This window comes from Amborella trichopoda, chromosome 1, assembly GCF_054954075.1.
Source record: "Amborella trichopoda isolate Santa Cruz 75 chromosome 1, AtrichopodaSantaCruz75HAP2 v2.0, whole genome shotgun sequence".
Classification (NCBI taxonomy): Eukaryota; Viridiplantae; Streptophyta; class Magnoliopsida; order Amborellales; family Amborellaceae; genus Amborella; species Amborella trichopoda.
Window position 1 is genome coordinate 376631 of NC_142336.1, and position 72089 is coordinate 448719.

Sequence of the window (72089 nt, forward strand, 5' to 3'; positions counted from 1 at the left end):
ATATATTGTATAGGATTTATATATTAATTATTATAATTATTTCAGCTCTAGGGTTGGAGGTCCTGTTTTTGGGCAAACCTAAACCCACTATAAAACATAACTTGCCACAAGTTTTTTGGGCAATCTTTGGAAATGTTAATTCCGCATATTTCAGTGGAATTGACATTTATATAAAGAAAAGAGGCTTAAAATGGGGAAGTCTGTCTTCATGTAGAAATGGCACACGACCTGGGAGGGCATTCAATCAACATTTGCGGGCCGTTTCTATGAAAATAGGTATTTGGAGATCCATTTCCAGGGAACTTAATGGGCCTTAGTTGAAATTTACTTTCCATCCTCGCTTTATGTTGTTAGCTGTGTTAAAAAGGAGGACTCTCCCTTCAATTGGGTACATAAGTGAAAAAAAGAAAAAAATAAAAAAAATAAAATTAGAAGAATTGGGGAAATTACTAGGTTTCGACAATAGGAATTCTTGGATCTCAGGCTATCTTGAGCGATTTTGAGCATAGTTATCAAAACTCGACAAAACTAATAGTCTGATCGGTCGAAGCATTGATTAATGCTCTGGCTGGTCTAGTCCGAAGTAAAAAAAATTGAGTTTAAACGAAAATGGAAAATTTTTTCATTAGATTTTTATATTGTTAAACTATTATATCTAATTTTGTTTTTCCTTTTCACAAAAATATGGTGCAATCATGTCGACCAGTAGCTAGATCAATTTTGACTAGATCAAAGCCCTCATCAGTTGTGTAGCCGGTCAAATCCTAATAACACTGATTCTGAGTCTGTTTTAGTTTTTGTTTTAAATACTTTCTTTTTTTTTTCTTTTTTGAAAAATAGTGATTCGTTTGGCTTCAATCGAACGTGCCAATGACTTTTTGCCTTTGGGTATAAACCAAACCAAAGCAAATTCTAGTCATATTCCAAAATGCGGGTAATATCTGGGAAATATTAGGAAAATGAGAATACCAGGAAAGCAACAATGATATTTTGAGAAAGCCGGCGATGTTTTAGGAAAAAAATGTATAAAAGCACTAACTTGTATATTTTCTTTGGGATTGTATACAATGAGACTATTTTGGATTGTATACAATGAGATTATCTATCTTTGTTACAAGGAGGTCATAGTTACTTCTAGTCATTAGATGTCAAATATGATAGCTTGGGATGTGTCACGAAATTCAATAAATTTTTTTGAACTTTGAGAAGTCAATGACACACTTTCAACCACCCGATTTGAAATCGGAGGACGAATAATGATTTTGACCTCTTTGTACTAAAAATAAGTAGTCTCCATCTATACTTTTCCTATTTATTTATTTTAAGATGTGGTTTGTATAAAGTGGCAATCGTCTTTGTAGAAGTAAAGTTGTCATGTTCTACATTATTTATTTTAATTAGATAATGTTTATTTGACATATTTTTTAAAATAATATAAAAAATTAATACATACATCTTTGAGATATTGTTAAATCTACCACCATCTAAATTAAATAGATGGCGTCGAATGGTACTACCTTACTTTTAGAGAATCTAACAAAAGTATTCTTGCTATGCCCTAAATTACTTTACTCAAGCAACTCAAGTCATCTCTACCCAATAGTGAAATTTTAATGTACTCAATCAGGCTTAATTTACTGGATTTATAGGGCTTTTAAGGTTATTTTTTCCTGGAACCTGCACAAGAGAGAGATGCATTGGAACTTAAAGAGAGAGAGGAAGATAATATCAACGTTTGAAAAAAAATAGATTGGTGATCCGAATCCCAAAAATGGATCAGATTGGCGGATTATGGATTCCAGATCGGAGAATCAGCCGGGTCAGTATTAATTTTTTTAAAAAAAATACTAAAATTTCTAAAAAATCTATATTTTTTTTTGTATTTTTTTTTAAAAATAGTGGTATTGTATTATAGTTTTTTAATTATTTTATAGAAAATATATAAGTACTGAGAACGTGTCTTATATCTAAGTGTTATTTAACATTATATTTATTTTATAATCAAAATTAAATTTAAAATGTAACTCATTGCAATAGAATGATTCTCTTTAAATCAATTTTATAATGAAAAAAAGAAGAAGTGCACAATAGTTTTGGACCAATTGATTTGATCGAGAGAAAACAAGGATATGATCCTCACAAATAAATAAATCTAATGTGTAATAATTAATATGGATAAAAATATAAAATTTATAAGCATAAATTTACAATCATGTTTTAATAAAATTAAAAAATAAATAAATGAATTCATACTTACAATGTGAAATAATGGATAAAACAACTTGAGTATATTTTGAAGTGGTACGAGCTAGTGTTATTTCTTTTAAAATAAATCCAACAAGCTAGTACTATTTTTTTTTTCAAATATTCAATAAAGTAGTATTAATATTATTTTTTATTTTTTTAATATCTTATGAGCTAATATATATATATATATATATATAAATCCGAAAGAGCTAATAACCAAATATTAATCATTCACTACCAGTGTTTAAAAAAACGCCGAGTCGAACCGGACTCGCCCGGTTCGACTCGGGAATCGCCATGGACGGTTCAAATCAATGAAAAAAGCGGGAATTGTCCGGTTCTAGAGAGAACCGGACGATTCTGCACAGTGACTCGCCGATTCACTGTACGGATTCGGCGAGTCTGTACAGTGAATCTGCGAGTCCCGTACGGAAGAACAATTTTTTTTTTTATTATTTTTATTTTTATTTTTATTTTTTTATTTTTTTTTATTTTTTGTAATCCATGATAGATTTTTTTGTAATACTTGATCAATTGTTTTGTAATCCATGATCGAATTGTTTTTTTTTTTTTTTTTTGTAATCCATGATCGAATTTTTTGTTTTTTATTTTTTTTTGTAACCCATGATAGAATTTTTTGTAATCCATGATCGAATTTTTTGTAATCCATGATCGAAATGTTTGTTTTTTTTTCTTGTAATCCATGATCGAATTTTTTGTTTTTTTTGTAACCCATGATAGAATTTTTTGTAATCCATGATCGAATGTTTCGTAATCCATGATCGAAATGTTTGTTTTTTTTTTGTAATCCATGATCGAAATGTTTGTTTTTTTTTTGTAATCCATGATCGAATTTTTTGTTTTTTGTTTTTTTTGTAACCCATGATAGAGTTTTTTGTAATCCATGATTGAATTTTTGTAATCCATGATTGAATTGTTTTTTTCTTTTTTTGTAATCCACGATGGAATTTTTTCTTTTTTTTATGTTTTTTTTTTTTTTTTGTAATCCATGATCGAATTTTATGTAATCCATGATCGAAGTTTTTGTAATCCATGATTGAATTTTTTGAAAATTTGTGATTTTTTTTTTTTAATCAATGATCGAATTTTTTTTTGTAATCCATGATAGAATTTTTTGAAAATTTGTGAATTTTTTTTTTAAATCCATGATTGATTTTTTTGAAAATTTGTTATTTTTTTTTTAATCCATATTATTCAAAGAGAAAATGAGAGAGATGATGATTCTGAGGCCACCTTATCCCAGCCATATTATTTACATATCGAGTTCCAACAGCAACAGTGTAGGGATGAGCACGACAGTGCAGGTGCGCATGAAGGATGGACAAGCTTCGGGGATTTTGGATTGGGAACACAACAAAACATTAACACTCAAGGATTTGTGAATAGTCAGGCGCCTGCTACTATCGATGATTCGTTTTTAAATCGAATCAATGAATTGTTAAACGAATTCAATCAATGGCACCAGCGTGACCAAGAAGAACAATAACGTCATCTATCATTTTATTTTTAGATCATATGTTACTAATTTTATGCTTTATTGTAGTCCATGTATGTTGATATATTCATTCCATGATAATTCTATGTTTATCCTTTTGTGTGATGTAAATTAAATGCTGAATGACGGTTCATGCAGGGAAAGAACATATCAATTTTCTCATATTCATTCAAAAACATGAAAATTCTTAATGGAGTATCCTCATTTCTTATTGAATTCTTAAAAAACAATATATATAGTGAATTTTAATAATTTTTTCGGATTTTTTTTAAGCTTTATTCTGACCGATTCACCCGATTCCTGATCCGAATCGTCGATTCGCCGATCATAATCGATTTTTTAGGTACCCGATCCGGATCACCGATCCATTTTTTAAACCATTGTTCACTATCATACAAGAGACAAAGAAGAATTGTCCCACATTAGAAAAAGGTCGGAGGGATCCGATGGGAAAGGGCGCATAAAGGGCCTTAACGGTTGCAATTGGTTGAAACGCGCGTTGGGAAAGGGCAGCCATATTTGAATATTAGCAAGTCAACCGCCATGTGTTTTCTTTGTCAAGTTCACCGATGGACATAGCTAGGTGGGCCATCACTACATGTGCATAGCATATTGGTGGCCATGAGCCATCACTATGCTTTTTAATTGAAAAAAAAGTTATTGAAAATATGAGAACCGGTAATAGAATCGATATGTAAGGGTGGCAATTGACTCGGGAGACATGTGACCTGGGACCCATTAGGTATACTTGACACGGGTTTGGGTATATATCCAATACTTGAACTAGGCAGGTCGGGCCTAGGTTCAAAACTTGGACTCGAATACTATTTGAGTTAGGGTCAGGATTGACTCGACCCGTATCCATAAACTTGTTGGAGATAAAATACTCGAAGCTTTATTCGTTTGGGCGTTTTAAGGAATCTGATACAATAAGAACTTGTAGTCATTTTTAGCTATGAAACAACATATCGAATGACTTAAAATCTAATAGCGGGTGATTGTGACATTGTAGTCAATAATATGGGTTCTAATATCGGGTGATTGTGACATTGTTGTCAATAATATGGATATATGATGATAAAAAAAAACAAAAAAGAAAAGAAAAAGAATCTCATAGTGAGGGTCACAGTAGACCCAACCAGGACGTGATAGACCTGGGACCTGACGGGTATCGATATGGGTCCAACTTTTGGACTTGATGGTCGGATCTAAGTTCAAAACCTAAACCCAATTACTATTCAGATCTAGGTTCGGGTCCAGCTGGACTTGACCCGTTGCCACCCCTATCGGTGTGGACCACTCTAAATTAGCTGATTTTGAAAGACTGCATTGGATCTCGATATATTACAAAATTCAGAATGAACAACGAAAAATCTAATTCAAATTGAACAATTCGAATCTATATCACAAATTTCTCGAATCCTCAAATAATGTGCAAAAAGATGAGTACATCCCACATGAGTGGGCCCTCTAGAAGCCACTACATAATGGGGAAGACCAGGGACGACCAAAGGATGACCGGAATAACATAACAGACTGACGGGACGTGTGATAGAGAGGCCCCACAACTTTCCTGCTACAAAAGCTTTAAACCCAATCGCCTATCTCATATTTCACTCATTTCTCAAAAGAATCCTTCTCCTCCATCCCTGTATCTATTTTTGTTGGGCCAAAATCTGGCCGCAATCAAAACCTTGCAAGAAAATGAAGGGGGTGGTGATGGGTCTGCGTCCGGCTTCAGCCAGACCCGATTCGAAATTGACCTGAAAATCAATTTTTACATTTAAAAAAAAAGAAAAAAAAGAAAAAATCGTAACTCAAAAAACACTTGAACCCGGATCGGAATCGGGTAACACCTGGACCGGAATCGGGTTCGGGTATTGGCTATTGAACTATGACCCGACCCGTCAGGTCCAAGTCCAACCCCTGGACCCGAGGTCGGGTCTTGGGTTCATGGCTCCCGTTTTCTTGACCTATCATATCCCACCCAATCATTACCTCCATAACCTCGTTTCCAACTCACTAGTTGCAACTGCTTTCATGGATAACCCACTCATCAATTATTGACGATGATCACTCCATATAATTGATGCAAATTTTACTGTGTTTTTGGGCCATTCTCACAGAGAAGGGGTTACTTCAAGTGCTCTTCGCTCAAGCCCTGTTTGCCTGGCCCTATTTCTCCACACGGTAATAAAACTGCCCTACAGTAGTAAGTCGGCCACCCGCTACTATTCATGGGCACAACTCGAGGAACAAGGCCCATGGCAAGATTCTGGTGTTAGAGGTAGTGTTTGCAATATCGGTCGGTTCAACTAGGAACCAGTCGGTGACCGGTTTTGGTGTTCTCATGGAGTATTTTTAAAAAAAACTTAAAAAATTTATATAAAATCTCAAATAATAAGGGATTTGTTTGTAATGAGTTTTTAAATATTTTTTTGTGTTATTTTGGAAAAGATTGGAAAATGTTTTGATCATGAATACTTATTTTATACATTTTTTTCAATTTTTAAAAATTTCAAAAATACATTTAGACACAAATGGTGTTTTTAAAATCTATTTTTTCACTATCAAATCCATTTGAATGTGTTTTGTTTAATTATTACTTTAAATATAAATTTTATTTTTTTTAACATTTTTTTGATCAACCAGAGCTAGGCATCCAAAAGGCCCGAAACCGGCTGATTGGTGATGGGGGTATTAATGGGATGTGCCCTTTTCTTTCAAGTACATCAGGCCTCAAGTACATCACGCGCCCTCTCTCTATAGTGGATGATGTTATGGATGATGTCTTCCAAGATTTTCATTCTTTGAAATTGAGTAGTCCATGAGATTCCATTTCATATCAATGAATGTGTGTGGGAAATTATGACACCACACCCAAACCCAACCCTACCCTAAACCCTTAAAAACAAAGGGTCCAATTAGGGTTTTCGAGAGTCTAAGGTGAGGTGGTCCCTCACTTTTCCGACTTTGTATACAAAATTTATCCTTAGTAGGCTAGAAAGAGCCAAAGGTTACTTTTAGCTTACTTTTTTGTGTACCACAAAATTAGTCTCTTTGAATAAGCTTGAACTCTAAAAGCTTCGATTCCTTAATCATCCATGTTCTCCTCATATGGGGAGAGCAAATAGACATTGCACCCACCTACTCTCAACTTGCCCTTCCCTAGCCATACCCAAGGCTAAGTTTGGACCATAGTTAGCAGGTCGAGGAATAATAATATATCGGTAAATCATAATATTATTAATAAATCGTTTTTGCTCCAAAAAGTCAGAGGCAAATATTCGGGTCAAAAGTATATATCTCAAAAAGTAGTTGAGTTAGAGAATCGTGAATATTATAAATTTGGATAAAAAAAACCGAGTGAAAGAATTGGATATGTAAAGCTAACACAATGTAAGATTATGAGGTTTTTTTTTTAATAAGTCAGTAGGGATGATGATCCCCCCATATAAGATTATGAGTTGCAGGTATTATATGGATGCATTAAAACCATTGAACTATAAATTTTATGTCCTTGCCTAGTATCATTAATGTCATACTTCACAAATTTTTGTCCAAACATTCTGCAAATACAATAACAATGTTTACTCTGTTGTCACGACACAAAACATATGATCGAATTATTAGGAGCATACAAAACAACAACAACAATATTAAACACAAGAGCTACATTAACAAAAAAAACAAACGCAGAAGGTAAGGGATTATCATTGGAAGAGAAAAAAAAAAAATGACCTTTAGTTGAGGATTGCAATTAACTAAACTATATAAACCCAAAAATGTAAAATAGTGGTCCATCCAAATTGTTATGCTGTATACAGTACTGAAACAAAAAAAACAAATTAGAAAGATGAAATTAATAAAATTTATGTATCTAGAAAGAAAGCAACAAAATTCTTAAGAAAATCCATAGAGAAAAATTAGCATATGCTCAAAACACAAGACCCCTTTTCATTCTTTTCTTGAAGGTGGGTGTTATTAGTTAACAATAGGTAGGTAGGATCACATGAGAGAGATATGTGCTATTGACCACCCATCTCTCCCCCTCCACCATCCCTAACAGATAGAAAATGAAACCAAAAAGAAAAAAAAATATAGAATGCAACAAGAATGTTCAAGTTATGCTCGTCCATTTTTCTTTCAAGCAGGGGAACTTCTCACTTCTTTATGGCAACCACAACAATGACACCATAGAAACAAGTCTTGTGAAGCATCCCAATGTCCTCTGATACTCTCTTCTCAAACCTATTGAAAAACTCCTCTGAGAGAGCTGGCCCAATGTGGGCCTCAATAATAGGCTTGAGAGTGGCCCTCACTAAGTTTGCCTTAGCCTTGCCATATGAAACTGGGCTCCTAATCCACTGCTCTTGTTTTTCCCTTGAATGCTCAATGATCCTCTCATACTCTGCCCTCTTCACCTCAAAGCCTCCGCACTCATCGAAAGCCCTCCTCACCTCTTCGATGCTCCTCATATACGCCGGAATATTGAATGTATCTCTCATCTCTTCGTCGATCAATCCCTACACCAGGATCATATCAGACTTGTAGTTTCTCCAAAACAAACACGGATCCATCTCCTTCATCTGATAGAATGAAGTGAGTGATCCCCATGGCATGAATCCCTTGTAAATTTATGTGAAATGAAGAAAACACAGTATGTTTCAAGATGAAAAAAACAGAGAGATGGAGACAATCAAGAAACTTCTAATAACGGTGCTGCCGTTATTTAAAAGTTCATAGTCTTCTTGAAAACCTGATATGTACTTACCAAACAGTGGAAAATCAGACTTAATCTTGAGAATATTTTAAGTGTGCTAAGAAAAACTGAATGGTCCAGGATCAAACATATCAAAACAGCACAGGGCAAGTCCAAGGTTTGTATATTAAAAAAGGGTGAGGTTGGTATAAGGTGTCAACCTTGTACTATTGAAGTAAGGTGCACCTCAAGACTATGTTGAAAATGCAGTTCTGGTGCTGCAAAGCCTGTGATGATACGAAAATCTATTATTGCCACCAATTATAAAATGTAAAGTTTCAGAAATGGTGATGATTAAGAAAATCTATAAACACTTGAAAATCTCGAAAATTGATGGTCAAGATAACATGTTAGAAGATGAACTATTTTTAGGACTAGAAATCCCCTTTTTTCATATCTATGTTTTTCGAGGCCGAGATGATCGATTTGAGGATTTTCCTGTGTAAAAACAACCTTTTCTACTGGGTGTTTTAGGTGCGCTTTACTCGTACAGTATGAGACTAACACCTTAGATGAACTTTTTTCACTAAATAAATCAAGTGACAAGATCATATTCATTCTAAATGGTAAGTTGGGGTGGGGGGTAAGTTCCATGCATATGTGAAAGATGTGAAAAGGCAACTCATTGGGCTTAGCCAACAAAAAAAAAAAAGGAAAAAAATAAAAGATAAAAAATAAAAAAAAGAAAAGGTATAAAACCTAAAGCTCATAAACAATTCCATCAACATGGGAAAGATGTCTAAAAGGCAAGTAATGGGCTTACTCAGCTTTCAAAAAACACTGAACTTTTACACTAAAAGCCGGGTGCAACAATAAATTCATGAACTGCCAAAAGCCAACCAAACCAGTACTGGCATGCAATCTCATGAGAGAGAGAGAAATGTCATGTATGAGAGACAGAGACAGAGACAGAGAGAGCAATCTCATATAAGAGAGAGATAGAGAGGATTGCGATGATGATGAAAGACAAGGTAAGGTGGCCTTGAGGACAGAGAGGAGTTGAGTAGATGACAACGATAAAGGCAGTAAATGTATACTAATAATAGACTCACCTCATTTAACAGATCACGCCATGCCTCATCCATTGACGAGGTGAAAGGGTGCTTGGCCCTTGACTCAGGGTCTCCCAGCTGATTCTCAGCGCCTTGTGACCCATCTCTACCTGCCATCAGAAGAAAGAGCAGACCGCCCTCCACCATCTCCTCCCTTCTGCACCTCAAGAACGCCAACAGGTCCTCCTCCGACTGCCGAGCATATGCTGCCACCACATCCGCCTCCGCCCCATCGATCCACGCCCTTCCTTTGTTCCATGCCCCCGAACTCTTCTGCAATACTCGCTTCGGTATCTGTCGAAAAACCACCATGAATATTGTATCATGTGAGGGCTAGCTCCTCATGACTATGGCAAATTTTCATACAGATCAATACAACAGCGTGGCAGAGGCGAAATCAGTTTACAGAGAGTGAGAGAGAGAGAGAGAGAGAGAATGAAGGGGAGATGAGTTTACAGGGCGAATGAGACGAGTTAAAGGGAAAGTAATTGTTACTTGAGAGAGCCAGTGCAAGGCGCTCAAGCTGACCGCGACATGGATGCTCCTCTTGGGGAAGAGGCGGCCGTAAAATGACCCCGCAACCCCTGCTGCGTAATACCTCCGTCCATCTTCATCAGCATCAGCATCCTCAGAGTCCGAAAGGGAAAGGGGAGGCAGCAAGCGAAAGAGGGAGTTGAAGTCATTGGAGGGGAGGTCGGCAAAGAAGGCCTCAAACTCCATTCCAGAACAAAATCGACGCCTCTGTTGGAGGGTACGGACAATGAGGTCGACGGTGGCAAGGGTGTTGAGGCCAGTGGCGCAACCCAGGTCTGCTATTCTCACTACTGCAGTGTCCGAGCTCTCTATGCTCATGTCCCCGGTTTTGATGGCAGTCATGGCGTTGAGTAGGGCATCGACGAGAAGGGGCTCGGCCAACGCAATGGCGGAGGCCGGGGCTTCGCTGTTCTTGGCATAGCTGCCATCGTCGTCTCCACCCTGCATGCATAGCACGCTGTGGAGATCACTCCCACCCCTCTTTCTATTCTTTCTTTGCTTCTCCATGCACCCCACAGGCACCATCATCAACCTTTGCGACTCCATCACTCTCTCTTTCCTCTCCTCTCTACACTGTCTACTTGTGCTTGTGCTACTACAGCCGTGCAGTGGCCTTCAATTAAAGAAGCGAGAGTAGTGGGACGGTGGCCCCACTCTATATACACACACACACACACAGGTTAAGATTTCAGACCGTAATTTCTTGTACCAAGTTAAAATATTGAAAGAAAAGTGAAATCCACGCGTCTAAATGTCACCCCCACCTTTAATTTGTAACCCCAATTAATTTTACATATTACATATGGTTTGAGGTGAGTTACAAAATTCAAAAAAATTTATTTGAATTTTTGAATTTAGTGGATGATTATGACATCTTTGTATCAAAATTCTATATATATATATATATATATATATATATATATATATATATATATATATATATATATATATATATATATATATATATATTAGATGGATCTAAGCTTACACTAACCCCAACCCTAATAGGTTCAAGCAAGATTTAGAGGGGCTCCACCAGTCAAGTGGGCATGGACTGCACCTGCTAGATCCACTTGGCAGTCAAGTGGACATGGACTGCACCTGCCAGATCCACTTGGCAGTTCAGACATCAATGGATTTCTATAATTAGGTACTTGGAGACTAGAATGTTTTTAAAGAAAGGTATTGATGCAAAGAGAAAACAACAAAAATAAAAATAAAATAAAAAAATTAAGAGAATATACCCTATCGTAAAGTCTACAAAGGAATTCATCTAAAAAAATATTACTCAATTCACATTCTCTTATCAGTCTCTAAACTTTATGAGAGGGACTTCTTCCATTTAAATGGATTTTTTTTAAAAATAAACAAATAAAGAAAATCCACAATAAATAATTCTTTCTCTCTTCTAGGTACTTTCTCCTATTTTATCTCTCGTATCTATTTTCTCTTTCACTTTTTCTGTCTCTCAAATACTCTCCAGATCTCAATAGTTATCATGTTGATTTTCTCCATATCTAAATCTCTTAGCTGTCACATATTTAAATAACCTTTAAATCTCTCACTAAATTTAACTAAATATTTTATGCCACTTTAATACAAGATAAGCTAAAAAAACTAACTCACACTGCATTTTTTAAAAACTCATGCTACCCATTCCTAAAAAGATAAATTAAAAAAATAATAAAATTATTAAATTTTTCCTAAATTTTATTTGCATCAAGTGTCGTTTGCATGAGGTTGCAACCGTAAACTACCAAGGTAAGACACATCTCCAAGCTTTGTTATAAGATGCAATTTTGGTGTTGAAGTTTTTTAGGATGATTGGAAAATCTATTTTCATTACTAATTATAAAATTTTAAACTAGAAAAATGGTTCAAATCAAACAGATCTATAAATGCATGAAAATCTTGAAAATGAATTGTCCAGATAATGTATTGCAAGATGTGCAAAATTTAAGAATTAAAAATATTTTTTTCTCTATATCCGTACATCTCAATATCAAGATGATCAATTCGATGATTTTCCAACATCATAACAACAATTTTCAATGTATTTTTGAGGTGCACCTTAATTCCACAATTTAAAGTATCAACTTTATATGAACTTCTTGCTTGTATATTCACTTTTTACTATACTAGTAAGAAATCTAGTCAAATAGCGTATAGATGGCTAGGGATAAGTCCATGTCCGGGAGATGCTTAAGCAATTTTATATGGGATTGTCAAAATGGGTGGTTGTAAGAGTGTCATTGAATGGATACAAAGTTCCAAAAAAAAAAAAAAATCTTAGATTTCATGACTCACCCCAAGCCATCCAATTTGACATCTAATATATAGGAATTGTTGTGATCTCCTTGTAATAAAAATTAATGGTCTGTTTATAGATAATCCCATTTTATACAGACTCCAAAAATGCACATAAGAGTGTGCACACATAAATTCAAATTTGATAAGAAAAAAGAATTATGTTACCTTTCAAAAAAAAAAAAATTGAGATATTATGTAAACGATATTCATGACAAACATACTCTTGCCGTCTCCTTCAATCCCAAATAATGTTCTTCCTTCTCACCAACTGTAAATTTTTAAGATAGGACGTAAGGTATTTGTACATAGCCCCGCAAGCCTACGTGTAATGAAAATGCTTTTTTTTTTTCCTCAACCCATGATCCTCTTAATCTTGAGGAATAAGGGAATATGAACCGATAAACATGTTTTTTTGTAAAACAGTGATTTATTACTGAATAAAACAATAGGGGTTATAGTAATTTTTATGTTTATTGCTACTTAATATTGGTACGAGGATATGGCTCATAATAGAGCAGACTAACAAACTAAAATTCGTATAGTTAATTTTAATTAGTTGAAAAAATATTTTGATGACGATAATTACTACTTAATATGACAAACGGGGAATATACTAATTTCTATGCTTACTAACTAGTAATTAATGAACGGATTGTTATAATTTCTTTGAAAACATAAATGATAAAGACTAAATAATGGAGACAAAATTGTATAAAATGATTATGAGCAAATAATTCCTCAATGAGCAAGGTTTACATATGTAATAAGAATTGCATTATATAAAACCTTTTTTTTTTTTTTTACAAGGTCACATCATTTTTAGGCATTAAATGTGAAATTGAACATTTAAAGGGTGTGTCCCAAGGTAACCCTCAATCCTTGCTTGTTAATTTCAGGAAAAGTTGTGAAGTTCTTATATAAAAGATAAATATTTTTCTCTAAAGAAAAGATCATGTCAGCCAATGGGTTGATGAAATAGTATAAGCCCAATAACCTAAACGGAATTTGGGCCGATCGAACGATCACGATTGCATTTCATATTTGAATTTGAAATATTTTTAATAAAAAACCAAGTTACATGATATTTAAGACAACCACTCATCTCATCAAGAGGCATGTAATAAAAATATTAAAATAAATAAATGAACTTAAATACCCTAAATATTACATACGTATTTTGGTTATTAAATTTTTATGAATTATTTTTTGATATTTTTATTAAATTCACTTATCTTTCATGAATAAATACTTCAAATTTCAAATAATTTTAATCTATAAAAAATAATTAAAATTTAAATATAAAATACAATCATAACCATTAAATCGATTCAAATTCAATCTGTGCCAAAGTCGTCACCGATCAAAGTGACCTCAATAAATTGCCCTTTCTCTATTATTATAGTATAGGATTAGTTATAGATGGGGTTTGACCTTAAAAGGCTGATTACGTAGGCAGAAAGTGCAGGGATATTAATTGTAGGTTGTTTGCCACTCATGTTTTCAGGTTAAGAAAACCTACAAATACAAGTAGTTATTATTTTGACGACCGTCATCACTAAATAAATAAACAATGAATGGCTCATGAAGTCAACCTACGCGGCCCTCTCTCTACTTCCCTCCTCTCAATCCGCTCCAAACCTATGCCTCAAATACACATGTAAATATGGGCTAACATGAGTTTTTCTCTCTCTTAATTTTTTTTTTTTTAAAGGTTGGGTTAGAAAATAAAAAAATAGAAAAAATACAATGAAATCATTTACCTTTTATATAAGGTGGTCACAATTAATCTTAGCATTTAGATGTGAAATTGAATGGCTAAGTTGGTCACAATTAATCTTAGCATTTAGATGTGAAATTGGATGGCTACATTTATCCAATTAACCAAGTTCAAAGGAAATATTTTCAAACTATGTGACACACACACATATATATATATATATTTTAATATTACCAAAGATTTTTTATTAAAAATAAATAAATTACAAGATACAAACAAAGTCATTAGAAGGAAGTACTCACCACTTAATATTGGTATACTCTTTTTGTGAGACAATCAGCTTCAGCATTAGCCTCCGTAGTAGCAATGATGGATTTTAGCATTTACAATGGTGGATTTCAGCTGTTACAATTTTAAGAATATCCTATAATTCGTAAGAAATTATGGTCAACCTCCATGGAACATTAGCTTCGCCTTTACTCCAAACTATAATGTTTACTAAATCCTCTTTTATGATATTTGCTCCCTCATATCTTGCCAAGAGTTTACAGACCTCTAGGTTCAGCTTCATTAACTATAGCAACATCACAAGGACAAAATATGAACAAATCACATACTATGTAGCCTCTTATCAATACACCAAAACCAACTGCGTCTGGGTTTCCAAAAAAGCTTCCATTAAAATTCAGTTTCTATGCATTAGCAGGTGGTGGTGTCCAAACGGCATCCAAGCTCTCAAATTTCATATTGGATGGTAATGAGTAATTGTGACCTCTTTGTACATTAGGTAAATAGTCTTACCGTATACAATCCAAAAAATTGAGAATAAGTTGGAGCTTTGGTGGTAGTACCAACGAGCTTTATAATGAAGCTTCTGACTCCATTCTCAGCAAAGGATGGGGGCCCAAATCCCCATCGACTTACTCTTTTTTTTTTTTTTTTTATACAATCCCAAAAAATAAAACACCTCTCTTTGTTTATTTAAAGAAAGGTTGGGTAGGGGACACATCAACATCCCCCTTCCAAATTCCACCTTGGAGATGTACTGAAGATCTAAGACTCTAGCTCTATCATCTCAACCTCCATAATTAGAATTTTGAAAAAGCAAAAATGTTTAACTTTAAAAATGCTCCATTTAAAGTCATGGATTCATGAGGACATAGGATGTATCGGAAGACCATAAGGAGGACCACTCATTAAAAAGAAACATAATTCTTTGTTTATTTCTGGGGTGCATACAGTGTATTCAAGCAAAAGCACATTATACTCTCACTCCTTTGGACAAATTATCAAAAATTATTATTTTTTCTTTCTTTTTTATATGAAATTTTTGGATCGACATCATAATCATTGGACGCATATTGAAACAAAATAGACTATGAACTCCTAAACTCTTTCCGCTAATCATCCCGACCATTGGACGCCGGAACCTTGGGGATGTTATGTTGTAAATGTATATGTAAAAGCATTATCTTTTGAGAATTTTTTTCAGAACTTTGTATCTTTTCAATAACACTCTTACAATCATCCATTTTGAAATTTAAGAGACAAGAATAATAGTGCCCTTCTTATACAAAAGATAAATGATTTCTTTGTAGACAATCCCATATATAGAGAATATATAAATTCTTTTTTCTTTTTTTTTTAAGGATAAAGATTGCGGAGGTTACATCTCAAAATTACATGTTCCTACAAGATTCCTGGATATGGGGTTTAGTGGAGGGAATAAACGTATAATATTCCCCTCAGGGGCATAGAGTCTTTTTAGCATTTTTTATATTTTCTCTCTCTTCCACACACTCTCTCTCTTGTACTCATGTCAAATCCTGTTTGAGTCAAAGGAAAGTGATCGAGATGCGAGGCCATTAGGGCCAGCTTACTCCACCAGTCCACGTTCACCACTTTCCACAAGAAAAAGAAAAAAAGAAGAAGAAACAAACACTCCAACGATGATTTTGTGTTTAAGAAATGATTTCATATTTAAAAATCTAAATGTTATATATATTTCTAGTAAGGGTGAGGTTTGTATAAGGTGCCCTCTTTATATTATAAAAATAAGAAGCACTTCTAAATTTTGTTTAGAGATGTCGTTTTGGTGCCAAAAACTATGATGGCTTGAAAATCTATTATTATTCTTGGATATAAAATTTAAAATTTTAAAAATTATACAGATCAAACAAATATATAAATAGTAGGAATTTTAAAAATAGATAGTCTTGATAATTTGCTAGAAGATTATTATTTTTAGGACTCGATATTCTTTTTTTCTTCGTGTTCATACATGTTAAGGTCGACATTATCAAATTGGAGGAATTCTCTTTTCTAAAGATTTTTTGAGAAACCTTACTTGAAAAAGTATAAAAATTGACACCTTGCCCTTTTCCTTTTAGCAATGGGTGAGGTTGGTATAAGGTGTCGACCTTATACCATTGAAGTAAGGTCGACCTCCAAACTATACTTAAAATGCAATTTTTGGGCGTCAAAATCTTTGTGGTGAGATGAAAATCTATGGTTGCCCCTAATTATAAAATTTAAAGTTTCAGAAATTGTGACAATCAAGCCGATCTATAAATACTTAAAAATCTTGAAAATTAACTGTCCAAATAATGTGTTAGAAGATAAACTATTTTAAGGCTAAAAATTCCATTTTTTCATGTCTATAAATCTCAAAGTCGAGATGATCGATTTGAAATTTTCTAATATAGAAACAACTTTCTCTAGTGGGTTTTTGTGGGGCACATTACTAGCATAGTGTAAGGTTAACCCTTAAAATAAACTTTTTCCTTTTACTAAACCATTGAATTTCAGACTTATAATTGTGATGGGGTGGAGGTACGACCCCCACAAAGGAGAAAGCAACCACTCGTTGTTAGTACTCTCCCCACCCCTATACTCCCCCTTCACTTTCACAAAACCACCTCCTTATTTCCTCAAAGTTAGAGCCCTACCACCCTCTCCTTTTCTGCATTTACATTTATGCTAGTCCAGTTTGCAGCAAGGAGATTCCTCTCTCTCTCTCTCTCCATCGCGGTCAGCATTTGAGATTGCACGTCAAAAGGGGAACATATTTATGGCCTCCAAATGATTTTTTTCAAAATATCTTACAATTTAAGATTTAGAAATTTCATAAAATTTAGGAGAAAGTCCTTTTTTTTTTTTTTTTCTTCTGATAATTAAGTGGAGAAGATAAGCCCCTACCCATTTTTTAAATTAGATTAGAAGTAAGCATTTTGAAAGTATTAATTGGGTGGTGTTAGTAGTGGGAAATTGAAGAGAAAGTTTATATAAACGGTTAGCTTTATACTGTAAAAATAAGGACGCCTCAAAAACTCATTGGAAAAGGATGTTTTGACACCGAAATACCATCCAATTGTTCATATCAGCCTCTAGTGCATAGACGTAGGAAAAAAAAAAATTTCAAATCTTAAAAATAGTTCATCTTGTTAAGTATTATCTTACATATATTTTTTAAAATTTGAGTGTTTGTAGATATGCTCGATCTACATAAATTTTGAAATTTTAAATTTTATAATTAGATATGAAATAAATTTGAAGACCGTCATAGGGATTTTTAGTACTTGAACGGCATCTTGTAGTATTATTTCAGGATGAGCCTTACTTTGATTGTTTAAGGTGCCAACCTTGTACCAACCTCACCCTAAAGCTTATAGGTTAGCCTTGTATTGTGTTGGATTGAATCCCTGTATTTTAGGGATTGGGTCTCTATTTTTAGGTGGTTTCCTGTTAATTTGGAATTACTACTGATCTCTTACCGTTATCTAGGTATCTAGGGGGTGAAGTCCTATTTAGGTTAGGGTAGCCTTGGGAGTCCACCTTTCAAGGGGATAAGGTCAAGTTTCCCAAAGTTAGAAAAACTAGTTTTTTCCTTATATTGGGTTATTTTATAGAGAGAGTAAGTGAGAAAAAGAGAAGGAAAACTTGAAGTTTCTAGAAAGAAATTTATAGAGAGAAAGGTATTGTGGGAGATTTGCTTTTTTTTTTTTCTAGTTCTCTCATGCATGTGTCATTCATAATTTTTTTCTCATTGATTAGTGAAAGACCATCGATTTTTTTCACTGTGGCTGTAATCACATCTATGACGAACCACATAAATTCGAGTATTTGTTTTGTATTATTTATTTCATACTTTATTTTTTGTACTTGTTATTTGCTTGTTGCTGATTCTATTTTTTCTCACTTATTTTCAACCCGTCGGGTTTTAGAACATCCGCAAACAACACCTTGGATGCACCAATATTTTTCGTTTTATACTCTAAATTTGATTTCAAAACCTAAATTTGATCCAAAACAGCAAAAATGGTGTTTAATATTTAGGTGCGCACATACGTATTAAGTCCACTAGCAAATGCTAAAAGGGAGTGAAAATGAGAAAGATGTGAAAGATGTGAAAGTGGAGGGTGAGAAAGAATTTAGAGGTGAGGTGTGGTCCTGAGTTGTCATGGCTACCAGGACCATCTGCAGTGGCAGAACTCTGCAATCAGTGAGGAACATGTGGCCTCTTTTCTGGTCACTGAACGCCTTACACAACAATATTTTTCTTAGGGTTGGGTTGTGACTTAGAAGAGGAAGGACATTGTGGAAAAGGAGTCAAGGATAGGAGTGCAGTGCTTTTATTGGATAGGGATAGCTTTGACCACCTCTTCCTTCCCCATCCTCACTCCTCACTCGAATCAGCTTTAGTGTTGTCAATTTTATTTTAAGAAAGAAAAGGAATTTTTTTTTTTCTTAAACACCTTTATATTAACATATTTAATATCAAAGGAGAGTAGATAGTATCTTTTGTGCGCATGCAGCCTTCTTGTCTATATCACGGTATAGGTTGGACAACTCAGATTGAATAAAAATACACCATCTAAAAAATAGATTTATTTTACCCCAAAAATTTTGTGCAAATCTTTTTTTTTTACTTTACTCTAATGCGTGCAAATTTAGGTTGTTTGCCTGTTGCATGACTGGCCATTAAAAAAACAGCAATAAAATTTTCCATACAGGAGATTTGGAAAGGGCAAAATAGGATAATTTTCGAGGGCAGATCGTTGTCTTTGAAAAGGGTATTGAGTAGTATATAATATACTCTATGGTGTTGGTTGTCAGTTATGAAGGAAGGTTGGGGTCTCTCCAAGATCGATGTCTTGATTAGGAAACCTGGTAAATATGGGGATTGTCAATTGCCGATTAAGAAGAAGGTGGGAACTTCCCCTAATAGGTTGTTACAAATTCAATTTTGATAGGAGCTCCTTTGGTGACTTGGGTATAGCTGGAATGGGGGGAGTAGTGAGAGATTGCAATGCTTTTATGTTATGCTAAGCTATGTGGGATTACTACAGCTAATCATGGAGAATTAGTCTCTCTTTTACCGTGATTGAAGTTGTCTAAAGATAAATTGTTAAGGGATTTTATTATGGTTGAGGGCGATTCTTTGAATATTATTAAATGAAACAACAAGGAGCAAAGTGTTGTGGTTCGGATTGCGTGCGTATATGTGCTCTTCTGACTTGTTCATAATAAAGCAGTTACAAACTAGAGGCATACGATACAAACCTATAAGAAACACATACAAAGGGGTGGGGCCGTTCGCACCTGATTTGGCATAATATAGACCCTCTTAGACTACCAGCGTTTGGTACCACAGAAGCCCTCTCGACAAGACTTGGTCGATCTATCAATCCAGAATGAGGCAAAACCTCAAATAACTGAAGAAGCTAACTGCTTACGAGAGGCCTGCATACCCTCCAAATTCCAAACGACTAGCTCAATAACTTTTCGATTATGAAGTGGGTAGTCCGAGTTTTCTTTTGGTTTTTGAGAATTTTAGGTTCCAAAAAAAGAGAAGTTCTAGGTTTTTAGGGGATTTTTATGTTGGAGGAAAATCTCTTCAAAGATTGGGGGTATTATAGGAAACTAGGGGCATTTTGGGTAGCTTGGTAAAGTTGAGTGGTAATTTGGAGATTATGGAAGGGAGGCATGGGCACTTAAGGAAGTTCAAGTTTCCTCTCTTTAGGGAAAGGGTTTCTCTATCTAGATTAGGGTTTAATTCTCAAATGGCGTTTAAATTGGCTTTTACAAACATGAATAATCATGGGTTAAATATCAAAAATTGGTAGGTGGAAAATTAAAAGCATGGCTCAAAAGAAGGTGGATTATTAAAAATAAATTTGGGCTAGGGCTGAAAATGACAAAAAAAAATGTCTAAATCTTGAAATTTTCAATGATTTGCCCTTGATGAGACATCTTTCTTCGTCCACTATCGAAGCCTATTACATTGGATCATTTTTCTACATTTTGGCCCAAATTTATTAAGTGAAATCGTGAAGCAATATACCACCATCATTATGCAACAACTTTGAGCGAAAACCGTCATCTATTTGCCAAGTTTAACTCAATTTGGGTTTTGGTCTTCCAATTTCAAAAAAATTGCATACTAATTTTTACGCCTCGTCATGGCGCTCAAATTTGGCAGGCATTTGACGATCAGCCAGTAGATTCCTATGGAAGACCTTGGGACTGATGTTTGATGAAAATTTTGGGCTCAAGTTGATGCTGGATTGGAGAGATACGACTCTGTGATTTTTACCAACTGCAATCTCATAACTTTAGGCAGCTTCTCACTAGGATTTGCCCCCTTATGGATGTGTTCATCTTTGAGTTAGAAAGCTATGTGCAAAGGTTTGGCTCAACTAGCTTTACAGATTGCGAGATGTTGCTTCGAGAGTGAGTGGAGGTCATAGGGACTAATATACATCACTTATTGTGAACCTCCAACCTCGTGGCTCGATTCGACATCGATCCGAGTGGAGAAACCCACGATCCATACATAAATGAAAAGTTCATTTAGCAAAGAGCAACATTCTGAAATTTGGGCTCGTTGTGCTTTAGGAATCGGGAGATATGGCCCCCAAATTGTTGCAAAAACTTTTGTGGGTTGCTGTAGTCCTCATGAAGATGATAGACCACAAACGTAATATGGTATGTTTTTCTTGTCTCTATGGTGCCCCTATGGTGCACAAAAGATGTGGCCTAAAAAGGAACTTAGATATAAAATTTGGTTGAAATGTTTACCAAAGGCTTTCCTCATCCTTCCTTCAATAAAAAATTTGAGTTTATTGGCCACTTATTTCTTGGATTCTTTTTGTAATGTTAGATCGATTTAGGTAGCACCTTGCTGCGGTTCAAGGAGTTCGAGAAGCTAATCTCTCTCAACGGATGTTAAATTTGGACTGTAACATGTTTATATTTAATACTTACATTCTATAAATTTCTTGGACCATTTAGATATTTATATATTCATGTGTTTTTATACATGGGCCTTGGATCAATGTTGTGAGATAGACAATTAAGCTTTGTCGGGTCATGTTTTTGTTATCCTTTGTTAGATCGGTCTTATTTTTGGAAAGGAACTTAAGGAATCATAAATTGAGGTTTACAACTTTCTGATTGCCAGTTCAACCTAATTTGACATGGATGTAACAGTACCCTATATCCAAATGTTAGATTAATGTTATGAGATGGATGGTTAAACTTCATTAGGCCAAATTTTAGTCATTCGGCATCATATTGGTTTGGTTTTCAGAAAGTAGCCTCAACATGCATTGGATTAAGGATTCAACAGTTGGATTATGATTTTGATTTCTTTTAGCCCAAGTTTGACGTTGCCTCGTTCTGGAGCGTCTAATTGGTGACTTGGGCATGATTTGGCTTGGATCATTCTCATTTTAGACAGGAAGATTCCTTTCCTAATATTAAGGGAATTTTGTACCTTTTGATTTATTATAAGACTGCTTTTTACACACAGTAGCTATTTCCAGTGGTTCCTTTGGTATTCCAGCAATTATTGTATAGGGAATTTGGTATTCCAGAAATTATCGTATAAGAAATTTTATTTGGCTGGACATTGTCACTCTTTGAGTATGGTGATAGTTTTTTTGGAGACAAAGAGCGCCTCCTAATTTGAGGTATTTTTGGCTGCAGAATCTAGATCTTATTTTTTCATATTTATAAGGAATCCAATGAGCTTGCTAACAATTTTGCTAAGAGGGGTACTCTTTTATTTGCGGTGGTTATTTTTGAGGATGTAAATTATTTGTTGTAAACCTTTTTGTATAGTTTAGATAAAGTTTAAATATTGTTAAAAAAAAAATAAAAAAATGTTTGAATATTTGTTGGGACTTCTTATTACCACTTTGAGGTCACTTAGTATCTCCTCTTTGCCATTTATTCACAGCTCCTCCAAAGGAAGCCTCCTCCTTTGCCTTGTGAAGATTCCTACTCATGCACACACAAGATTAACGGCTCTTGTGGTTACTCATTTTAGAAGGACTTAAGGGCCATCTTTTGTTTCTCATTTAAAGCATTTCTCATTGAAAACTATTCAATTCGACCTATGAAATTAAGGACAAAATTTGAACAATTGTTTCATGGATCGGATTTGTACAATATGCAATCCAGAGGTATAAAGCATCCATCTTAAAGATAGATGCAAATAGATGGTCCATCTAAAAACAATAGTAAGTAACAATGTAAATGTTTTTTTAATATAATTATTATTTCTAAGTTTCAAAATTTATTTATTTATTCATATTCATGATCTCCATGTTAAAGATTACATATTCTCTAAAAATTAGGATCAAATTATATTTAAAATATATATTTATTGCCAAGCCCGCATTGGCATATGTGTGGGCTTGACCGCATGCTAACCGCGTCCCAAAAATGTATATAAGGTTACTATTGAAGTAAAACGCACCTCAAAAACCCACTAAAAAAGGTTGTTCCGATGCGATATACAAGCCTCACCCAAAATTGAAAGGCAAGAAGCAAAGATTTAATTTTCCTTCAGACAAGATGATTAGCATTGCCCTGAGGATCCTTTTCGCAGCCTATGGAAGTATTGACATTGCAATTGTCTTTCATGGTGTTTGAAAACCTAGATTAAGACCGGGACAAGGGCCCGAGCCTGTGTTAGAGTTAAACTCGGCCCACTTGGAGAGTTATTGTATTGATATTGCTTCCAAAAAAATCTATTACATGTTTTGTGTTATTACAATGGAGTAAACATTATTGTTGTATTTTATGAAAGTTCAGACAAAAATTTGTCAGGTATAACTTTAATGATACTAGGTAAGAACATAAAATTATAGCTCAATGATTTTAATGTATCTATAAAATAACCGCACTTCATAATCTTATATTTTGTTATATTCACTTATATGATTCTCTAACTTACATAATTTTTGGTGATCCATATTTTTTCCCCAATTTTTTGCCTCCGACTTTTTAAAACAAAACCAATTTATTACCAATATTTTGTTTTGCCAATATAACTTTATTTCCTAACTTGTTGCAACCACAAACCGAAAGATAACTCTCTTGTAGAAGCCAAAAATGCCATCCAAAATATTGAAGTAAGACTAATTTTTTAGGATGAAAGTTCTTCCTTCTTTCAACCCCTGAAAACCCTAGCACCACAGACACACACTCACTCTCTCTCTCTCATCAATTAGATATAGATTTTACTGAATACCACTTCACATTCCTTGCCCAAACTTAAGCAAAAATTATGAAATAAACTTATACCAGAAAAATATCATGAGTAGTCTACCTTAATCCTCTTGATGAGATCTAGTTTACTGAATTCAATCCGAGTGAATTGACAGTCCTTTGCCAGAGAGAGAGAGAGTTAGAGAGAGAGAGAGTGTGAGAGAGAATGTAAATTTCTAAAAAATTATATTTGTGACATTTGTATGAACCCAAATTTTTCACGCACACTTTTTTTATCCCAATTGTCAATCTCAACAAAAAAAAAAAAAAAAAAAATCAATTTGGATTCTAGATATGGTCAAATGAGTCCCTTCCAACAAAAAATCTATATTCATTTGCGTGAGTTTCAAGATCTAGGTCTTTATTAAATAAAAAGCATTTTTTTTTAATTTAACGATAATAAAGCTATCTAAAAATTTTGAAAAGGAAAAAGATCCTTTAAAGGGCTAGATCTTTGCATTTCGTGAATATGGATGGCTTATACTAATTGGGCTACAAAATATTTTCTAGGATATATTTTCAAAGTTTGTTTTTTTTGTGATTGCTTTTTAAAATGAAAAAAAGTGTATATTTAAAAATTTGGGTCAAACAAATAGGCCTAACATGATATGTGAAGAGTGTTTCATTATATTACTATACAATCATTGCATGAAATCAATCCTCTACATAAAATTTATAAATATGACATAATGGTTATTTATTATAATATTTACATATATCATATAATTATTATGTGTAATTTAATAATAATATAAGATAGAAGCCCACCTAGGTTGGGTCCGGGTGAAAGGGGCATGGACGTGATTTGGTTTGGATCCAGGTCAAGCTTGATCCGGGCCCCACGCAGCCCGTTGACACCCCTAAGTAGGACATTAAATGGTACTGGGTTGTGATTTTTCTTATCAATCTTTTATAACCATGACTGGAATATCAAGCCGGTCACGCCCAAATCGGGATTGGCAGTTTCGATCCGGCTCAATGGGTTCTCCAAAAAAATTTTATCTTGATACCAAAAAAAAGAAAAAGAAAAAAGAAAAGAATAAAAAACTGTGGGATTTGGGAGAGTCCGGGGGCTCTTCACACCCAGAATATACCCGAACTCCCCAACTCTTAAAACGCTGGATTTCGTAGCAGGTGATAGTGGTTCAACAATTACTTTTACTTCATAAACTTCATGAGAATTCATAAAAGGATCCGGTTTCTGTGCGGCCAAGCCCGCATATGTAGAAATGCTGGCCTATTAATAAATCAAAATTTTTAGATGAATTTTTGGACTTAGTTTTTAAGGATATGTAATCTGTAACATTGAGATCATGAATATATGAAAAAATTAGTAAATTTAAAAAATTAGAAATAATAAATCTAATAAGAAAACATTTAGACATTTAGTTTGTATTGTTTTTAGATGGAACCTTTACTTGCATTCATCTTTAAGATGGATGCTTTACACTTTTTGGACCGCATATGTAGTCATGCGGTCCAGCCCGCATGAAACAATTTTCTTTCATAAAATACGTGATGCAGGTTATGGTGACTATTTTTTTTTTTGACAAGGTTATAAGTTTTTCATTAATCAGATACAACGAAATGCAATCAGATGAGCAAAGAATTGCTAATTACAAATTCAGAAGTATTGACGCCTAAAATATTTTAGTCAAAAGCAGTGACTAAAATATTGTGAATGACTAAAATATAGTGAGGCAAGTTTTGTTATGGTGACTAAAATCTTGACTAGATTTATTATGTTTAAAATATTTATATACTAAAAGCCTATAGTTTTTCAGACATAAAATCTTGGAGGTCGAAAAAGTTTCCTAGAAGGGAATCTCTGGTTTTGTGCAATTTCGTCCACAACATCTAGGTTTGGACAAAGACAAGATATTGATTAGAAAATATATATATTTCTAATTAGATTGTTTAGAAAATATTGATGTCTATTTAAATTTATCAATAAAATTCTTTATTTTAATTATCCTATTGGATATACGTCATATTTTTGTGGAGCTATCTAATATCAGATGAAAGTAAACGATGGAAATTTGAACTTTTTCATTTTAAACTCGATTTCACAATATGATTTAACTGTATTCTCATTTGATTTAAAACGATAGAGATCCACCATTTTAGGTGAGGTTTTATTTATTTATTATTATTATTATTTTAACATCAACAAATGACTTTAATTAACTTTATAAAGGGTGGAATTACAAAGGGAACTAATGACAACAAAAATACATCAAAAAAAATGTGGTGATCACCAACGAAGATTTATGAGCACCCTCTTTAGCTAATGAATTTGCTTCGCCGTAGCTAATGGTGTATTTTGACATTAAGTGTCCCAAAAATATCTCCAATTTCATGAAAAATAGTGGATAGTCTCCAAAGTAATCTTACCTCTCCTTTACACCATGCTACAATATCGGTTGAATCTCCTTCAATAATTTCTTCCTTCAAATTTTGTAAACAATTTAAGTCCCACCAAGAGGCCTCTAGCTTCTACTTCATTTAGCGGTATATTACCACAAGGACTAAAACAAGAAAGGAGAGTATAGCCCATAATGGTGTAAGATGGAGCAAAGAGCTCCCTGGATGCTTAAGTCTATTTGGGGTTAAGTCTGAGATCTGATGGGGTGTTTAACCTCGACTTTCGAACATGTCTATAGGGAGTCCAATATGTTGGCTGATGGGTTAGCAAAGGGTGGTCTCTTACTTGATTCTATCTCTATTCTCAATGATATAATTTGATTTTTGCAGTAATAAAATTCGATAACTTCTGTCAAAAAAAAAAAAGAGTATGCCCATAATGGTCTCTAATAAGCCCTTCAAATCTCACAATCCCCAGGTTTCCAAAAAAGTTTCCATCAAAATTAAGTTTATAAGTGCTCAATGATTGAGGGTTTCAAACATCACTTTGGATGGTCCTATAGCTACCAAGATAGGCCGGATGCATAACGATAAGGATCTTAGGAATACCTATGCAGTCCTTGTGAATAGAAAATCAATCTCGTGGCCAAAGCCAAGATATTATTTTAAAATAACTGCATCCAACATAACGCTTTAAAAAACTCTTCTATTTCGCTCCTTCCAAATTCCATAAAGCACACTCACCCAAACTAATCTCTAAAGGATGACAACTATCTTAAGGATCCCCGGTGTTAACCACTGTTCAAGAAGGGACTTAGTATCTACCTAAATAGGCAAATGAAGATTGAACAATTGACGAACCCAACTCCAAAGTTGCATTACAAAAGGGCGTTCCAAGAAAAGATGGTAGATACTTTCATTATCAGCTTTACATATAATGCATACATTGATGATGTTGAAACCCCTTCTCCTAGGATTATCAATATTTTAAGAGAGTTTTGTGAAGAAAAATGGTTGTGGCAATCCGCCATCATGTCTGCTTTGGTGTTATCTCAAAGTTGGTTTTTTGGTAGCTTTTTCAGAGAAAAAGGATCGTTGGATTAATGATTAACTATATTTTTCTTTCTCTTTTAAGGTCTATTTTTTACTTATATTAAAGAGATTTAAATCTATTTTTTTAGAGATTTGATAATGATATTCAATTTTAGGTGTGATTTGTGTAAGGCTGGGGCCCTAAGTGATCAAAGCAAGGTGCACCTTCAAATAGTGTTAAATGATATCATTTCAGTATCGAAAGTCTTTGCGATGGCCTTAAAATTTATTTTAATATCTAATTATAAAATTTGAAAACTTCAAAAATAGTGTAGATCAAACAGATCTATGAATGCTTGAAAATTGACAGTCTAGATAAAGCATTACATGATGCACTATTTTCAAAACTTGAAGTTCATTTTTTTTAAGGTCCATGTATCTCAAAGTTAAGATCATCGGATTTGAAGGTTTTATGGCATCGAAACAACTTTTTCTAGTAAAGTTTTTAGGTGCGCATTTGTTTATTGTTTCCTCAACCTTATATAAATGTTTTCCTTCAGTTTTAATCTTTTTTTTCTCTTTTCCTTGCCTTTTTCTTTCCTTTTGAGTTATTTAGTTCAATCGCCCAAATCCAGACCCTATCGGAATCGCCACTCAAGTAGGTCCAACAAGGGGTCAATTTGGATCCTTTTTTTTTTTTATCCTAAAACAATGCTTGAAAATAAACAATCTAAATGATACATTACAAAATATTGTATGCTTGACACTTAGTATTAAAAAACTCATTGAGCTGCTTAACACTAAGTATTAAAAAACTCACTGAGCTGACTCAAGAATCCTAGAGTTGGCTCACACATAACGGTTGGGTCTCACCAACTTGGGTGAGTTGGCCTGGATACCACATTTCTATTTTTTTCACATGTTTCCTTTTTTCTTCTATTTTTACAGTCGTTAAACCATATCCGACCCCGTTTTATTCATTCGAATATCCAAATCGACCCATTTTAGGCCCAAAAAATGTTTGTTTTGGCAAAAGATTGCATTTAGACAAAGCTTTTCAAAATAATGTTTGGCCTTGATGCTCATCCGCTTTTATTGCAATTCCTCTTCCATTTCTCACCCAAATCATCTTAAATTTCATTTAAAATGTTTGCATTTGAGACCTCTAGAAGATCCCTATAGATCATAATATTTGCATTTGAGCCCTCTAGAAGTTCCCTTTATAATTTTGTTGGATCTAAAACTAAGATAGTAGTTCAAAATTCAGGGGATTTAGAACCTCAAACTGAAAATCTTTGTTTCACTCACTTTTTTTCAACGAATTTGCTCAAATTTGTGCTAAAAACATTTCTATTAAATTGGTCCACAAAAGTCCTAACGATCTTTTTGATTCAAAAGAAAAATATCGCTTTTCAATTTTTTGTCCTTTTCTTCAACATTTTCCACCTTTTATTTCAAGGAATTTTTTTATTTTGACTTTGTTTTATACTTTTTATTAGATGTGGAACAAAATTAAAATTTATTTTTAAATATTTTTAGTTTTTTGTACTTTTTGTCAATTTCCTTATTTTTGCTTTCTACCATTCTTTGTTGTGTTCTTTTTCTGAGTCAGCTCAATCGACTCGGACCATGCATCTTCTCGATTCTAAGTACCAAACTGGGTTTATTACACAGATTCAGATCCACTTTTTTTTTTTTTCCAAATTCTTATCCAAAGTGAGAGAAATCCGCCTAGGGGTGCCAACAAGTTGAGACCCGGACCTAAAATAAAAATATGGACCTGGACCTGGATCTGGACCCGACCGGACATGAAGTTATCAGAACCAACCGGACTTGGACCCAGATCCAGACCTGGCTGGACCCAACCCAAAAATAAAAAAAGTATATATTTAAAATTTTAAATACATTTAAGTACGGTGTAGTTTGTATAAAGCCAAGGCTCTAAACAATCAAAGTAAATCACACCTTCAAATAGTATCGATAAATATGGTTTCAATATTGGAAATCTTTGTGATAGCCTTAAAAAATATATTTTCATTTCCAATTATAAAACTTAAAGTTTCAAAAATAGTGTAGCTCGAGCAAATTTATGAAAACTTGAAAATCTTGAAAAGTGATAGTCAAAAAATGCATCTTGTGATGCACTATTTCAAAACATGAAATCCATTCTTTTCTCATGTTAATGCATCTTGAGGTCAAGATGATCAATTTAAGGATATTTGGGCATCAAAACAACCAGTTCTAGTGAAATTTTTGAGGTGTGCCTTAATTTAATTGTTTAAAGCCTCGTACTTATATAAAATTTTTTCCTTAAGTATTATGTCAAATATATATATATATATATATATATATATATATATAATTTAAAGGAAAAAGTTTACATAAGATTGCAACCTTTAAATGTAGAATTATATATGCACATAAAAAATCCATCGGAAAATGTTGTTTTAATGTTGAAAAAACCTCTAATTGATCATCTCGACATCGAGATTTATGAATATGAAAGAAAAAAAATATTATGAGTCCCAAAAATAGTGCATCTTGCATTACATTATCTAGACCATCCATTTTCAAGATTTTCATATGTTTATAGATCTGTTTGATTTTAACCATTTTTGGAGTTTAAAATTTTATAATTGGATATGAAAATTGATTTTGAGATAATCCTAAAAAAAAGTTCACCAAAAGTATATAATATGATAAAATTTGGAGGTGCGTCTTAATTGGATTGTTTAAGGTGATAACCTTATTAAAAGCATAACTAAAAATATACAGTTATATTTATTTAAAATTATTTAATTAATAACAGTATTCGTATCACCTGAATATTGTTCGAGTCTAACATTTGGACCCAAATCAGATCCGTCGGGTCCCATTTTTAGACCCATACCAAACCCGAGTCCGAGTCCGAGTCCATTGCCACCCCTAAATCCGCCCTCCAAAATTGAGAGTTAAAAAAAAAAAAAAAAAAAAAAAAAAAAAAAAAAAAAAAAGATTTCCTTGTCCGAAGTGTATACATAGGACATTTTTGATATGAAAATGGTGGAGAGATAAAAAGAGAGACAAAGCACCTCAGTCCTCATCATTTCTCTTGTCTTTTTTTATTTCATATCTCTATCGGCGATACACGTGAACCTCGCAATGCGTACAACGTGTGAGAAGTGGGCCCAGTCTCCCTTCACTTTGAAGTTTGAAATAATAACTCCAATACCTTCCTGCTTTCATCTCCACCGTACATCTGCCTCTTTCACATCCACTACTATCGGGATATTTTTGGCGGGGGCATTTCTGTCTTCTTTATTAAATTTTTTATACATTTTCAACTTTACTTCTATAATTAAACTATGAGTTCTATAGTTTACAATTACACTATTAGTAATGACCGTATAGACCTTCCTCTACTCATCGGTGTAGGACCCTAAATGATTTTATCGATATCTAGAAAAATTATGACACAAGGATTTGATTTTTTTAGAAATTCGTATCAAATTTAATGGTGATCCTTTGAAGTCCTACATACATGAGTTGGGGAGAGTCCTGCAAGATCATTTCTCTTAAACTATTTATCCTCTTATTGAGGATGCACCTAAAAAATCCATAAAAAAAGATTGTTTTAATATTGAAAAATCCTCTAATTGATCATCTTGATATCGAGATGTATGAATATAAGAAATATATATTTTGAGTATCTAGTGTATCTTGTAACACATTATTTAGACCATCTATTTTTAAGATTTTCATATGTTTATAGATCTATTTGATTTTAACTATTCTTTGGAGTTTATAATTTTATAATTAAGTATGAAACTAGATTTTGAGATAATCCTAATACTTTTTACACTAAAATTACATGTTATGATAAAATTTGGCGGTGTGCCTTCATTGGATTGTTTAACGTTGCAGCCTTATAGAAACTTATGTACAATCTGAATAAGGTTGCAATTTTAATTAATCAAAATAAAGTTGACCACCAAATTTTATATTCGGATATAATTTTGGTATCAAGGAAGACATGAGAATCCATTTTTATCTTTGATGTTGAAATTTTAAGCTCTAAAGATGATTCAAATCAAGTAAATCTATTAACATATGGAAATCTTCAAAATGAATGTTTGAGATAAAGTGTTGCAAGATATACTATTTTTGGACTCGAAGCCTTTTTTTTTTTTGTCATATTCATATTTTCGATGTCGAGATGGTCAAAATAGGGCTCTCCAGTTTCAAAAAAGCTTTTTACGATGGATTTTTTAGGTGTACTTTAATTCTACATTTTAAATTTTATCTTTTTATCTTTCGATCCAAGGAGCTAATACTTATACTTGACCGTTATGTAAGAAATCTAATCGTTGGATATGCATCACTACTTTGACACAAATTCCCAAATAAAAATTATGGGCACACTTCAATTTATCAAGTTTTACACCCAACGATAAAAAATGATTGTGATCTTCATGCACTAAAAGTGAATAATCTTAATAGTAGATGATCTCGTAAGTTATATGATGTAAATTTGAATTTTTTTAAAAAGTAATATAAAAAAATAATATGCCTTTTAAAATATTATAAAATCTACACCGTCCAAATAAAATAAATGATATAGATTATTGCAATATTACTTCTACAAATGAATCCATATAAAATTATCCCAATGATTAGGTGAATTAGGCGAGTGATTTTCACTTAAAAGTTTTTTGCCAAAAATTATGTTCAATCAAGGAACTAATTCACCCATTTTGGCGAAATAATAAGAATTTAGAATAAAAAATCTTGATTCAAACTTTGAATCGAGATGAGTTCTACAACCCATAATTGAGATCCGACATGGTTTTTGAGGAGGCCGATTCGGAATTGAACCGATGGATATTGAGAACAGTGAGATAAACTAAGCTACTCTTTAGTTTATGACGCTGCAAAAACTGGAAAAGCCCAGGGTCCCATCTAATTCCACAGATTCCTTGCGATTTCAGTCACTTAATCCACCGTTGGTGACCCCAAAACTTTGGATAACCTTTATTATCTCCTTAATCAATCAATGTGAAAACATTAAATAAAATTAAAATTTCAGACTAAAAAAGTAAAGAAAAGGAGTGAGTCAATATCGAGACTGCGCCACTCGCTCATTAAATCGGATGGATAATAGTGGACTACACCCTTTTGCTCACTCTTATATCTGAAAGTGCCACGTCACCCAAAATTTGTATTTTGAAAATGACTGACTGCCATTTGGTGGAAAAAGTAGATGTCAGATTTTATATTATAAGTTTTTTTTTATCAAAATCTATATAAAAAAAACAGTTTATATAAGGTTGACAAATGTTGTTTTAATGTTGAAAAACTTTTTAATTGATCATCTCCACATCTAGATATATAAATATAAAAAATAAATAAATTTTGAGTCTTATAAATAGTATATCTTACAACACATTATCTAGATTGTCCACTTTCATATATTTATATATCCACTTAATTTTAACTATTTTTGAAGTTTAAAATTTTATAATAAAAAATAAAACTAGATTTTCAGATAATTTTAAGAATTTTTTACACCAAAATTACATGTTTTGATAAAATTTGGAGGTAGGCCTTAATTGGATTATTTAAGGCTGCAACCCTAAAGAAACCACACTCTTAACATTTTATACATTTACAAAAAAATTTTAATTGGTAATCATGTGTATTTTAATGGGTATTTTAAAATCAAATCAAACAATATAGGTAAAAAAATTAAATTGTTCATCTCTTGAGATTAATGTCACCACTTTGTATCATAGGTAAATGATCTCATTCCATTTAATAAGATGTTTGTCTAGAGTTATCAACCCTTTAAAATATAAAAATTAATATTATAATGAGTTGTGATGGATATATTTATGAAAAGAAAAAGTGAAAGCGAACACACGAAGAAAGAAAAAGATAGAAGTTTAGAGTATATAAATGAAGAGAGAAAAATGATTGAATTTATAAATAACATATTTTTTTCACAATTGTTTAGATTAAAAAAACGTCTAAAAGATCAAAGAGGTAAAAAATATCTTTTGGAATCTTGAAATAAGACTTAAAAATAAAAAAAATAAAACTTAAAATTAAAAGATATAAAAATATTTTTCCTTAAGGCATCATTACATTATTGTTTCATGATAAAGTAAAAAGGGGGTCACTACTTATTGTTGGCGTTGGATATCATCCAAGCCACCGACCAATCAGGGAGTGGTAATTGAAGATATGCTTTTATGATTTTATGCTTATTTTCTTGGGTGAATAATTTAATTATAAGCTTGTTTAGATGGCCACACTTTATCTGAAACCACCATCTTTCCCTATCAGCTGTTTCCAGTACCGACACTAAATTGGGTCGGGCTTTGGTAACTCTCTCTACAGGAGTAGCTCTCTAGTAAATTGGGTCAAAAGACCCGACTACACCGTGGGCTCGTAAGGTATACCTGACATCGGGTCCAGGTATGTGGGCACCCAAATACTATTTAGGTTCGGGTCCAAGTCCAACTAAACCTGAATTGTACTTATAGCCATAAGATATACGATGACAATTATGTGTCTTTAGATGGTTACTAAGTTGTTTACATTGTCTAGTAATATTATTTGAAAAAAAAAAAAAAACACAACCGTTATAGTCATACCGTATATGATGGTTTAAAAAAAATAAATCTTTTTTTTTTTTTTTTTTGTCATTGGGTATCATATGGTATGGTTTTTTTTTTTTTTTTGTAAAAAAAAAAAAAATTATTTGTCATTGGGTGCCATTGGATCCTACAAGACATGGGACCCGAAGGGTAGAGCCGGGACCTTTGGACCGAAAGGCTATTTGGATCCGGGTTCTGTTACCGAAAGACCCGACTCGTTGCCACCCTTACTCTCCACCCACTCACTGTGATGATGAACCCTGCGCGTTTCTCTTTAAAGCCCTTCCATGACCATAGCTTCTTGCATTTAGAGAAAGAGAGAGAGAAACCATTGATTGTGCTTGTAGCGAGAGAAAGAGAGAGAGAGAGAGAGAAGAGAAAGATGGAGTTCCCATTTGGGCACCAGCAGCACCACCACCACCATAGGAGCCATGAAGAGAGAGAAGAGGAGAGGAACCCAAATGAAGAAGAGCCATACCAGAGACACCCTCCTGAGCCTCGCTTTGAAAGGCCCCCACCCCCTGAATTCTCCCCATTTGAGAGGCCTCCTCAACCTGCTTATGATCCATATGAAAGGCCTGTTACTGATGAATTTGGTAATCCCTCATTTCAAAGGCCTCGTCCTCCTCAACCTGCTTATGATCCATATGAAAGGCCTGTTACTGATGAATTTGGTGATCCCTCATTTCAAAGGCCTCCTCCTCCTGGTGAATATGGCGAGGATCCATATCGGAGAGGCCCTCCTCGTCGTCTTGAAGCTCAGGTGGAGCATGTATCTCATGAGAAGCATCACCATAGCTTCCCCTTCTTCAATCGCCATGAGAGCAGCAGTCATGGCGATGAATATGGGAGACCCAGCAGTCATGGCGATGAGTATGGGAGGTCCAGGCTTCCACAGGGCCAGGATGTTAGGGTTTTTACCTTGGCTGAAACCAACTACTCTCTCACCATCCGAGGGGAATCTGTGGTCTTGGCTCCTGCCAACCCTGATGATGAATTACAGGCATCTCTCTCTCTCTCCCTGTGTGTGGACACACTTCCTTGACATTCGTCAATAAAAATCCTCTCTTTCTCTCTCTGTTTTTTTTTATTTACCAATAAAATTCTCTCTTTCTCTCTCCGTTTTTTTTGTTAATAAAAAGTCTCTCTTTCTCTCTCTCTTTTTTTTTTTTTTCCCTATTTGACATATGGGTCTACTGAATTCTTACTTTTGTTCTGAACATACTTGGATCCTAATTGGTTTTGCCATATGGGTTTACTGAATTATTATTTTTATTCTAATATATAAGTTTTTTATGTTGGTTGTCTTTGCTTACAGCATTGGATCCATCTCCATAGTCAATACATTTCTTTTACCTTCATCAATCACCTCTTTCTTTCTTTTTTTCTGTTTTTTGGACATGGATTTAGTGAATTCCTGCTCTTTCTTTATTTTTTCAACAGCATTGGATCAAGGATGAGAAATTCAGCACAAGGGTGAAGGATGAGCAGGGTTTTCCTTCCTTCTCCCTCGTTAACAAGGCTACGGGTCAGGCCCTCAAACACTCTGTCGGACCTGAGAAACCAGTAAGCCTCTTCTCATGAGAGAGAGAGAGAGAGAGAGAGAGAGAGAGAGAGAGAGAGAGAGAGAGAGAGAGTAGTGCCTTCTTAGCCTCTTCTATTTGTTATGCTTTATTGGAAATAAGAGAGAGAGAGAGAGAGAGAGAGAGAGAGTAGTGCCTTCTTAGCCTCTTCTATTTGTTATGCTTTATTGGAAATAAGAGAGAGAGAGAGAGAGAGAGAGAGAGAGAGAGAGAGAGAGAGAGAGAGAGAGAGAGAGAGAGAGAGAGAGAGTAGTAGTAGTGCCTTCTTAGCCTTTCCTATTTGTTATGCTTTATTGGAATTACGAGAGACGTATGATCTATTAGTATTGCCTTCTTAGCCTCTTCTATTTGTTATGCTTTATTGGAAATACAGGTTCAGCTGACCCCATACAAGGGAGATAATGAATTGGATGAGTCCATATTATGGACCGAGAGCGAGGAAGTGAGGGGAGGGTTCAGGTGCATCAGGATGGTCAACAACATTCGCCTCAATTTGGATGCGTTCAATGGTAATAAGAAGCACGGAGGGGTTCGTGATGGAACCGCAGTTGTTCTCTGGGAGTGGAAGAAAGGTGACAACCAGATCTGGAAGACTGTCCGCTATTAACACTCACACTGTAAGTTTCAGCCCTAATCCTGGTTTTTGCATTTCTTCATTTTAACAGTTGCAGGGATTGGGATTTGTGGTTTTTATTGCTTTGTTAGTATTAGTGATGCATTTCATATCTGAAAATACATGCGATCGACGAGCAACGGGAGTGATGCACTGAAACTTCTTAATGAATACTCTCCTTGAGATTTTGTCAAATTTAAGTGAGTTGGTGTGGCTAAATTAGTGCTTCTTCTAGAAATGTTGCTTGTAACAATGCAAGCAAAACATGTAAAAGAGACCAACATCAACCTACTTGTCATCATCAGTGTTTAAAAAGGCAGACTCGTGTGGGACTTGCCAATCCTGAATCACTCGGTCTGACTCTACAAGTCCCGAGTCGGACAGCAATTTATAAGTAAAGAAATTTGGGTTGAGGGGAGACCCGGGTCGAGTCCCATGGCCCCAGGCTAGGTGACTCCAGAGCCTGAGTCTCAGATTGTTTAAACACTTAATCATCGTCGTCATGATAACCTCTCTTGTTTTGTGTGTGTGATACCAAAGGGTCTTCAATACCAATTTAATTGTTTCACTCTCCCTTCACCTGAAATTCGCTATTGCTGCCAAGGTACCAAGCTCTGCATATCCAAGTCCATGGCTCCTTTAAGCATGAATAAATTGGTCTTCCTTCTCTAACATGTGACAACTAGTTGTATTCTAAACAATCCCACATAAAAGAAATGATCTAACTCATTCAGAGGCCTATGAATCTGGGTAGCATTGCAATCTTAGCCTTTACTGGACAGATCTGAGCTTCCATGTTGCTATCGAATTTAGGAGATCTGAAATTCTCCCACCCAACTTTCTTTTTATTTTTGGGTGACTAATCCCCTATCAACTCTTCTTCACATAGCCAATGAGTCTCAACTGCTGTATAAGAGCGAAAAAAGAACGAGAAGATTGAACACGCTGAATACCCTGCTTTTGTGCTCTGTTCAAGTGTAGAAAGTAGCAAGCATGCTTACTTTAACTCGATGCTATCTTCAACAAAAGCGAACATATGGAAAAGCAAGGTGCAGCAAAGATGAGTGATTTAGTTGTACAAAAAATTATAGGCTTTCTTTAGGTGGGTTAGTTGGGGATAACAGCTCCAAACTTGGATTATAAAAAGAAATGTTGCGAGTGTGCTAATCTTGTTCAATCCTTCGAAACCCATCAACCCTAACAAATTCTCATTCAAATTTGCATTGGTTTCCTTCTTCAGGAATGCGTGCAACTTATGATAGGCAAGAGTCCCTTATGTAGTCCAAGACTTGTATTCAAATTCAATATTAAAAATGATTTTGTTCAAATCAAAATAATGCTGAAGATTGGAGGTTTAATGCTACTAGCTGTCGGATCACGTGAGCAATTGGATGACATTAAAAATTACTCGTATTGAAACTTAAACTTGTGGTGTACTCTGGAATTGTTCTTCATCATTCCTCTTTGGAAATATAGAGTGAACAACTTTCCTTTTCACCGAGAAAAGGGTTATGCAATTGTTTGCAATTGTTTTTCGGATTTATTCTTGACCTCATTTGATATTTTTCCTTTTGAAGTTTCAAAAGTCTTCTTCGACTTGCCTTGCCTACTAATTTGGAAATTAGGAATTATAACTGTGGCCCATAATGGTTGACACAGTAGGCAAATTTTAATAAGAAAATGCATCTTTGTTTATCGGGATTGTATACAATGGGATTGCAATCCTTCATACACAAAGGTCACAAACACTTCAAGCCATCAGATTTGATGAACAATTATATGGCTGGAGTGTGTCATTTTTCTGCACAAAAGTCCACCGACAATTTTCCCAGTCTTCAAGCACTATCAGTGCTGGATGCTTAGCCACCTCATTTCACATCCAACGGTCCGAGGTGATTGTGACCTTTTTGTTCAAAAGTAGTCGGCCTTATTATATACTTTCCCTTTTTTGTCAATGGAGTTATTGTCCACTATGAGGCTCTATATGGCATTAGTTATGGCCTATTTTTGCAGGATAATTGGGGTCTTGTGAAGCGGATCATGGGCCATCCTTCTTACTAGTTACGGGGAGATCGAGTTCCTCGGCATATTACTGTTTGTTGTGATGAGCTTGTGTTTTCTATATATTGATGGACCTATCTATGAGTGTGTGGAGTGTGGCCTTTAATTCTCAATGTTCCTCGGCATATTGAGATAGTTATGTTTGTTGTGATGAGCTTATGTTTTCTGTATATTGATGGACCCATGGACCCATCTAACAGTGTGGAGTATTGCCTTTAATTGTCTTCTCAGTATTTGCTATATATGTGGACCTATGCATTAGTGAAATATATTTGTGGCCCTTAGTATAAATTTGTACCTATAGATTAGTGATGTAGATTTCCTGTTAATGTCTTCATACTTTGCTCCGCATATTTCTAATACTTGCTCTTACATCATGGCCTTGTCTATAAAGCGACTATTTAGTTTTTGTACATGGAGGTCACAATCATTCTTATCCCTAAAATTTTAAAATAGGTGGTTGTAAGCTTGTCATTGAATAAACGAAAGTTCTGCAAAAAAAAGTTTCAGACTTCATGATTCACTCCAAGCCATCCAATTTGACATCTAATGAATGAGAATGATTGTGATCTACGTGTACAAAAGATTTATGGTTTATCTAAGGTTGTAACTTTAAACAATCAAATTTTGGTGTCAAAATTTCTTAGGATGGCTTGTTGAGAATCTATTTTTGTCTCTAAATATAAAATCTTAAACTCCAAGAATGGTTAAAATCAAGTAAATCTAGAAACACTTGGAAATCTTGATAATGGATGTTCCAAATAATTTGTTATAAGATGTACTATTTTTAGGACTCCAAATCCTTATTTTCTTTTCATATTCATACATTTTGATGTTGAGACGACCAATTAAAGGGTTTTTCAACATCAAAATAACCTTCTATAATGGATTTTTAAGGTGCATTTTAATTCTACATTTTAAAGTTGCAACTTTATATAAAACTTTTTTCAAATATAAATGGTCTCTTTGTAATGAAACCCGTAAACCATATAGGGTCTTAGTTAAATGATGAACAATGACTATGTTTCAATTCCATTGGTTTTTTTTTTTTGTGTATGTGCGAATGTTAAACTTCAACAAGAGTCTTGTCAGTAGCCTGAACAAAATGAACCCTTTCCCAAATTGATTGGCACACGACCATTGTGCTGTGTATTGATAGCAAAAGAGCAGATCAACGCAGTGTGAAAGATGGAAGTTCACTTTAAGAACGCCTATTTTCCATTACATAAGATCATTTTACTCATTTGATCCATGAAGTTCTACATAAAGAGCATTTTGCTCATTTGATCATGTACGTGGATCATAAAGCATGTGAGAGTAACTTACTCCCCTGCACCTCTTTTTTTTTTTTTTGTGAATGTTGTGATTTAAAAAATGGATTGGTGACTTATATCGGGCACCCCAAAACTGGTATGGATTGGTAAATTAGCAGTTCGGATTGCTGTTTTACTATTACATGGAAAAAAAAACAGTGAACAACGAAAAAACATGTGAAAAAATAGTTAACCGGTAAAAAATTGGTTTGGATTGGTGAATTGACAGTTCGGATCGCTGCTTTATTATAGAGAATCGTCGTTTTACTGTGTCAAACCAGTTTTTTTTAGATCCAACCGTTTTTCTATATATATATATATATATATAAAATTGAAATTCTACCGTTTTTTTATATATATACAGAATCGGAATGGGGTGACCGATTTTTGCGACGATGAGGTGATTCCATGTCGACCCGGTGTTTTTTAAATCACCTATTGATATTGTATTTCAATAAGCAAACGATTACAAAATATTGTGGCAACCAGAAATTAGCACTAGTACATCGTAAAAAATGACTCATATAATATTGCAGCCCAGCGAAAAAAAGGTTCCATAATGGTTTCTGGTGTAGTTTATTTCTCTCGCTCAATCTTTGACAAGGGCATCCGCAATAGAGTTGGCCAGTGCTCAAATTTTCAATAAAATGCATTTCCAATTAAAATTTACCAGTGCACCGTAGCGGGTTTTTTCGGCTGGCTCACACTATTATTGTACAGTCTCCTTACAAAATGTATTTCAAAGATATATTTTCGATCTAAAATTTCAGAGTTCAATAATCTCAACCATAACAATGATCTAAACGTGGAAATTTTATTTTTTAAAAATGTGTTATTTTTTTAATTTCATATCGTCACCATTAATTTATAACATTTTTTGACATCTTACATATGAACATTAGATAGACTAGGGACCACCCCGTAATAGTTGAGTCAGCTTACTCATCGAAACCGTGACCTTTTGGTTATTCGAATATTTAGTCCTATCAACTAATTTGATCCATTTGAGTGGCACCATGTCTACGGTTGATACAGTCCTCCAACAATTAATGGCTCTTATAATTTATGTTCTAATACTTGAGAATGTCTAATACATCATTAGAAGTTGTGGGAACCAATGACATTCTATAATTTTACAAATTCTAATGAACTATATAGAAAAGCACAATTATATATAAATTTGGGAAATAATGGAAATCACCCCATAGAAATGCACATTTCTCAGAAAATCCTCTGTTAAGTACATGTCCACTTTTCTTTTCTTAACATAAAAAGCTTTAAGTGATAACTTAGAAAACATGAGAAAATAACATGTTTTCCCAGTTACCACATTTTCTCATGTTTGATAATGAAGAAAAGCATGAAAACACCGAGCCTCACATTTCTATGCTTTTCCCAAATTTCATGGAAAAGTGCAACATACCCTAAGGGGCACACTATCGATTTCTTATGAAAAGGGAGGAAACGCGAGCCCCCCATCCCTGTTTTATTTCTTCAACTTCACAATCTCTCTTATCTCGCAATCTCTCTTTGCCCAAGTTCTGGTTTGAAGTTTCTCTGGTTTTCACATACATGTTATTCAAACATGGGTTCTTAGCTTCTAGCCAGAGTTTTCTACTACATTTTTCTCTGGCTTCCAATTTCACGGAGATTCTCTAGAAAAACAACTATATCAATTATCAAACAGGGCCTAAAGGGTTTTCATTATGGACTTCCTCTTTCTCTCTTTTTCCTCCCCTTTAAAGGACTTCCACTTACTCTCTCTTCCATGTGCAGCCTCCCCTGTTTGAAGGCAGTCATGGAAGATGTGCAGCTAATTTGGACATAACCCATCTCATCAATGTGTACCAAAAATGAAGAAGCCATCATGGGCAATAACAGTAGCACCTACAAAAGCTCACTTGTACCAATTCAAGTCTTTTTTTTTTTTTTTTGGGTAGATCGGTGGAGAATACTGGCTCCTACCTATTTTTATAAATAATTAATGGTTTTCAAATGTATCAGTAGGAATGAAAACCTTGACCGGTGGCTGAGGTTCACGGACCTCAACCCTATTCCCATATCAATGCAAGTCTGACAGTACATTAAATACCATGCATTGACAGGCCACAATGCAAGTGAGTCCACTGTCGAAGACAACTTATTGGGGGAGAAATTGAGCTTGATTTCAAATTGTTCAAGTAAGGAAAATGTCAAAAGCCCTTCAAGATTTGCAGCTTCCATCAACATCTGCAGTCTTCTCAGCAAATTATGCTATGGATTGAGATGTTCTTTTATTATGTTTTGGAAAATATTTTATGGAAAATGTTTATATAAGGTTGAGGCCCTAAACAATCAAATCAAGGCGCACCTCAAAAATATTTTATGAAAAACCAACCCTCAAATCCTATCATCTCGACCTTGAGATACATGGATGTAAAAAGAAATGGACTTTTGTAACAATTCTAAAAATTTCAAAAAAAAAAAAAAAAAAAAAAGAGAAAAGATGCTTTTAAATAGGTGATGGTCTGATTGAGTATGATGGTCCTTGGGGACCATCACTATTTTCAAAACTTTTTACTTGGTTTAAACTTTTGCTGCTGCTTTTGTTTGCAGCCTTTGCAGTTGTTGCTTGCAGGTGGCAACATCTTTTAGCGGACGTGGTTTTCGTATGTTAAAAGCAGACGCTTAACGCGACACCTCAGGTATGAGGTCGAGCGTAATAAAATATTATAATAATACGTTATAAGAATTTAAATAGGGGAGGTGAGCACTCCCACCCTAGAAAATTTTGAGATCTCTCTCTCTGGTCGAAACACAGTGAACTCCTCTCTCGAACCGAATTTTTATCGGAAGCTCCCTCTCAAATATTTGTGTGTAAGTGACATCGTCTTTCTGAAAAATAGTCTATTTTTAATAAATAGTGATATTTCCGTCTAGGATCTTTATTTTATCAGTTTTGTGTGTAAGTGACCTCATTGTCTTGAAAAATAATCCATTCTTTTTAAAAATAAAATGAAATAATTATTTCTACTTATTATCATGAATTTTAGGCGCGATACATTTTATGCGCACGTGACCTCATTATCTTGAAAAATAATCTTTTTTATAAAAATTGTGATATTTTATCTATGTTAGAAATTTTGAATGCTGTAAATTAGAAAAATAAATTTATTTATTTTTCTTGTTTATTGTTAGAAATAAATGTGATATTTCTGCTTTTAGTAAAAAACTAAATTGTGATATTTCCTTCTACTGTTTTGAATATTTAGACATTGAAAAATTCATGTGCAAATGACTGCCTTATTATTTAAAAATTGACATTTTTGCAGTTGATTATAATATTGTTGTGAAAATTGATATTTTTGCAGTTGATTATAATATTGTTGTGAAATGTTTATTTGTGGATTGATATCCCATAAATTGTGATAATTCCGTATTCTTGAATTTCTGTAAGAGTTTTTCTATACATATTAAATTAGCAATTATGCTAGAATGCCTTCACAAACTGCTACCTTTCTAAATTTGAGCCCAAAATATTTGATTGGTTATTTTTGAAATATTATATAGAGTGATTGTTATTAATGGTTTAAGTGAAATTCATATTAATGATTTCAGTGATATGTTGAGTACATGATACTGCTGCTTTCGAATGTTTAAAGAGATTTAGAAATAATTTAAGTATGCAAGTGGACTCATCCGGTTCGTCGGTGAGGTATAAGTGGACCTATCTGGGACGTCGGTAGGGATTAAGTGGACTCATCCGGTACGCCGGTGAGGTATAAGTGGACCTGCAGGGATTAAGTGGACCTATCTGGGACGCCGATAGGGATTACGTGGACCCATCAGGACGTTGATGGGGTATATAGGTGACCTACTTGGGACGCCAGTAGGGTATTTTGTGAAATCCTTTGAATTATGTACTGCCGTTAAAAATGTTATAAGCATTTCAATTACTCGGATTATACTTAATTATGCATTTATTGAAAGTGAGACTGTTGATGCATTTCTGTTAATAGATCTCATTTTGGAAAATATTGATATCTTTCAATCATGATTATTTTTAGGATTATGATGATCACTTACTGAGTAGCCAAACTCATTAAACTATGGTAAACATTTTTCAGGATAACTGTGGATTCATTTTGAGTGCTAGTCAAGATCAACCTTGGAAGATACTGTTGTAGACCTTCTTTTGATATGACATGTCCTAAAAATGTCACTTGTTCAAGCCAAAATTCACATTTACTAAGTTTGGCATACAATTTATTCTCTCTTAATATTTGCAATACTATTCGTACATGCTGCTCATGTTCCTTCTGATTCTTGAAATAAATTAAAATATCATCGATGAATACCACAATAAATTTATCCAAAAAGGGCTTAAAGATCCGATTCATCAAATCCATAGTAAATAACCGATAAAATAACCGATAACCACAGATAAAATAACCAATAAAATAACCGATAACCACAGATAAAATAACCGATAACCACATATAAAATAACCGATAACCACAGATAAAATAACCGATAACCACAGATAAAATAGCATTAATTCGTGAAAGGCTCAGGACAACTCAGTGTCGGCAAAAGAGTTATGCCGATAACCGAAGGAGAGATCTTTAATTTGAGGAAAGTGATCGAGTTTTCCTAAAAATCTCACCAATAAAGGGCATTATGAGATTCGACAAGAAAGGAAAGTTGAGCCCACGTTACATCGGACCATTTGAAATCCTGGAAAGAATCGGAGGTGTCGCTTATAGACTTGTCTTACCACCCGAATTGGCAAATATCCATAATGTCTTTCATGTATCTTCACTACGAAAATATCAGCCCGACCCGTCCCATATCTTAAAATATGAACCTTTACCGATCAGGAAGGACCTATCCTTCATTGAGCAGCCAATTTTGATACTGGATAGAAGGGTGCAAGTGTTACGTAATAAGGAGATTCTTTTGGTCCGTGTATTATGGTAGTACTATTCAAGAGAAGAGTCGACTTGGGAACGAGAAGACGAAATCAGAGAGAAATACCCCTATCTTTTTCAGTAATCAGGTACACAAATTTAGAGGACTAAATTTCTTTAAGGGAGGAAGAATGTAACAATTCTAAAAACTTCAAAAAAAAAAAAAAAAAAGAGAAAAGATGCTTTTAAATAGGTGATGGTCTGATTGAGTATGATGGTCCTTGGGGACCATCACTATTTTCAAAACTTTTTACTTGGTTTAAACTTTTGCTGCAGCTTTTGTTTGCAGCCTTTGCAGTTGCTGCGTGCAGCTGGCAACGTCCTTTAGCGGACGTGGTTTTCGTATGTTAAAAGCAGACGCTTAACGCGACACCTCAGGTATGAGGTAGTACGTAATAAAATATTATAATAATACGTTATAAGAATTTAAATAGGGGAGGTGAGCACTCCCACCCTAGAAAATTTTGAGATCTCTCTCTCTAGTCGAAACACAGTGAACTCCTCTTTCGAACCGAATTTTTATCGGAAGCTCCCTCTCAAATATTTGTGAGTAGGTGACATCGTGTTCCTGAAAAATAGTCTATTTCTAATAAATAGTGATATTTTCGTCTAGGATCTTTATTTTATCAGTTTTATGTGTAAGCGACCTCATTGTCTTTAAAAATAATCCATTCTTTTTAAAAATAAAATGAAATAATTATTTCTGCTTATTATCATGAATTTTAGGCGCGATAAATTTTATGCGCACGTGACCTCATTATCTTGAAAAATAATATTTTTGATAAAAATTGTGATATTTTATCTATGTTAGAAATTTTGAATGCTGTAAATTAAAAAAATAAATTTATTTATTTTTCTTGTTTATTGTTAGAAATAAATGTGATATTTCTGATTTTAGTAAAATTGTGATATTTCTTTCTACTGTTTTGAATATTTAGACATTGTAAAATTCATGTGAAAATGACTGCCTTATTATTTAAAAAAATTGACATTTTTGCAATTGATTATAGTATTGTTGTGAAATGTTTATTTGTGGATTGATATCCCATAAATTGTGATAATTTCGTATTCTTGAATTTTTATAAGAGTTTTTCTATACATATTAAATTGGCAATTATGTTAGAATGCCTTTACAAACTGCTACCTTTCTAAATTTGAGCCCAAAATATTTGATTGGTTATTTTTGAAATGTTATATAGAGTGACTGTTATTAATGGTTTAAGTGAAATTCATATTAATGATTTCAGTGATATGTTGAGTACATGATATTGCTGCTTTTGAATGTTTAAATGGATTTAGAAATAATTTAAGTATGCAAGTGGACTCATCCGGTTCGCCGGTGAGGTATAAGTGGACCTATCTGGGACGCCGGTAGGGATTAAGTGGACTCATCCGGTATGCCGGTGAGGTATACCATAATTGTCACACCCCAAGAATTTATAGTATTGTTATTCCTGAGATGTGACAGACAAAACATATATACATCTATTGATAGGACAAATTTACAGTGGCGAGGTCTTACATAGTAAATAAAGAAAGCTAACACAACAACAGTATCTTCCAAGATTGATCTTGACTAGCACTCAAAACGAATCCGTAGTTATCCTGAAAAAATGTTTACCATAGTTTGATGAGTTTGGCTACTCAGTAAGTGATCATCATAATCCTAAAAATAATCATGATTGAAAGATATCAATATTTTCTAAACTGAGATCTATTAACAGAAATGCATCAACAGTTTCACTTTCAATAAATGCATAATTAAGTATAATCCGAGTAATTGAAATGCTTATAACACTTTTAACGGCAGTACATAATTCAAAGGATTTCACAAAATACGCTACTGGCGTCCCAAGTAGGTCACCTATATACCCCATCAGCGTCCTGATGGGTCCACTTAATCCCTATCGGCGTCCCAGATAGGTCCACTTAATCCCTGTAGGTCCACTTATACCTCACCGGCGTACCGGATGAGTCCACTTAATCCCTATCAGCGTCCCAGATAGGTCCACTTATACCTCACCGGCGAACCGGATGAGTCCACTTGCATACTTAAATTATTTCTAAATCTCTTTAAACATTCGAAAGCAGCAATATCATGTACTCAACATATCACTAAAATCATTAATATGAATTTCACTTAAACCATTAATAACAGTCACTCTATATAATATTTCAAAAATAACCAATCAAATATTTTGGGCTCAAATTTAGAAAGGTAGCAGTTTGTAAAGGCATTCTAGCATAATTGCCAATTTAATATGTATAGAAAAACTCTTATAAAAATTCAAGAATAAGAAATTATCACAATTTATGGGATATCAATCCACAAATAAACATTTCACAACAATACTATAATCAATTGCAAAAATGTCAATTTTTTTAAATAACAAGGCAGTCATTTGCACATGAATTTTATAATGTCTAAATATTCGAAATAGTAGAAAGAAATATCATAATTTTACTCAAAGCAGAAATATCACATTTTTTTCTAACAATAAACAAGAAAAATAAATAAATTTATTTTTCTAATTTACAACATTCAAAATTTCTAACATAGATAAAATATCACAATTTTTATCAAAAAGATTATTTTTCAAGATAATGAGGTCACGTGTGCATAAAATTTATCGTGCCTAAAATTCATGATAATAAGCAGAAATAATTATTTCATTTTATTTTTAAAAAGAATGGATTATTTTTCGAGACAATGAGGTCACTTACACATAAAACTGATAAAATAAAGATCCTAGACGAAAATATCACTATTTATTAGAAATAGACTATTTTTCAGGAAGACGATGTCACTTACTCACAAATATTTGAGAGGGAGCTTCCGATAAAAATTCGGTTCGAAAGAGGAGTTCAATGTGTTTCGACCAGAGAGAGAGAGATCTCAAAATTTTCTAGGGTGGGAGTGCTCACCTCCCCTATTTAAATTCTTATAACGTATTATTATAATATTTTATTACGCTCTACTTCATACCTGAGGTGTCGCGTTAAGCGTCTGCTTTTAACATACGAAAACCACGTCCGCTAAAGGACGGTGCCAGCTGCAAGCAACAACTGCAAAGGCTGCAAACAAAAGCAGCAGCAAAAGTTTAAACCAAGTAAAAAGTTTTAAAAATAGTGATGGTCCTTAAGGACCATCATACTCAATCAGACCATCACCTATTTAAAAGCATCTTTTCTCCTTTTTTTTTTTTTTTTTTTTGTTTTTGAAATTTTTAGAATTGTTACATTCTTCCCCCCTTAAAGAAATTTAGTCCTCTAAATTTGTGTACTTGATTACTGAAAAAGATATGGGTATTTTTCTCTGATTTCGTCTTCTTGTTCCCAAGTCGACTCTTCTCTTGAATGGTACTGCCATAATACACGGACCAAAGGAATCTCCTAGTTACGCAACACTTACACCCTTCTATCCAGTATCAAAATTGGCTGCTCAATGAAGGATAGGTCCTTCCTGATCGGTAAAGGTTCATATTTTAAGATATGGGACGGGTCGGGCTGATATTTTCATAGTGAAGATACGTGAAAGACATTATGGACATTTGCCAATTCGGGTGGTAAGGCAAGTCTATAAGCGACACCTCCGATTCTTTTCAGGATTTCAAATGGTCCGATGTAACGTGGGCTCAACTTTCATTTCTTGCTGAATCTCATAATGCCTTTTATTGGTGCGATTTTTAGGAAAACTTGATCACTTTCCTCAAATTCAAGATCTCTCCTTCGGTTATCGGCATAACTCTTTTGCCGACACTGAGCGGTCTTGAGCCTTTCACGAATTAATGCTATTTTATCTGTGGTTATCTCTGTTTATCGGTTATTTTATCTGTGGTTATCGGTTATTTTATCGGTGGTTATCGGTTATTTTATCTGTTATTTTATCTGTGGTTATCGATTATTTTATCGGTTATTTTATCGGTTATTTACTATTATGGCAGTACCATTCAAGAGAAGGGTCGACTTGGGAACGAGAAGACGAATCAGAGAAAAATACCCCTATCTTTTTCAGTAATCAGGTACACAAATTTAGAGGACTAAATTTCTTTAAGGGGGGACGAATGTAACAATTCTAAAAATTTTTTTTAAAAAAAAGAAAAGGAGAAAAGATGCTTTTAAATAGGTGATGGTCTGATTGAGTATGATGGTCCTTGGGGACCATCACTATTTTCAAAACTTTTTACTTGGTTTAAACTTTTGCTGCTGCTTTTGTTTGCAGCCTTTGCAGTTGGTTCTTGCAGCTGGCAACGTCCTTTAGCGGACGTGGTTTTCGTATGTTAAAAGCAGACGCTTAACGCGACACCTCAGGTATGAGGTCGAGCGTAATAAAATATTATAATAATACGTTATAAGAATTTAAATAGGGGAGGTGAGCACTCCCACCCTAGAAAATTTTGAGATCTCTCTCTCTGGTCGAAACACAGTGAACTCCTCTCTCGAACCGAATTTTTATCGGAAGCTCCCTCTCAAATATTTGTGTGTAAGTGACATCGTCTTTCTGAAAAAGAGTCTATTTTTAATAAATAGTGATATTTCCGTCTAGGATCTTTATTTTATCAGTTTTGTGTGTAAGTGACCTCATTGTCTCGAAAAATAATCCATTCTTTTTAAAAATAAAATGAAATAATTATTTCTGCTTATTATCATGAATTTTAGGCGCGATACATTTTATGCACACGTGACCTCATTATCTTGAAAAATAATCTTTTTGATAAAAATTGTGATATTTTATCTATGTTAGAAATTTTGAATGCTGTAAATTAGAAAAATAAATTTATTTATTTTTCTTGTTTATTGTTAGAAATAAATGTGATATTTCTACTTTTAGTAAAAAAATAAATTGCGATATTTCCTTCTACTGTTTTGAATATTTAGACATTGAAAAATTCATGTGCAAATGACTGCCTTATTATTTAAAAATTGACATTTTTGCAGTTGATTATAATATTGTTGTGAAATGTTTATTTGTGGATTGATATCCCATAAATTGTGATAATTCCGTATTCTTGAATTTCTGTAAGAGTTTTTCTATACATATTAAATTGGCAATTATGCTAGAATGCCTTCACAAACTGCTACCTTTCTAAATTTGAGCCCAAAATATTTGATTGGTTATTTTCGAAATATTATATAGAGTGACTGTTATTAATGGTTTAAGTGAAATTCACATTAATGATTTCAGTGATATGTTGAGTACATGATATTGCTGCTTTCGAATGTTTAAAGAGATTTAGAAATAATTTAAGTATGCAAGTGGACTCATCCGGTTCGCCGGTGAGGTATAAGTGGACCTATCTGGGACGTCGGTAGGGATTAGGTGGACTCATCCGGTACACCGGTGAGGTATAAGTGGACCTGCAGGGATTAAGTGGACCTATCTGGGACGCCGATAGGGATTAAGTGGACCCATCAGGACGCTGATGGGGTATATAGGTGACCTACTTGGGAGGCCAGTAGGGTATTTTGTGAAATCCTTTGAATTATGTACTGCCGTTAAAAGTGTTATAAGCATTTCAATTACTCGGATTATACTTAACTATGCATTTATTGAAAGTGAAACTGTTGATGCATTTCTGTTAATAGATCTCATTTTGGAAAATATTGATATCTTTCAATCATGATTATTTTTAGGATTATGATGATCACTTTTTGAGTAGCCAAACTCATCAAACTATGGTAAACATTTTTTAGGATAACTGCAGATTCATTTTGAGTGCTAGTCAAGATCAACCTTGGAAGATACTGTTGTTGTGCTGGCTTTCTTTATTTACTTTGTAAGACCTCGCCACTGTAAATTTGTCCTATCAATAGATGTATATATGTTTTGTCTGTCACATCTCAGGAATAACAGTATTGTAAATTCTTGGGGTGTGACAACTTTAAATATTGGAAATTGTGGTATTATCTAGACCGTCAATTTTCAAGATTTTCCTACACTATTTTTTATGCTTTAAATATTACAATTAGAGATGAAAATAAATACTTAGGTCATCATAAAGATTTTCGATATTGATATCTTTCGATACTATTTGAAGGTGCACTTTACCTTGATTGTTTACGGCCGAAGCCTTATACAAACCACACCCATATTTTATTGTACTAAAGGTAAATGGTCTTATCATATAGGGAAAAGTTTATATAGAGCCGAGGCTCTAAACAATCAAATTGGAGCCTACCACAAAAAATTCACTATAAGAGGTTATTTTGATGCCCAAATATCATCAAATTGATCATCTCGACATCAAAATGTATGGATATGAGAAAAAAATGGAATTCAAGTTTTGGAAATAGTATATTTTGTAATGCATTTTGGACTATCGATTTTCAAGTTTTCATAGATATGTCGATCTACATTCTTTTTGAAGCTTTAAACTTTATAAATAAAGATGAAAATATATTTTAAGGCTATCACAAATATTTTCAATATTGAAACCGCATGTCTCAACATTATTTGAAGGTGGGCTCTAATTTGATTGGCTCCATACAAACCGCACCCTAGAAGGTTGTAACCTCATATAAGATGTTGTTTCAGTACTTGAAATCCTTGTATTGCGATGGCCCAAATTTATTTTCACCACTATGTTTTTTTTATTGTTTGGAGGCTCGGCCTTATGGGAGCTCTAAAGCATCCTTTCAGGGAGTGGACGATGGTGGGAGCAGACGATGGCGAGGTTGATACTGAGGTTGATTGTTTGGGCGCGTCAGTTGTTCATGTAAGGAATGATCTTTCATCCGGTCTATTTGCAGGGCTGGTTTTCCTGTTGTGGGCTCCTTTTCCCCGCCTTCTAACGACATCTTTGGTTTGAGCGACTAGGCTAGGAGGGGATGGGGTTTATCCTATGCTCCCATTGTTAAACTGATGGAAGACAATAAGATAACTTTTTTGCTGAGAGCCAAGGAGGATGCTATGGTTGCTTTGGGAAATCGGTTTGTTACGATTCATGGCAAGTTGTTGTCTTGGGATTTGTAGAAACCTTCTGCTCATTTGTCTCATTTGTAGAAGGAAAGCCTTTGGATTAGTCTTTCTGGTATTCCCTTTTATGCTTGAGATACTATCTAGAAGATTGCTAATTGCTGTGGGAAATTTTGTGATGTTGACAAAGAATCCTTGTGGAGATTGATGTTAGTGTTGTCAGAGTTCATATTTGGAAGCTTAGCGGGGTGTCCATCCCCAAAGTTGTGAGTTTGATGGTGGGCAAAGATTTGTTTGCCATTGGGGTTTCTCCAATGGTGAGAAAAAAACTAACTGTGCCTGAGGCTGCCCCTCAACGTGATGCTGAGGATGGTTGGACGGTGGTTCAGCGCCATGGTTCGATGTTCAGGGTTGGTTGGAATGCCCGTAAAAATATCTTTCTGTAGCTCTCAAAATTTTCAACAGATGCGAGGCCACCGGAAGTTCAGGAAAGGAGTTATGAATTTTCAAATTTTGAAAATTGGTAAAAGACGGATTCTGGTGGGGCGTTTTGCAGAAGTCTCGGCGTCTACTCCATCAGTCATTCGTAACGGTGTGGCGGGTGTTATTAGTCAGAATGGTAAATGCGGGCTCACTTGTTTTGGATGCTCCAAATATTGGGGGAAATCATTATGAAGGCAACGTATCCCTACATGAAGTCTTTTCGGCTCGGTTTTTAGGGAAGGTAAGGTTGGCTGCCCCTGATTTTTCAGTGACAATGGATAGAGAGTTGCAGGCTAAGGCGGTGCCCCCCTCTTACTTCTTGGATGCTGGTTCTAAGTTATATGTTGCTCCTAAGGTTTTATAAGACTAGCTCATTCTTTTTACTCTCAGTGTTGGTGGTTGCGAGTCAGCGCTACCTTTCTTCGTTGGCATCCATTGTGCTGCTATATTTGCTTGGAAGTATCTATCCTCTTTATCATCGCAGTGGGGTTAGGCGAATTCATTCCACCCCGAGACTGTCTTTTGATCCTTTGATGGTGGATCCATTGGCGATTATGGTCATTGAGGAGAATCCAGAGCCCCAGTTGTTGGAAGAAACTGTAGATGAAGTTGTTCTGGATGCTATGAACCTGATCGCTGTAGATGACTCTGTTCTTGATGGTAATTTACAGGATCATCTTGCCATGGTGACAGCGGATGATCCTCCTCCTCTTAATGTTATCCCCCAGGCGTCTCATCCTCTGTTACTTCAGTTTGTGGCTAATAACCCAGTTAACATTGGTATGGATATCTCGAAGGAAGAAATTAAGATTGACTCTGAGTTGGATAACGCCAGCGCTGTTGCTTATGACTGTGGTATGGACTTCAATGTCCCATTTGGAGTTGTTTTTCAAGAGATCGTTGCTAAGAATAAGGCTGAGAAGAAAGCAAAAATTTCTGAGTGTAAGGAGCCAAAAGGTGTTGTGGAGAAAGCTCCATCGACCTCAGGTAGCAAGATGAAAAACAAAGCTAAAGTGTTTTCTAAAGGTACAAGGTCCTCAGCTAGGTTGCAGGCTCGAGGAGAAATGCCTCTTAATGCTGCTGCGCGTGGAGTCATCATTTCAAATGATCATGGGCTCGAGGGTAGCTCAGGTTCTTTGTCTGGGGATGAGATGCTTGGAGATAGTCTTGTTGAAGCAAAGTTCTTAGAAGAAGTTTATTTCAGTGCTAGCATGGAGGGCCCAGGTTCTTTATCTGTTAACCTTCTTTAAATGATTGTTATTTCTTAGAACATTAGAAGTATGGGTGACTTCTAACGAAAAAAAGATGTTTGTTTTCTGGTTTCTAAATTTAGACTAACAGTTCTATTGTTGTAGGAAACTAAACTCCCCTGCCCCACCTTGTCTAGGGTTAGGGAAGTTTAGAGTCCAGGTTTTATGGATTTTGTGGTGGTGACTTCTGTTAGAGCTTCTGAGGGCCTTTGGATTCTTTAGGATTTTTCTGTCATTCGCTCTTTTTTTTTTATGGAGAGATCAAACTTTCAGTTGGTTGGGTTTATGGGCCATTCTCATAACTTTAAATGGGGCTTGTTGAATGCTTATGGTCCTCTAATTTTTTATCTTAAGGAAATTTTTGTCAATGATATGTCTGGTGCTCTTAATTCAGTTGATTTTCTGGTTTGTTTAGGAGGGGATTTTAATTTTATTAGATGGCTAGATGAATGCAATCGTGGTGGGTCGATTACTATTGCTATGCGACTATTTAATAGATTTATTGAGACTTTTGCATTTATTGACCTTCAAATTTCGAGCACTGTTTATACTTGGACTAATGTAGTTCTGTTAATCTATCTATGTTTAAGCTCGATAGATTCCTGGTTTCTGGTGATTGGTCAGAGTGTTTCCCTCTAGCTTCGGTTAAAGCCTTACCTTGACTCTCCTCCAATCATACCCCTATCATGCTGTGCTCTAAAGTTATCTCTAAAGGTTTGAAACTTTTTAGATTGGAAATATGTTGGCTTAAGGAGAAATATGTAATTGAGATTGTCAAGAGTACTTGGTAGAATATCATCTCTTTTGGTTCTCTGGACTTTCAATTTCACAAGAAGCTTCTGAATATTAAACACAAGCTGCTTGTTTGGAAAAAGGAGAAGGGGTTTAATATCAGAAGCAAAATTTAGGAAGTTTTGGGTAAAATTGAGGTGGTGGATTCTGCTGTACAAAGCTCCGGTGTTTTATCAGATGAGTTAATTGCTGATATATGTAGTTATACCCAGGAGTTACTTGAGCTTAGGAGGGTTGAAGAAGTTCATTGGAAGCAAAGATTTCGAGTTAATGGTTGAAGGAAGGGGATATGAATACTAAGTTTTTTCATGCTATTGCAAATGTGTGCACTCGGCAAAGTGATGTGTTTGGTCTTATGATTTAGGATGTTGATCCAGAGGATGATTCTAATATGTCTGATGCGGTCATTAGACATTCCAAAATGTTTTTTTTTCTGAGATTAATGCTACCTTGAAGCTGCATAGGCTAGGTTTTAATTCTCTTTCATCTGATTTGGTTTCTTTTTTGGAAAATGATGTCTCATTGGTAGAATTAAAACGAGCGGTATTCTCATTGTCAGAATATAAAGCTTCTGGTCTGGATGGATATCCTATCATATTTTTCCAAATATTTTGGTATTTAGTTTGCAATGAACTTCTAGAGATGGTTATGGGGTTTCTGAGTAAAGGGGAACTTTTCAAAGGTGACAATTCTACCCTTATTGCACTTATTCCTAAGAAGTTTGTGATCGATTCTTTAAGTGATATCAGACCTGTTAGCCTCTTGATTAGTCTCTATAAAATTGTGGCCAGAGTGTTTGTAAAAATGCTTAAGGTGGTTCTGTCGTCTATCATTTTGAGTCCTCAAACAACCTTCATTAAGGATAGGCTGATCACAGACAATGTTATGGGAGCCCAAGGGTCATTCATTCTCGGATTCTTGACGGTCATTTTGGAATTACGATCAAGCTGGGTATGGAAAAAGTTTATGATAAGGTGAAATGGAGCATCCTTTTAGAGATCATAAAAAATATGGGGTTTGGGGAAAAATGGAGAAATTGGATTTTTGGATGCCTCTTATCTGCTCATTTTTCCATTTTATTCAAAGGTAGCCCTATTTGTTATTTTAAGGCTTCAAGGGGTCTCCGTCAGTGTGACCCCCTCTCTCCCTTCCTGTTCACAATCTATGCAGAGTGCTTTAGCTTATTTGTTCAAAACATTGAGTCTAATGGGTATTTTGCTGGCTATCAGTTACCAAATGCGAGTCCTTGTATCTCTTACCATCAATATGCTGATGATACGCTACTCTTTTGTGATGCGGATGTGGATCAGGTCAACAATATAGCGACCTTTTTAAAATGCTACGAAGTTACTTTAGGCCTTAATTTGAACTTGAGAAAAACATATGTGATGGGTATCAATTGTGATAATTCGGTGGTGACTGTTTTGGCAAAGGCTCTGGTTTCTAAGGTGAACCACTTCCCAATTATGTATCTTGGTATGCCTATTTCAGATGGTCGATTCCCTGTGGCAGTGTGGGATAAAGTGATTCAGCGGATTCAAATTAAGTTTGATATGTGAAAATACAAATATCTTTCTTTGGGCGGTAGGATCACTTTGATTAATGCTTGTCTAACTAATCTCCCAATTTATTAGATGTCAATTCTTTAAGTTCCCACTTCGGTGGCTAGAAAGATTGAATTACTTATGAGAAACTTCCCTTGGGGGACTTAAAAAAATTTCATCTTCTTAGATGGGATAGGGTGTGTACACCAAAAGGGGAAAGGGGTTTGGGGATTAGGAAAATCAAGTTGGTTAATCAGGCTTTACTCTGTAAATATTGGTGGAGAAGTTTAAATTTTAAAGGTCAGCTCTGGTATAAACTGATAAGCTCGAAGTATGGTGATGATAGATTCAATATGTGGGTTGGAGGCAAGCTTGATAGCAGAAGGATGTCTCATTGTTGGAGATCTATTTACTATTGTAAGGCTCTTATCCATAGAGATATCAGATGGATAGTTGGTGATCGAATTAATATCTCCTTTTGGCACCATAAGTGGTTAGATAACTCCCCTTTAAAACATGTGTTTCTTTTGATTTTCAATAGGGTAGCTAATCCCAATGCGTTGGTTTCGGATCTCTTTAAGAGGAAGGGGGATCAGATTGAGTGGAAGATCATTTTACCATATAATAGAATTCCTGATGAGCTTTTCTCAGAGTTTAGTGGTTTGTTATCAGTACTAAATGAGGTGTATTCACTCCTTAATGAGGAAGATGAGATGGTATGAGATATTGCAAAAGATGGTGTCTATTCGGTCAAATCTATGTACCACATATTATTTCATGATCGATGGAGATGGTCAATACCTGAAATTGCTGCTATCTGGAAGTGACCGCTTCCTCTTAAGATCCAAGCTTTTTTGTGGTTGGCGGTTCAAAACAAGGTATTGACTACTGATAATCTCATTAAAAGAGGGAAATTTTTGCCTAATATATGTTTGTTATGTAAAGGGGATGCTGAATCAGGTGCTCATCTTTTTCTTCATTGCCCTTTTACTAGTAGCATATGGAGTTGGTTTTTTGCTTAGGTTAAAGTGGTGTTGATCTTACCTCCAGATGTTATATGAATTATTGGAGCATTATCTGTCTCTTCTTTAACTCAAACTGGCGCGGTGATTTGGCAAATAGCAAGAGGTGTAATTTTATGGGAAGTGTAGAAGGAGACAAATAGAATAGTGTTTGACGGTAATTATTTACCGGTAGACAGAATTTTGGATCGTATGCTCCATTCTACTTAGATATTTTTGTCTATCACAAAGGTGGGGCGAGATATTATGGAAGTTGATGTTAGGGGAAATCTATGCAATCTTTTCCAGTTAAGTTATAGGAATTGTAGGCCCAAAGGGAGACGGATCGCTCCATTAAGAGATGTTTTGAAACTTAATTTTTATGGGAGCTCGCTTGGTAATCCAGGTCCAGTGGGTTTTGGACGAGTTTTGAAGGATTGGGAATGACATATTCTCTTTTCTTATTCAAGTCCTTTGGGTGAGAAAACTGCAAATCACATTGAATTTTTGTCTCTTCTTCATGGCCTGAAATTTGTAGATTCGACTTGCATTATTGAAGGAGATTCCCTCAATGTTATCGATTGGTGGTGCAAGGGAGAGATGAATGTGCCTTGGAAATTACATTCTATTTTGCTCCAGATTTTGGACTTATCCCGATCTTTTTCTCTTTCTTTCGTCTATGTTTTCCGAGAGGCTAATATTTTGGTTGACAGTCTAGCTAAAAACGGCACTTCTCTTTCAGAGATTTTAGTCTCTAACGATGTAATTTCTGTTGACCTCTTGAATAAAATTATATGAATTTTATCAAAAAAATATATACAAACCACACCCTATCATATATAATCTCTTTTCAAAAACAGGTTGTACAACAATGTGTCTGCAAACAGTAAACTACACGTCCCACCAATTGTCCATTGTCGACGATGGACTATTGAGATTGAGATGACTGTTGCTATGTGAAGCAAAATTACTTCACATCAACTTCTTGTTGTCAATAATGCCTGGCCGAAGTGATGTGTGGTTCTTGCTGTTAAGCCACAATGCATTATTGTTTCTTACCAAAGGCACGAACCAATTTCGTCGGATTCACTCAGGAATCTTCTTCGGTTTAGTGAGAAAAATGAAATAATTTGATGTTTCAACCGATTTGGTAGAAGATTTTAGATTTTTTTTTTTTAAAGATCAATAAAAATAATTAGATATTTATATAAAATACATAAAAATAATGAGAAAATTAAAAATAAATATTTATATATAAAAAAAAAAGCCCGACGCAGCTCGAATTTGACTGAATTGGCTCGAAGGAGAATTGGCTCGAAGCAAACCTGAATCAGCCCAACGCTGCCCGAATTTGACTGAAGCAGCAACATCAAGCTTCGTTTTGCTTCGGTCTAGGCCTAAAATTCAAATACTTCAGCATCTTTGACCGAAACGAAGCGAATTTGCACAAACAATCCATATCACGTTTTGCATGGATGACCGACAAAAGAGTGCCTCAGGAGGATTTTTTATATAAAAATTGTTGGTATCAAGTTTAGAATCACTGGATGAGTGCTTTTCTAGAAAAACAAATGTCGTAAATGCTTAGATTTAATCATCTAACAAATATACGATTTCTATCCAATCTTACGACATTATTTTATCATTTATACAAAGTGTGTATGAACTTTATTTATTTTTTCTGATTTTGTTTGATTAGCTGAAGAGTTTACATTCTTCCATAAAAAAAAAACTTACATCAGCAAAATTAGGGCTTGTGGAAGTGAATGCACGACATGCTAACCCCGACTTCTACTTCTTCTTCCTTCTTTCTTTCTTTCCTTTCTTTTTTTTTTTTTCAAATGTACTATTGAGTTTCTCGACCCTTTGAGTTATGATTAGTCATCTTTGGCACCAAATTTGGAGTATCTTACTTTCATGCGATTCTCAGAGTTCAACAAGCAATCGATATTTCACGATCCTGCGACAGCATGTAATCTTTTGGCAAATCCTATCTTTAAGGTAAGCCTCAATGGTAGTTGTGCGTTGAAGATTGATACCATGAAAGTCTGTATATTAGCTGTGAATTGGGAGATTGACCCATGCAGCCTACCTACTGAGAAATGGGAAAAAGAGGCTGACTCATGAAACAAACCCTAATGTAAATCCAAGCTAGAATCAAATAGCCAGGCTTGACCATGCATGTCTAGAAGTCAAACTAATCCTAGCCTTGAAACCTTGAGCAGTTTTGCAAAACATTAAGTGGCCATGTGGAAAAAAGTGTGACTCGGACTGAGTAATCGGTCCTTGCCCAAGCTGATTAGTGGGCCGAGTTTGAGTAATTGGGCCAATTAGTGCCTAGTATTGTAGAAGCAAAAAGACATTAAATTTTTTTTTAAAATGGAAATGTACATTTATAGTAAGATTAAGCAAAATTCTTCAAAATGATGTTAAAAAAATAGATTTTAAAAAATAAATTTGTGACTGGGAGTATTTTCGAAATAATCTAAAAAATGGGAAAATGTAAAAAAAAAGTGTTTATGGCTAAAACACTTGAGAATCTTTGTTGAACTAAGGTTAAACATCAATTTTAATTGATTTTGGATCGAGCCTATTTTTTGTTTGGACCAGATCACCCAAGATACCGATTGGCTATCCAATAGGTTGAACTAGAATAGTCCGATCTTTTCTTGATAACTTTGCTTTACACTACCCTTTTATCTAGTATCTTAGCAATAGAAAAAATCAAAGATATTGTGGAGTGTAAATATTAGTCCGGAGTCATAAGTCTACATAACGCACAATTTGGCTCCATTAAGTGACAGTTTATGGTTCACTAGGCTTAAATTAGAGTAATGTGCATTTTCTGGGAATACCAAGCTTCGTAATCTGCTTACCCTAGAAACAATGAAACAAGAATATCATTATTTGGGATCCTTTTTTCCCGACTATAAATACTGTGAAATTCTTTGTTTAGCCCATTGATGGTTGTCTTTTATGCAAATATTTCCCCTTTTCTAATTCATTTGTCGGAAATTCTTTCTTTTTTTGAGGGGAAATTGAGGTTTCTTATGATCTGGAACCTTTTATATTGGGTGGTTAATGTAGATAGAGAACCATGTGTTGGGAAAGAGGCTGAGGTCGTAATGGGAGCATCCCCGCATTTTAGTCACCACATTATGGTTTTCATTCCCATTAATATCTTAAAAAAACTAAATACTAAAACTATTTTAAAAAATAAGTAGGTACCGGTCTTCCCCCCTTGAATTAACAAAAAAAAACCCTCTGAGAAAGAGAGGGGGAGTTTTTGGATAAGTGTCCTCGAGCTATTTTACATGGACATAGATAAGGTATTAACATTTAACATGGATATCAATGTCGTATTGTCAACCTTAAAATTGACTTTTTATACACAATCCATCTGTCTAGAAGAGGGGAGATGGGATTTTAGGTTGCATTAGGTATTTCTATTGCAAATTTCAAGAGAAAAATTCAATAGGATTTTATGTTGCAGTGAGTACTTTTATTGTGAGTTTCAAGAGAAAAGTTAAAAAAAAAAGTAAAAAAAGGTATAAGTCTCTAAAGTATCCTAATATTATCGTGTCTACTGCAAGTGTCTATATTAGGTAGATTAGGAGTAGATAAATTGAGATTAGGAGAAATAATTAACTTGTCTATGTGTGTATCGTTAATGTAGATGCATTAGTTATAGTAACATAGTTCCTTAACATGCACCAATTAATACCAATTAAGATTATACATGTATTAATGCTCGGTAACATGGCTCCCTTAAAACGCCTCAATTCGAATTTTACCAATTAATACAGTTTGATGTTAGAAACATTGGATTATCTTTAAATTTCATTTTTTGAAGGTTTAAGGCGGACCAACTATAAAGTATAGGGCGGTTGCGCTTCAATGGTTTTGACATCGAACTTACTTAAGAATATAAAAAAAACTAAAAATATAGATTTAATATGCGGTCTGATATTTAAAATATCAGAATAGAGATAAATTTGAAAATAAATAAATAAATAAATCCAGGAGTGACCGGCAGATAAATACTGCGATGAATCATACTACAATAACAGTAAAAAAATAAAATTTAAAAAATAATAATACGTGTATAAATTTTCCATTTTAAATAATTGATTTTGACCAAGCAATGGAGAGAGGGAGAGAAAGAGCGAGGATTCACTTACTATTCGCCTAATTCACCGAAACATACCAACCAAACAATGAAATAAGGTCCCCTTCACATTGATGGAACTCTAATCACAGCCGTCGGTTAGAGTCGAGTAGACACACGTGTGACAGGTGGCACGACGCAAGTAGAAACACTGGGAAGTTACATGGCGGTCGCTCCAGTGAACGCGCAAAGCCGAACTAAGCATGACTTCACAAGAACCTTCTCTCCAAACCTCCCTCTCTCTCTCTAAAAAACAAAAAAAAAGTAGAACTTTCCTCTCTCTCTCTAAAAAAAGTAGAACTTCCCTCTCTCTCTCTCTAAAAAAAGTAGAACTTCCCTCTCTCTCTCTCTAAAAAAAGTAGAACTTCCCTCTCTCTCTCTCTAAAAAAAGTAGAACTTCCCTCTCTCTCTTTAAAAAAAGAAAAAAAATAAAAAAATAAAACTTCCCTCTCTCTCTCTAAAAAAGAAAAAGAAAAGAAAAGTAGAACTTCCCTCTCTCTCTCTAAACAAAAAAAAAGTAGAACTTCCCTCTCTCTCTCTCTAAAAAAAGAAAAAAAAAAGTAAAACTTCCCTCTCTCTCTCTAAAAAAGAAAAAAAAAAAAAAGAGTAGAACTTCCCTCTCTCTCTCTCTAAAAAATAAAAAGTTGAACTTCCCCCTCTCTCTCTAAAAAAGAAAAAAAAAAAAAAAAGAGTTAGTTAAGAGGAGTTTGCTTTCTTCTGTGGACACTCACGCCCATCAACTCTCATGAAAGCCGCCACCGATCTCTCTCTCACTCTCTCTCTAAAATTCTCTCTCTTAAATCTCTTTCTCTCTTTAAAATCTCTCTCTGGTGGGCCCACACGCTTTTGGCCCTTCCCCCCGGGCCTATATTTTTACAAGCCTTCCTCCTCTTCCTGCTCTTCTTCCCTTAAACGTCTCTCTCTCTCTCTCTCTCTCTCTAGCATCGTGTTCAGTCCTGTAAACCAAAAATCTCTTTCTCTCTCTCTAGAGCTCTTAAAAACCCTAACCCTCCGGCAACACCAACGAGTTACTGGTAAAAAAAAAAGGTGCATCTCCTTCTCTCTCTCTACATCTGTCTCTCTCTCTCTCTACATCTCTCTGGTTCTTTTGAATTATAAAACTCCTTTAGGAAGATCCATCCCTCTCCTATCAGATCACTTGAGCATTAAAAAACCTAATGAAAAGCTTCTCTTTCTCTCCTCTCCTTTCGTTTGAGCACTAAATCAATTGTTTAAGCTTGAATTTAGCAGTCAAGCTTATCATTTTCGGTCTTTAAGTTGGTATAATGCTATTACTACATCATTTTCGGTCTTTAAGTTGGTATAATAATATTACTCTATGATATGAGTCGTCATCATCATCCAAACTTTATTTTAATTATTTGAGGTTGGTTTTTAGATATAAATATATGATGATATATTGTGTGAGAAATGGAATAACATTACCTCATGTCAGTTATGGCAACATTTTTCTTTTGTATATTTGCATTTTATGGTGATTGGAGTCTAAATTAGGATTGATAAGACAATATAAAATTTGTGATATTTTACAAATGACCTATGCTTTTGATGGGACAATTAAATTCAAGGGATTGCATTCTATATGACCATTTGCCTTTCGTAGAAGCTGCTTAATCACCTCTGGCCCTTATACCTATTTGATGATATTTAACTTATCTGGAATAAACTATTTTATCTAAAATTGACATATTCTTGGTAACATAATTATGTTAGTTGTTTGGTATGTATCTTGTATTATGTATAATATTATTTATTTATTTTAATTTTTTTATATTTTTTAGTTATTTTTTAGTTATTTGGTATGTATTTTATATTATATATAATATTATTTATTTATTTAATTTTTCAACATTTAACAATATTTAGTTTTTTTTACTAAAAATATTCAATTTTAGCATATTACTTCAAAACGAAAACAACTTTTGAAAAGTATAAATTTGCATGAAATACTTCCCATGAGTCTATGTCACATAATTTTAAGTTGGACAATGTCAAAACAACAATGACCAAATATGGTAATTAATTTTATTAAAAATTTGAATTATCTAAAAAAAATCATTTATCTTTTGTATACGAAAGTCAGAATCATTTTCGTCCTTTAAATTTCAAAATAAATGATGGTAAAAGCACAAAATTTTTTTTTAAAAAAAAGTCTCGGACTTTGTGACTCACTTCGAAAATAAATGATACCTTTGTAGACAATCCCTTTATTTAATTGTTCATAACCCCTTTCATCTTTATCAAGGCAGAGATTGGAGAGGCCTCAAATACAGTTGGCCTCTTGGTAATATTTGCTATAAAAAAGGGCAAGTGGATGGAATGGGTCCTTTTCTTATTGTTGTTTGTTGGTGTATATGAAACGGGTGACATTTTTGTAGCTTCTCCGTTCCGTTATAAGAAACTGTCGTTGCGGCGGCCCTTGACATTTTTCTTCCCTTTTTTTATTCCCTCCCTATTTTTTATTGAAAAACTTTATGTAAGTTGTCAATCCTATAATCCACTTGGAGAAGGTTTTTTTTATGCTGTAAAACCCTCAAGTCATTTATCTCGATGTCGAGATTCATAAGTACATAAAAAAAAAAAAAAAAAGTTTTTTAATTTTTTTTATTTTCAAGATTTTCAAATATTATTAAATTTACTTGATTGTCACCATTTTTTTAACTTTAAATATCATAAAGGCAGCAATAAATTTTTGTATCATGGCAGAAGTTTACAATGCCCAAGTTGAAGTTTTTTTGTAGTTTTGAGATGCACCTTACTTCAATAGTATAAAGTTGACACCTTATATAAACTTCACTTTTTTTTATTATATTTCTCTAAACATTTGAATACAGAGTCTAGGTTAGGGTAGGTTTAGGTGCTTAGAAAGATGCACAAACCAAGTTTTCAAATGGGTAGATAACAAACAAAGAAAATATTTCTTCTTTCTTTCTCTCTCTAAACCAAGAATATGAGAGAGAGAACATTAGGAAATAAAATAAGAAACAGCCAGGCTTTCTCAATAAGTTCCTTCCTAAGAAAGGTTCTTCGGCTCAAAAAAGAATGTATATAATTGGTTTTCTTGCAAATACAATTCTCTCTATTTGCCTGCATAGATACAGGAATTCCCACCCCCTAAGAGACTACTTTCTCTCTCGGCTCTATCCATTACTTAATTTCCAAGCTTTGACAATTCAATAGCAGTATTTGTTACAGGTAAAAACCTACCCCATTTGCAAAAAGGGGTTCTAAGGCCAAATCTTTCAGGCTTTAATTCAAAAGACTTTTTTTATTGTTTTTCCTTCCTTTTTGGTGATCAAGTTTTGTTGAACTAGGTTTTCTCTAACCAGTTCTATGTTTTTGCAGATTCGCACAAGGAAAAGATACATAGAGAGAAGGGATGGGTGCAATTATAGAACAGGTTTCAATGATAAGAAAAGGAGAAGAGTACATGGATTTGCCTCCTGGCTTCAGGTTTCACCCCACAGATGAAGAACTAATCACTTCTTATCTCATTGAGAAGGTCATGAATGGTAGCTTCACTGCTAGAGCCATTGGAGAGGCCGACTTGAACAAGTGTGAGCCATGGGATTTACCATGTAAGTATTTGCTCCATTTTCTCTTTTTTTTTCAAAATTTCCACCTCCTTTTCCTTTTTCTTATGATTTTGGGGTCTCTCTCTCATATTCTCTCTTGGATATGTGTACAGGGAAGGCCAAAATGGGGGAAAAGGAATGGTACGTTTTTTGTCTTAGAGATAGAAAGTACCCCACAGGTTTGAGGACAAATAGGGCCACAGAGGCTGGATATTGGAAAGCCACAGGCAAGGATAAGGAGATTTACAAAGGCAGGAAAACATTGGTTGGAATGAAAAAGACACTGGTTTTCTACAAGGGGAGAGCCCCAAAGGGAGAGAAGACAAACTGGGTCATGCATGAATACAGATTAGAAGGCAAATATTCCTACAACAATCTCTCTAGGACAACAACAAAGGTACAAACCTAAAAACACAAGCTTTATCACTTTTTAACATATCCACAAAGCTTTTAAACTCCTTTTCAAAAAGTTTTTAAACTTTCACCTTGCTTTTAGTTTGGGCCTACTTTAAGATGTCGATTCTGAGGACCAATTAAAGAATATGTTCTGTGTGCAGGATGAATGGGTGGTTTCTAGGATATTTCACAAGAGCTCAGCTGGGAAGAGAGCTCCTTTCTCAGGGTTGCTGAGAATAAATTCCTTTGGAGATGAACTTCGTTCTCCCTCTCTCCCTCCATTAATGGACTCTTCGGTGACTAATGCTTCTTCGAGCCTCATGGATGATGGTATTAGAGAGAGAGTGGATATGCCCAGCTTCTCCACTTCTCTGGAGGAACAGAATGATCAGCTAATGAGTTTTGGCCTGAATCGTTATGGTGGACTTGGACCAGGTGGTGTTAATCCTGGTGCAACATCTCACAACCCCGCGTATCATCCCCATTTCTCTCGCTTCAATTCTCTCTATCCTTATCAAACACCTTCAGGTTTCAACACAATGAACCACCCCAGAAACAATCAAGCTCCTCTCTATCTACATTCGAGTCTGGACACTTCTGATCGGGCCATGTTGAGGACGGTGGCCGATGGCCATGGAGCAAAGCGGTTCAAAGTGGAGCAAGAGAGAGGCTCGTCTCTCTTACAAGAACCACCGAGATGTGTGGTTTCAAACCAGTCCATGGTCAGCATTTCTCAAGACACAGGCATGAGCACAGATGTTAACACCGAGATCTCTTCTGTGGTTTCAAAGCATGAGTTTTGCAGCAGGCCTTTTGAAGATCTTGAGGCACTTTCCTCTTCTGCTGGACCTGTAGACCTCGATTGCTTATGGAATTATTAAAAAAAGAGTTTTACTTAGAGAGAGAGAGAGAGGCCTTTTTTATTTGTAAATGTTTAGAGGAAGATCAAATAGCAGAGATATAGAAGAAGAAGAACCGCACATCTTTTCATCATGTGTTTCACAATGTACATTCACCCCATAACCCTTTTACATGTACCATTTGTGGATTCATTAATTGTTTCAATAAGCAGTGTGACAAAAGAATCTATTTTCTCTTTTCTTGTTGAGATTATGGCCCCTCTCATCTCTATGTAAACTTCATCCATGAATTTAGTTATGAAGTTCTCTAAAATCAAAAGGCGCAACCCAAAAAGAATCCCTCTTGGGGGTCTCTTTTTCTTTTCTGTCTTTCTAGAACCAAGTAGCCATGAATGAGAGAGAGAGAGAGAGAGAGAGAGAGAGAGAGAGAGAATTGTGCCTAAACTGGTTAAATTCTTATGAGATATCTCTCTCTAGTTCAGACCAAATTAGGCATGATAGCAGCTGCTGAATTTTGTACAACATGGAAAAATCAACCTTAATTGTGCATGAAGGAAGCGTATGGTGATTTGCTTCTCCATTATCTTACTTTCCATTCAAAGCAAAGGACCACCTTTCAAAAACTTGCAGGAAAAACCACTCTTTCCTCAAATAACATTCTTCTGGGTTCAAAGCAAACCAATGGGTTCAAACTTTCATGTAAAAAAATAGGAGAATATTCCTTGTCAACAAAAAAAGGAATATTCCCATAAAACCATATGTAATGTAACCTGGGCCATTCATGCACAGTTAAAACACCCTCTTCCAATGCAGCCCACTTGATCTTGTTTTGGCCTTTGGGTTGGCTTGGGTCACTTTCTTTTCAAGGAAAAGTGGAATAGCAATATCATGGTATTTTTTTGGTTGTAGTCATCTTAAATTGCTTATAACTAAAATGTATGAGTTTTTAAAATGAGATTATTGCCATGGGTGTCCCATTTCTATGCACCTGAACCTGTCATATGTATGTAAAATCAAATTGTTTGGGTGTCTCGTTTCAATGCACAGAGTACGCGAAGATTTTTTAGGACATGGAAGTTCACATTTACTATTGTTGAAATATGTCCGTGTATAGCTAACCTAGCTACTCAAATATGATACAAGGATTATATAGTTACTTAAATCCCATAGTTTGGATAATTAGATGTGAAGAATATCTTGGTGATATATTTAGGAGATATTTGGAGAATCAATTTCTTTTTAATTGTTATCTTGTTTCTTCTATTTAATAGTGGATGAATGAAATATTGGGCACGAGAAACTGAAATCCACTTCACGAATAAAAGTTATATTACAGATTTTGGATATAGAGCTACATCTCTAACCCCAACAAACCCAGTCGAGAAAACCCTTTTAGACCCTCTCTCCCGATCGGCATGACCTGCCGATCTCTCATCTCTATTCCACAACAAACCCTTTTAGACTCTCTCTCCCGATCAGCATGACCCGCCAATCTTTTATCTACAGGTAAATCGCTATCTAGGAAGAGACCCATCTCTATCCACAAGTAAACCAGTGTCCATGAAGAGACTTCTCCATTCCATAGCTAAACCATTGTCTAAGAGGATAATTTTACGAGCAACCGAGATTTTCTCTCACTAAAAAGGGAAACTTCCCAAAATCTTCATGCGAACCACTTCTCCATAAAAAATCGGCCTCTCAATCTACAAGAGACATATCGGGGCGTTTCTCTCCATAGGAAGCTCTCTTCTCTCAGAAAGGAAGGTCTTGCCTCTCATGAACAAGAAGCCCCTGCCTCTCTCCAGAAGAAGCCACCTTTCCTCTATGGTGACCCAAATATGCCACAAGAAAGTCAATAATCACAAAACCCTTGATACAAGAAAGTCACAATCACCATTGGCCATTGGTGGGAGATTGGGTAGTTAGTATAAATCATTGACTAGACTCAAAGTTCAAGAGAAATTTTTTTAAAAAACATGTGAAACACCCAAGGGTGCCATATATATATCCATTTTCGATATGTACCAATTTTTGAGTTTTAAATTTATAATTAGATGTTTTCATGTCGTCATTGGAATTTTCAACACCAAATTACATCCTTTGATGAACTTTGGAGATGCGTCTTAATTGGATTGTCTACAATAATGTTTGAAAAATTGGTGGTTTGATCTGGATTCGAGTAATCCGGATTGGGTATCGACTAGACCGTTTCGGCTTAATAATTGTATAGATATCCAGACATGAAAACAATGTCTCATTATTCACCTATTTTTACAAAATAATGAAAGTACAAAATGCACCACTCTTAATTAATTTTAGAAACTAAAGGAATACTATTTTTAGATATTTTTTTGAAAAACTTTTGGGACAAAAATTACCTATTCACCCGATTATCTGAACCGATCCACCGATTCACCGATCCGACATGGGTATGGGTGACACCGATCCGTTTTTTTAAATACTAGTTTACACTTAACACTTTATACAAACCACACCTATAGTATGCTAGCTAACAACTACAGTAAGTGCCTAATGGCTTAGATTGAATTTGGGCCCATCGAATGGTCATGATTACATTTCTTATTTGAATTTTGGTTGTTTTTTATACAAATTCAAATCCCTTAAAATTTGGAGTATCTATTCTTAAAAAAACGATGAGTCTAATAAAATATTTAAAAATAATTCACAAAAATTAAATAGACCAAAATACCCCTAAAATATTTAGGGGTTTTTTAGTTAATTTATTTTTTGTGAATAATTATTTTAATATTTTTATTAGGTGTATATTGGTGAGAGGAGTGGATGCCCCAAATTTTATATAATTTAAAGTTATATAAAAAACTTAAAATTAAAATATGAGATACAGTTGTGACCATCCGATCGGCCTAGATTCAATATGGGCTGTTTGGCTTACACTATTCCACCAGCCCATGGGCTGTATATATATATATATATATGGGATGATCTACAATTTACAATAATTCAAATTACAAAGGTTAATGAGTGAGTTGTGATAGGTGGTTTTATTAAATATGATTTTTTTTAAAAAAAAAAAATATCTTGTTCATTAAACAAAGGTGTTTATATAAATATTACCAAAAGATAACGGGTACTTTTATTATTTTTTGTAAAGGATAAAATTGAAATTCTTACTAAATGACAAGAATACTCTACAAATAAAGTTTCAGAACACTTAAAAATAGTCATGAGTGAATTTCTATAGTATTTTGATCGCAGCTGATCATCATACAAAGTCCATCATAGGGTCATGATTATTAGATTGTGTTTAAAATTTAATAATTTTTCTATAAATTATATTCATCTTAAATTTAGGGCATATGTACATCTAACAAATTAGCACCTAAATAAAATATTAAAAATAATTATAAAAAATTTAATACCCCTGAAAATTTAAAAGCGTAAATTGGATATTTTTATTATTTGAATTATTTTTTAATATTTTATTTAGGTGTGCCCAACTAAGGTGCACACAGCCATGAAATTTAAGATCAATTTTATTTATAAAAAATTATTACCATTTAAATAATGTTAGACAATTATGAACATCTGATAGACTTTGAACACTAATGTGCCATGAGTAAAATAATGTAGAACTTCACTTTTATATATATATATATATATAGGCTACTCATGCTTATAGGGTAATTCCCTTAACCTACTCGATATTACGGACATTTGATACACTTAACCAATTTAAAAACTTTTTATTCAAAGATAATTACAATAGTTAATCAACGATGTAGTAGAATTTCTGGAAGAAATAGATATAAATGATAATTGTTATATGGAATGAGATTGCTCACATTGGGGTGTGAAATCACCCCACATATATCAGATTTACTTTTAATTTCTTCTAAAATGACACTAGTCTCTTTTGAAAATATCTTTTTACACCCCTCACTAATAGCAAGAAAAAATCAATTACTCAAATAATTTTCGCATCAAAAGTAAAGTTAAGAGTGCACAAAGGTTGAGTAGGTTAAGGAATACTCCTTGGTAGGGAGTAGCCAGCCATACTCAATGGCCAATATAAAAACTCTTTCACTCACAATATTATAATAATTAATCAATGGTTAAGTAGAACATTTTTGTTTAACTAAATGTATTTATTAAATATTGTAGAAATTACAGTATTTACATGGGTTGATATTGTTTATATGGGGCGTGATATTATTCAGGTGGGATATAAGATTATGCATGTTTAATATTATTTATTCTTTTCATTAAACAATAAAACTATATTATTATCTTTTAAAATTATACATTATACCCTTCACTAACGACAAACAATGTTATTCCTCAAATAATTATTGTATTTAAAATTTAAGGTAACACGTATCCAGTGAATGTTGAGTACATTGAAAAATTATTGTACAGAAAAGAGTTGTGCCATGAAACCGATTTATAGTTACAACTGAAATACAAAGTTAACGAGTTTTCTGTATTTTTTTTTAAGGGATTGTCTATAAAGATACCATATTATCTTTTATACATGGAAGTCACATTCAGTCTCTTATTATATCTCAAATTGAATGACTCGAGATGAGTCACAAAATCTGAGAATTTTTTTTAGAATGATGTGTCCATTCAATAACACTCTTAAAACCACCCATTCTGAAATTTAAAAGGAAAAAAATGATTATGATCGCTATATACAAAAGACAAATACTGTCTTTGTATAAAATCTCTCAGTTAGTCGATTGAAGATGTGATTATCTTTTGTACCTTTCACTTGGGCTTGCAACTTTCAATCACTTTTTTATTACTATTTATTTGTACGGGCATTTACAAGGTTTCTTTGATTGATTGTTTTTGCATTGAAGTTGAGCAATAAGCTTTCTTTACATGGGCATGAATAAACAAAATAGATCTATGAGGTGCCTTTAGAAAATCCATCTTGTTAATGGATGGGTTTGGTTTGAGAAATGGAAACCCGATAAGACATACATCTTACTACTTTATTACAACTTGTGATATTGTTGGAGAGCCCATCCCCAATCTTTCCATTTTTTGTTTTTAGTTCTTATCCTTGGAGAGAAATTAGTAGTTTTGGATGAATAAAAAAGAGAGAGAGATTTAGGTTGAAAAAACAAAAAAAAAAGATGAAGGGAATATAGGGAATAAAATAGCAGTAACATTACCTACAAGAAACAAAAGGAAAATAAAATCCAGAACTCGCCGTTTCAAAACATAACGATAATGGCGATTTTAATTGGAATCATCCGGTTCGGATCTGGACCCTTGACAAGCATTATGGTTGAACCCTAGAATGGTTGTTCTCTATTTTATTTATTTATTTATTTATTAATGCCACAATAGATTGAATCAAAAACCACTTGATTCGAAGTGGGTAAATTGAAATAGGTGCCCTGTCGGCACGGGTTCATTTTGATTATTTCAGTGGTTTAAAATTTATCAAGATTGGGAATCATCGAAATGGTTACCCAAGCCGCTTCTTGTTAGGGATCCAAAAATGGGTCTGGCTCAGATGACTCGCCTAATTCTGTCAAGTGACTTAGGGAACATGGTGAGACAAAATCATCCAGTCCCCAACCTCAACTCTTATGTTTTTGTTATTTTAATTATTTTCAAATTTAAAATAATATTCTTAAATTAGAATAAGTCCAATTCTCCCCAGATCATTGATCCAAATTAGTCTAGCTGATAACCAAGCTGGCCGCCCAATCCAACCACTTGATCCGGGTTTTAAAACAATGAACTTTTTTTAATAAAATCCGTACTTTAAAAAAAGCTAGCATTAGATGTAAAATTAGATGGATACATTTATTGCATTGACCAAACTCAAAATTTTTTTAAAAAAATTTGACTTTTGTGATACATCCCAACACTATAAAAATTTTACATCAAATGATAAATACTAAATAATAATATTTTATATAATTTCATTAAATATTGATAATAATAATAATAATAAAGCCGAACCGAACGGAACGGAGCAAAGAAAAGGAAAATGAGAGGAAAGCGTTGAGGCTAGGAGGGAAGGTGGAGCCCACATCATTTCCCTCTTTGTTCCAAGTTCTGGGAGGAGGAGGCGGTGAAACTCTTTCCGTTATTTGCGTCGTCACGCCACGTCATCCACGCGTCTGTGTGATGTCATCTTCTAATCTTCGCGTCCACGTAACCCACAATCTTATCATGCTAATGATGACGTGGGCAGTTTTGGCATCCTCTCCCACTCTTTCTCTCTCTCTATCTCTTCAACTTCATTCTCTCTCTCTCATCAATCTTCCTTGAAAGTTTTTACAAAGCAATATTGGATGGAGTCAACAAAGATTCACGGAGAAATATCTAAAGGAGGAGTCGAAATGGATCCGGATCCGACCCGAAACCGAGGGGTAGATCCGATATGCGTCCAATAATATTTTTTGGATCTGTATACTATTGGGTCTGGATCCTTTGGATCCGATAATATTTCGAGAAAATTTTTAAAACCTCTCTAAAATAGACTGTTTAGACAAACCTCTCCCCTTTTTTCTACCCCCACACTCCACATTTTTTTTTTCCTAAACTTTTATCTCGAATCTATATTTTATAGTAAATACTCCAAGTTAAAAATTAATATTTTTTTGGGTGAAAAAGCCCTTGTCTATACATGAGAAATTACGTTTGGCCATACATTGACGTAGACGTTCAATACTAAAGACGGTTCGGCACATATTCGCGCCGGACCAGAATCCAAACTACCCTAATTGCCGGACTGTGGAATCAAATTGCTTAACCATCTGCAACTAGTGCCGGATTGGGCCTTCATTGTGTTAGACTGAAAGGAGTGTCAGACCACTTCATAAACAT

At 34.4% G+C, this 72089-nt stretch overlaps 3 protein-coding genes and 1 long non-coding RNA gene across 5 annotated transcripts; 3 read left to right on the forward strand and 1 right to left on the reverse strand.

Moving 5' to 3' along the window:
* Positions 1-7697: 7697 nt before the first annotated feature.
* Positions 7698-10700, reverse strand: GAMT2 (gibberellic acid methyltransferase 2). Its single transcript, XM_006829716.4, has 3 exons — positions 10073-10700; positions 9578-9871; positions 7698-8289 (listed from the first exon to the last, which is right to left on the reverse strand). Exons 1-3 carry the CDS (start codon positions 10655-10657, stop codon positions 7927-7929), a joined length of 1242 nt encoding a protein of 413 aa, XP_006829779.2. The 5' UTR covers positions 10658-10700; the 3' UTR covers positions 7698-7926.
* A 23335-nt stretch (positions 10701-34035) lies between these two features.
* On the forward strand, positions 34036-38278 carry LOC18425149 (ricin B-like lectin EULS3). Its single transcript, XM_006829717.4, has 4 exons — positions 34036-34733; positions 35174-35296; positions 35687-35930; positions 37940-38278. The coding sequence occupies exons 1-3, from the start codon at positions 34113-34115 to the stop codon at positions 35918-35920; spliced, it is 978 nt and encodes a 325-aa protein (XP_006829780.2). The 5' UTR covers positions 34036-34112; the 3' UTR covers positions 35921-35930; positions 37940-38278.
* A 3127-nt stretch (positions 38279-41405) lies between these two features.
* LOC148783462 (uncharacterized) lies at positions 41406-42216 on the forward strand. The gene is made up of 2 exons (XR_016052323.1): positions 41406-41480; positions 41896-42216. It is a non-coding gene; the product is annotated as an uncharacterized LOC148783462 (long non-coding RNA).
* A 19035-nt stretch (positions 42217-61251) lies between these two features.
* On the forward strand, positions 61252-65477 carry LOC18425151 (NAC domain-containing protein 100). 2 transcript variants are annotated; one of them, XM_020661909.2, is made up of 4 exons: positions 61252-61450; positions 63770-64002; positions 64113-64396; positions 64557-65477. In XM_020661909.2, exons 2-4 carry the CDS (start codon positions 63804-63806, stop codon positions 65274-65276), a joined length of 1203 nt encoding a protein of 400 aa, XP_020517568.1. In that variant the 5' UTR covers positions 61252-61450; positions 63770-63803; the 3' UTR covers positions 65277-65477. The 2 variants fall into 2 exon arrangements, with proteins under 2 accessions (XP_020517568.1, XP_006829782.3); XM_006829719.4 differs by lacking the exon at positions 61252-61450 and adding an exon at positions 63121-63619.
* Positions 65478-72089: the final 6612 nt, after the last annotated feature.

Excerpts from the sequence above, each read along its gene's own strand:
- LOC18425151 (XM_020661909.2), top strand. The coding sequence starts at position 63,804 with ATGGGTGCAATTATAGAACAGGTTTCAATGATAAGAAAAGGAGAAGAG. Across the intron at positions 64,003-64,112 it reads TGAGCCATGGGATTTACCAT|GGAAGGCCAAAATGGGGGAA; the intron begins GTAAGTATTTGC and ends ATATGTGTACAG. Across the intron at positions 64,397-64,556 it reads TCTCTAGGACAACAACAAAG|GATGAATGGGTGGTTTCTAG; the intron begins GTACAAACCTAA and ends TTCTGTGTGCAG.
- GAMT2 (XM_006829716.4), bottom strand. The coding sequence starts at position 10,657 with ATGGAGTCGCAAAGGTTGATGATGGTGCCTGTGGGGTGCATGGAGAAG. Across the intron at positions 9,872-10,072 it reads CCTTGCACTGGCTCTCTCAA|ATACCGAAGCGAGTATTGCA; the intron begins GTAACAATTACT and ends GTTTTTCGACAG. Across the intron at positions 8,290-9,577 it reads GGCGTGATCTGTTAAATGAG|GGATTGATCGACGAAGAGAT; the intron begins GTGAGTCTATTA and ends ATCCTGGTGTAG.
- LOC18425149 (XM_006829717.4), top strand. The coding sequence starts at position 34,113 with ATGGAGTTCCCATTTGGGCACCAGCAGCACCACCACCACCATAGGAGC. Across the intron at positions 34,734-35,173 it reads ACCCTGATGATGAATTACAG|CATTGGATCAAGGATGAGAA; the intron begins GCATCTCTCTCT and ends TTTTTTCAACAG. Across the intron at positions 35,297-35,686 it reads CTGTCGGACCTGAGAAACCA|GTTCAGCTGACCCCATACAA; the intron begins GTAAGCCTCTTC and ends TTGGAAATACAG.